Raw genomic sequence first — 72,089 nt, 5'->3', positions numbered from 1 at the left:
CTAAAAATTCATTCCAATTCCAAAAGGCCCGAAAATTTCTTAATTTCGGAAAAAAAATCGGAAATCACACAAGCTTCAAAATTTCAAAACTTAGCCGAAATTTTCTAAAATGTTCATAATTTTTCAAAAATAAGGACATCCACGTCGATAAAAGTAAAACTAATAACTACTAAATTTCAGTTCAAACAAATAAATAAAAATAAACACAACATAACATCCAATAAAACTTCTAACAAAAAATCATTATGTCAAATCCTAAAACAAAACTTATAGGTGTATTTTCGGAAAATAAGTATTACATAATATATATTATTTATAACTGTATTTTTCGGAAAAAAATCGGGCTTTTTCGGAATTAATTTTGGAATTAAATCGGATCGGAAATCGGAAATTCCAAATTTATTTTATATAATTCCAATTCCAATCCAAAAAAATCGGAAAAATTCAGAAATCGGAATTTCGGAAGTCGGAATGAAAAAAGTTGTTCCAAAATCGGAACTTTTCGGATCGGAATCGACGGAAACTGTAAATTATGTTCCAACTTGCACCCCTACCCACTACGTATATATCGTTATATTTTCTACTTTATTTTAATAAATTTATTTTTTAATAAATTCATCTTTTTGTTCCCTGGAAGATTTACCGCATCATAAACAATTACAAATTACAATAATTAACTACAATTTTTTTTCTTTATTTACTAAAATTATAATCAGCTACACATTACAGTAATCAACTACAAAATTTTATTAGATAATCAACTATATTTTATTAGGTAATCAACTTTAATTTTAACGTATGTGTAATTCAAAACAACTATTTATTATAACAAAAACAACTGTACAAAATCATAATCAACTACAAAATCACCGAAAGCAACTACAAAAATCACCGAAATCAACTACAAAATCACCAAAACCAACTACAAATTATTGAAATCAGCTACAACAAAACAAATGTATTTGAACAACAGTGACCGCCAGTGGTATTTATCGAGTTGACTATTTACCACCGTACAAAACCACCTCCGCCGTGAAAAATAGGAGAGAGCAAAAAGGGGATTGATCAACGATGAGCGTTTTCGGAAGATTGTTCCGTCGAACTGTTCTACTGAGCAGTAACTCCGGCGAATTACTATCAAAACTACGGCGATGAGCTTTGAAGTGGATTGGTGGAGAGGTGTCGCAAGAGAGAGAAGGGGGAGAGTGGATTAGTGAATGACTATGTGTATCAAAAAGTAGAGCTAATGAGGGATAATTACACTTTTCGTCCCTATACATTACCACTTACATGATTTCCGTCCCTAAACAAGATGAAGTTACAATTTTCGTCCCTAAACATGTCACTTTTATGCCGTTTCTGTCCCTCCGTCCATTTGTCCAGTTAGTTTGGACGGAAAATCGCACGTGCGCCGCACGTGACACACAAAAGCACCTCTACACCTCAAAACGTTCAGATTTTTAGAAACCCTAAGCCCCAATTCTCCGGAAAACCCTAAGCCCCAATTTTCGAAACCTCTCAATTCCTTATGAATTCATCATTGAAAGCACAATTAGAAAGTGGGCAAACAAGAGCTCGAGTGCATTATCCACCATTCCGCCCTTGCATAAACAATCAATTACCGCACTATAGGCCTTAACACTGGGTTTATAGATAGTCTTTTCCAACAACAAAAGCAAATCACGGGCAGTATGAACACGTCCAGCTTTGCAGAGCCCGTCAATCACAGTAAGAATCGTAACATCGTCTAGCTCACAGAGTTTCAAAGTCAAAATCTTCTTGAACAATTTCTCTGCCTCGGCCACATTACCATCCAAAAAGAGACCTTTTAAGAGAGTGTTGAATGTCGTAACATTTGGTTCGTAACCGTGCTTAAGGAAGCTGCCAAAGACAGCAAAACTGAAGTCTACCCCTCTCAAATGGCAACAACAATTAATCAAGATGTTCATCGTGTATACATTTACAGGGGCACCCCATTGACGCATTTCGTCGAACAGTTTAAGGGCGACGGAGTATTGTTTCATCTTGACAATAACTTGCAATTGTTTGGTGAGTTCAAAAACGGAGGGCTGTGGCCGCACTCTCATCATTTTACGAATCAAGAAAACAGTATCATCTAATTCATTTATACAAATTGAATCTGTTCTGGGCACAGTTGAAAATTTGTGGCAGGAGAAAGAGAAAGAAGAAGTAAAAATACCGCGTTCATGAGAAGATTTAGCAGTAATTGCTCTACAAACAAGAGCTATTTTAGAAGCCCTCATCCTCAGAGATTTCGTTGCAGAGAATTTCGGTTGCAAAATGAAGTTGTACAGAAGGTTAACGCACAACTCTTGCTTCGAAAATTTGGGCTTAGGATTTGGATATTTATGTAATATTCTGAAAATCTGAACATTATGAGGGGGAGTGGGGTGTTTTTGTGTGTCACGTGCGGCGCACGTGCGATTTTCCGTCCAAACTAACTGGACAAATGGACGGAGGGACAAAAACGGCATAAAAGTGACATGTTTAGGGACGAAAATTGTAACTTCATCTTGTTTAGGGACGAAAATCGTGTAAGTGGCAAAGTATAGGGACGAAAAGTGTAATTATCCCAGCTAATGAAGTAAAAAGGGTAACTTGGGTATATTAGGTAACAAAGGATTCATGATTAATTTAAGTATCAAAAGGGGATATTGGTAAAATGCAAATATCAAATGACTTGTGGTAACTTGGTATTATGTGCAAATGTGATTTGAGGGTTCTCCCTAATTAACCAAAGAAATCTAAAAGGGAACATTACACATTTCGTCCCTCAAGTTTACCTTGATTTCACATTTGGTTTCCAAGTTCACAAAAAAACAAGTTTAGTCCCTCATGTTTCAATTATTTAATACTTTTGATCATTTATGTTAATTTGTTAATTTTCTGTTAGTACTAACGGAATCAAGCATGCATTCATTACTTTCTTAACAGACAGACTAACTGTAAATTGAAGAAAATGACAAAAAGGGTCAATTTGTTGAAACATGAGGACCGAATGTGTTTTTTAAACATGGATGTCCAAATGTGAAACCAATGCAAACTTGAGGGATGAAAACTGTAATTTTCTCAAATCTAAATATAAGGTTCTCAGCCCAAATCATTTAAGTTGTAGGAGAATTAAAGGGCGGAAAGATGGGATGCGCATTTAATTTGAAAGGATATTCACTAGGCCAACATGATATACACGTTTATTTACACGCTTCAATCGGAAACACATCGCAAAAAATCGTACCAAGTCATAAAAGAAAGACCAACAGGCAACTATACCTAGTCATTATAGACATAGCAAAACTTTGTTTTATTACAGACAAAAGCTCAAATAAATAATTTATATTTTTGGTACAACTTTCTTAATCATTTCTAGAAGAACAACATCTTTGCTATATATTTGCAGGTGATTAATTAACATGGACGAAGTAGCTGCGTCCGCCGAGAATCCCCTTTTGTACATTTCCTCTAAGAATGGCATTGCCTTGCAAACCTCTTTCCTCTTTAGCAAACCCTGGATTATGCTGTTGTATGTCACGCTATCCGGTGCACAACCACTTCTCTCCATTTTCACAAGCAAATTTTTTGCCTCGTCTACAAATCCTTCATGACAAAGTGAACCAACAACAATGGTATACGCTTGACAATCAGGTTGCAAACCTTTAGACGGAAATTCGTTTAAAAGATGTTTTGCATCTTCAAGTTTCCCATCCCTGCACAAACCGTTAATCAGGATACGATACGTGATTATATCAGGACTTGCTCCTTTATCTTCCATCGCCCGTAGAAATGAAAATGCTTCAGAAATCTGATGAGTCTTGCACAAGCATTCCAACAAAATATTGTAAGTACTTAAATTAGGATGCACTTTCCGAGTTTCCATATCATTGAAAAGTTTCCATCCATCATTAATTCGACCTTCACTAAGAAGTCCATGTATCATGATGTTATAGGTAGTTATTGTGTGCTCTAAGCCTTTAGAAGAAACTTCGAGAAAAAGACGCCAAGCTTCATCAACTTTACCCTTCTTGCAGTATCCGTTGATTAAAGTGCCGTAGCTCATAATACATGGCTTAAGGCCGTTGCCCGTTAGAGAATCAAATACTTGTTTCGCTTTATCCATTTTCCCTTGCAAACAATATCCATCTATCAGTGCAGTGTAGGTGACAATATCGGGATGAATATTTTGTTGCTTCATAATTTCCAAAACATCCTCAGCCTCTTTAACATTTCCTTCCTTGCAAAATGAGTCCACTAATATATTGAAAGTAACAACAGTTAAACAAATCTTGTGGTTGACCATTTCATCTAACAAGTGTTTCACCTCTTTCCATCTACCAAAATCGCACAAGCCCTGAATCATCGAGTTATATGTGACAACGTCAGGTGAAATGCCCTTATCAAACATTCTAGACTTGAGCTCGAGTGCATTATCCACCATTCCGACTTTACATAAGCCATCAATCACAGCGCTATAAGCCATAACATTGGGTTTATAAATAGTATTCTCCAACAAGCAAAGCAATTCATTGGCAGCAATAACATGTCCAGTTTTGCAGAGCCCATCAATCGCAGTAAGAATCGTAACATCGTTTGGCTCACAAAGTCTCAAAATCAAAAGCTGCTTAAACAATTTTTCCGCATCGGCCACCTTACCATCTAGAAAGAGACCTTTTAGTAGAGTGGTGAATGTCACAACATTTGCGTTGTAGCCCTGTTTAAAGAAGATGCCGAACACAGCAAAACCAACGTCTACGCGTTTCAAAAGGCAACAGCAATTAATCAAGATGTTCATCGTGTACTCGTTCATAGGGGCAGCCGATTGACGCATTTCGTCGAACAGTTTAAGGGCAACCGAATATTGCTTCATCTTGAAAATAACTTGCAATAGTTTAGTGAATTCAACAACGGAAGGCTGTGGCTGCATTCTTGCCATTTGACGAAACAAGAAAAAAGCATCGTCTAATTCATTTATACAACTCAAATCTATTCTGGGTTTAGATGAAAAGGATCGATCTTTGTGACCCACACTATGAAAATTTGAACAGAAGAAAGAAAAGGGATAAGTGTAATGGTGGGAAGATTTAGCAAATAATGCTCTACGAATTAGCATTTCAGTTCCTCTCATTTTTTTCAGCAATTTTATGTTTCAGTGAAGAATGAACTGGTACCTATAGAAGAAGAAGGCTCGGAGACTACTGATTTTTCTTTTCTGTTTTTGTTTTTGTTTTTGTTTTTGTTTTTTTTTTTTTTTTTTTTTTTTCTTAATGATATTTTAAGGGCAAATTGCATTTCATCCCATTAACTTTCTAATTTCCGCACTTTCCCCGTCAAAGTTAAAAAAAAACAAAGGGCAAATTGCATATCACCACCTGCAAATTTCTAATTTTCGCACTTTACCCCCTCAAAAATTTTAAAGTTAAATGTCCCACTTCAAAATGTTATTCTTGTTGCACATTGCCCCGATAGCAAAATTTTGATGGATTATTCATCGGAATTGAGTATTTTTGTTGCACATTTCCCCTTAACAACACTATTTTTTTGCATGTTGTCCATTAAAAATGTTATTTTTGTTGCACAATGCCCTCAAAAAATTGGGTTCTGGGGCAAAGCGCGACCAAAACAATATTCGAAGAGGGAGTATCCTTTTTTTTTTTTTTTTTTTTTAATAATTTTTAAGGGGGAAAGTGCCAAAATGATAAATTTATAGGGGGTGTAGTGCATTTTGTCCAAAAACAAAATCTTTCAGAGCCATATTGTCTCCTTGGGGGCCTACAAAAGCAAATTATATTACTCCTTTAGTTTACCGAAAATGGCCTATGATGTTTTTTTTAGCACAATCTCTAAATTGTGCGATTTTAGGGGAGTAGTTTTGCTAATAAAATTGTCCAGACTGTCCGGTATGATTTTTCCCGTCATACATCTTGTTCATTGCTCTTGGAAGATCCCCACCAGAGAAATAAATACCATCTCTCCTTGCTTCGAAATAACATATACCGTCAGTACAAGGGTCGTCCTTCAAATGGGATGTAAATGCATCAAAAGATACTTCCACATTACACCACGAAAGATGACAAAAGTAGAAAGTATTTCCAGTATTATTCTCACGAAATTTCCAATTAAAATCATAATTTGGATCAAAGTAGTAAGTTCTTAAATCATTATCTTAGATGTGCAATGCGATTTCATTGTGGGTAATGGCATCTTATTGACCACGTGAACCTCGTATTGCTCAGAAATAAGGCACAACAATATTTGTTGTTTAAAAAAAGGGTAAATAGCATTTGACCCCCTGTGGTTACAAGCTTTTGCAGAGGACCCCTTACTCTCGTAATATCAGCACATAACCCTCTTATGGTTGATAGGGGTAGCTTCCGTTAGTTTTTCCGTTAAAAAAAATTGTGCGTGTTGTTAAGTGTATATTTTTACACTTTATCGTACCTTTCTATTTGAGCTTTTGGTGTGTTTTAACGATAATTGGTGCTTAAAAAGTTGATTTATTGTATTTTATGTACAAATTGAAGAATTGGAAAAGTATGGGGTCAAAACTGCAATTTTGGAGAAAATATGGGCCAAAAGTGAAAAAATCAAAATTCTGAAGATTTAAAGCTCGGACGGCCGTCCGAGTTTTAGTTCAAATTGAGGGATGGCCGTCCGAAACCCCGAGGCAACGCAGTAAAGGGATTTTAATTGCACAAGGAAACTGCCTTCTTCCCCAAGTTTTTCACCCTATATAAGACCAAGCCAAGCACACAATTGGGGATTTTTTTTACGCAATTTCGAGAGCAACAAAGAAATAACAAAGACGAAGAACTCGAAGACTCTAAGCATAGATTTATCATTTATGACTTATTTTATTTGTGTTTTTCCTTTAATCATGAGTTGCTAATTTTCTTATTTCTAGGATTTTATTTGGAACACTATGTGGGATTTATGAACCCGATTTTATGCAAGTTTTAATTCCGGATTATTTCTCCTACTTGTTTTATAAAGTGCATGAATTTGATCACCTTATGTGCTTTTATGTTATTGTTAATCGCATGAATCGGAAGATCGGGTTAATAATTAGAACTATGGTAGAAGAGCCTTTGTGGTATTAACATAGGAATATAGTTAATCTCTTAGGTAGCCATTATTGAGATTTGTGCTTAATGCTATGTTCTAGAATTAATTGCATAGGAATATAGTAATTGAATCTAGAGTATTAGAATCGTAATACACGCGGAAGCGGGTTATGATTATTTTAGCATCTCAGGTTAATAATCCGGGTTAATTGCTTGCATAATTGAAGGAATTGGGGGAATAATAATCACATAGGGGGGAGAATAAAATCCTAGACTTGTTTACTCTGATAAATCTTCGTGTTTAATTTGCTTTCTTGCTTTGTGTGTTTTAATTTGCTTTAATTTAGTTTAGTTTAATTTAGTTAATTTTCTCTCTAAAGTCGACTGTGTAGGGTGGGCTTGATAATAATTGGTAGAATTTAGCGTATAGGATTAAGTAATTAAATATTCCCTGTGGGTTCGATATCCGGACTTAATTATCCACTATATTACTTGTACGATACGTGCACTTGCGTGTAGGTATTTCCAACCAACACGTGTCAAACGTCAAAATACTATATTTTGCAGATAAGTCCCTTGTGCTTACACTTTCACTTTAATTTTTGCAGATAACCCACTTGAAGTTTGACACAAGATAACAGACGCTACATCTATCAACCACAAGGGGGTTATGTGCTGATATTATGAGTACAAGGGGGTCATCTGGAAAAACTTGTAACCACAGGGGGTTAAGTTCAATTTACCCTTAAAAAAATATTAGCTAATATAATGAGATATGGGATGAGATTTTTCATGGTAATACATGTCATGAAATAATTTTTTCATAAAGTGAAATTGGACAAAAATAAATTCAAGAGTAAGACGACATATGAACGTGAAAAGGTAGTTCCGTACATAGTAAATTTAAATCTACAAACCATAACGCAAGTACACTTGTTCATATATGATTTCAAGAAACTAAAAGTAAAATATTTCTACAAGGGATAAAACAGGAAAAACAACTCGGTTTATGATAAAGAGGAATCACATTCGTATGAATTAGTCTGTCTTGTCACTACATTTTGTTTTCCGATCAGCTTTTTCTCCTAAGACCGAATTTTAGTTGTTGTTAGAAACATTCTAAAATATCAGTATGTTTCTGGCACCTCAAATTCAGTCGGAATCAAAGATGACTAATATTCATAAATGAATGTAGCTCCTCTTTTATATAAACTAGATCGATTTTCCTAATTTCCCCTTCTGAGAAATGATTGTAGCTTATGTAATTATAAGTTCTTCTTAGCCTTGGACTTTTCATAGCTTTCATCGTCAAAACCCTACACAATTTAAAACAAAAAATATTAGTAACAAAAGCCGACCATTGAAAAACTAAACAATTGTTATTAGTCAAGCACAATAGTTTCATAACATTACCGATCTAAATGACAGTATCTTGAGCATCGGTGCACAGTCAAGCAGGCGAGCAAGTAGTCCCCACCCGTTAAAATCCATGTATTTAATCGTCAAAGAAACCATTTTGTCAAAGAAGGTAATTTTGTTGTATTCGCACAAACAATGAGACTGTCAAATTAATACTATATTCCATCTTAAAAAAATTAAAAATGAAAAACTCGAAACATCTTAAACTTTGCTAATAAAGAAACTATTTTTTTTCGATAAAAAAATATAATGAAACTATTGATGCAATAAAAAAAAAGTTAACTCTATCAAAAAATTGGTTTTACCCTTATGTCGCTGACGAGAATATTGTTCGATATGCTTCTCCTCCATATGTTTGTCAAAAACCAAATAAAAAGATATTAAAGAAATGTCGTAAACTCCGACCATAATATATTTTACAGTTGCACAAAAAATAATGAACTTATATCCATATATATATCGACAAATGATATACCTAATTGGGCCGACCCTATGGGCCCCCAATTTATCTAATAATTGGGCCCACTACAGAAAAACCCAATTAGGCCTGCTACACGAAAGCCAAAACACCTTCAAAATAAGGCTTGGGCTCAACAAAGTAAGCCCAACCCAATCGACGACATATAAATAGAGGTTTTTACTCATTTGTTAAGGTACGTTCTATTATTCACAAGTATTTAGAGTGCATATTCTACCATCTCCACTATCCGTACATCTGACTTGAGCGTCGGAGGAGTTTCCGTCGGATCAACCACCGGCTTAGTTCACGTGTGTTCATTTCGCAGGGACCTCAGGATCATCAAATTGTCAAGCTACTGATCCAAATGTGAAAATTAATTGAAAGTTTAGATAATATAGAGGGACATAACAGAAATACGGAAATGCTACTTCGACGAGAGGGTGATTATACGAGATATATATACCGACTAAATTAACAGAGCGGTCACCACTTGATAAATCAATTAATTACATCATTAGAATTTCACGGACGGGTATGAGAAAATCTGCATCGTTTAGCACATTTTTTATTGTTACTATATACTAGAAAGCGTGCCCTGTGTGTTGCACGGGGTCACATTCTAAAAGGGAAAGAAAGTAATTGTTTAACTACATCACAATAAAAATTGTAATAAACTATATATTAAATAATATTAAAATATTTAGCTGTGAAATTTAAAATATAGTGTTATTACCTTATTTAACTTGTATTATAAATTTACTAACATGAGGGACCTGTTACTGTAGCATATATTTTTGTCCTACCATAAAAATATCACATTTGATAAGCCTTTGTTAAAGAAAACAAATAACACTGATCATAATAGTAGAGCTTATATTAAATATACCTATTTCAGATTGCAAGATGATCTGTACAGTTTATTGTAAGATGATCTATACCTGTTTCAAATTGACTGATGGAAGATATCCATTGATCATAATAACATAATAATCAGTTTTTTGGAATACTTTTTTTTCATTCCGATTTCCGATATTCCGATTTCCGATTTTTCCGATTATTTTTGGAACGGAAGTGGAATTACATATAAAATTATTGGAAATTCCGATTTCCAATCCGATTGTATTTCCGATATATATATATATATATATATATATATATATATATATATATATATATATATATATATATATATATATATATATATATATATATATATATATATATATATATACAATGTTCTTAAAACCGGACCGGACCGGCCGGTCCAACCGGTTCAACCGCGAACCGGTGACTGGTCCGGTCCGAGTCGACCTCAAAACTCGTAAATGCAAAAAAACCGGGTCAACTGCTAATGAACCGGTTCAACCACGGTTGAACCGGCAAAAATCGGTAAAAACCGGCCCCAAAAACCGGATTTATGCAAAGGGAGAAACAAAAAAAGAAAAAAAAAAAAAAACTACCTATAAACATAAACTGTAAATTCTTTACACTTCTCTTGGACTTTTGATTTGTTAGAGGTGGTTCCAGTAGAATATTAACACCACATGAATATAGATAATGTTTGTGAGGAGTTGGGGAAGGCAAAAAAGAGAAGAAAAAAATTGGAAGTGGATAGCATAGAGGTGGAAAACGAGGAAGGAGAGAGAGGGAGGCGGTGGGCTGGGTAAATAATGGGTTTTTATACTTATATATTAGGGTTTGGGGGAGTAATTTAAATAGTATTAATTGTTGTTTAATGTTGTTTTATTACTTTGTATGAATATGTTTTTTTTTTTTTTAATTTTACTTTCTATTAATACTGAATACATATAAAATTACTATATAAATGTATATATTCGTAAATAAAATAGAATTAGTAATTTATTGTTAGATATTTTATGTTTTTTCTTATAATATTTCAAAAATTTATAATCGTTAATTTTTAATGACATATGTAATGTCTAAATTATGCTATTAATGTTTCAAAATTTATTTCTATTTTCTTTACGCTTTAATTTTATTGTGAATAATTAATAAATTACTAAATTAGAGTTTTTGGTTGACATTTAATGAATAATATAATTATTGAATAAATATTTGTATAATAATCATCTTAAGATTTATATATTAAAAAATCAAAAAAAATATATAAAAACCCGGTCGGACCCCGGTTGAACCGGTCCAACCGTGACCCAGTAGGTTGTCCGGTTCTATGTCCGGTCCGGTTTTCAAAACATTGTATATATATATATATATATATATATATATATATATATATATATATATATAATATTTTTGAATTGTTTTTCTATTCATGTTTTGCAAGAACTTTTTCTTTTTCTTTTTTGAAAATTTGCAAGAACTATGGTTGCTTTGATAAACCGATTATGTTGTTTTTACAAGTGTTTACATTTCATCTTATTGGCCTTTGCTTTGGATTCTTGCCTTTTGCCGGAAAATTACGAAAATATTAAAAAAATTACTAAAAATTACCATTATTTCCGATTTTGGAACAAAAAATTAAGAATTAATGTAATTTCCGAAAATTCCGAAATTCCGCCGATTCCGAGGTATTCCGAAATTGGAAAGGATTTTGAAATTCCGATTTTTTTGGAACGGAAATTGGAACCTATTTTTAACTTCCGAAAAAAATGGAAAATTTCCAAAAAAGGCATTTCCTATCAATTCCGTCCGATTTCCACCCCTAGTTAAGACCATTAAAGCAAAGTCTATTATCAATTCCTTCTATGAGTTAAAACCATCCATCAATAGCCCAAAACCACACCTTTTACGCATAGACACAAATAGTTCAGATTGAAGTTAATCGATCATATATAATAGAAAACAACATTTTTAGCCAAAGCGCCTAAAATTTGTTTTAAACAGAGAAGAAAAATGAAATTAATTTAGCTAGGACCAAAAGCCCATTTTCAATCTACTACTTTTGCCCTCGATTTTGTCTCAAATTTCTTAGTAGCTCGATCAAAATTTGTAGAAAAGGCCTGCTCAAGAGTCATTCAACATCTACGGCGGACATTGACAGTTAGTGGCGAAGAAAAATAGAGAATTAAAAAATTGTACATTAAGCCCTTGTATGATAACTGTAGCATTTCCAAAAAATTGTACAGTAAGCCTAGCTCGTATTAAAAAAGGGGTAATGGCAAATAGGCCCATGACAAGGGCACTTAATTAAAAGAGGGACATCCAATTTTTTTGTCTTTCAAATAAATCCAACCCATTTAAACTTATTTGCAAATAAGGAAAATCCTTTCATATATACCAAAATTACCCACAATTCATTGAAACTCAATTCAACTCCAATTTCATGATTTACACCCCAATTTAGCCCAATTTCATCAATTAACCAATTTTAACCCTAATTTCAATTTTGACCCCAATTTTAACCCTAATTCATATCAATTCCACTCATTATGCTCTAACTTCCTTAATATTACACATTGACCCCGGATTTAAACAAATATATTACATTAACCCCCAAAACTTTTTTTTTTTGCAGAAAATAATTTTTTTTCTGAAATATTTTTTTTCCGGCCAGATTCTGGCGTTGACAGCCGGAGACCGCCGGTCTCCGACGTTGACTTTTTTTTCTTTTTTTTTTTTCTTTTTTATAATTTTGTTTTTTCTTAAATTTTTTATTTTATTAATATTACTGTCTTGGCTGCTAAATTACTGTCTCCGGCAGTTACTTAACTGTCAGAGACAGTAATGTAACTGTTAATTGACTTTTTTTTTTCTTCAAAAACATTTAATTAATATTACTGTATTCGTTGCTAAATTACTGTCTCCAGCAGTTATTTAACTATCGGAGACAGTAATTTAACTGTTAATTGACTTTTTTTTTTTTTTTTTTTTCTTAAAAAAAAATATTTTAATTAATATTACTGCCTTGGATGCTAAATTACTGTCTCCAACAATAATTTAACTGTCTTAGACAATAATATTAATAATATTACTGTTCGGAAAAATAATATTCATAATATTACTGTCCCAAACAGTAATATTACTGTCTGAGACAGTAATTTAGTAGCCAAAACAGTAATATTAATTAAAATATTTTTTTTTCTAAGAAAACAAAATTCGAAAAAAAAAGTCAACGCCGGAAATCTGGGCGGAAAAAAATATTTCAGAAAAAAAATTATTTTCTGAAAAAAAAAAGTTTTGGGGGTTTATGTGATATATTTGCTTAAATTCGGGGTCAATGTGTAATATTAAGGAAGTTAGAGCATAATGGGTGGAATTGATAAGAATTATATTATTGAGGGTATTTTAGACTAAAGACATGGGGATGGGTTTAATTGAGAGACTTTTTTTTTGTGGACCAAAATGCATTTAAGTCCCATGTGATGGGCCTTTTTGCCATTCGCCCATTAAAAAATTGTACAGTAAGCCCTTGTATGATAACTGTAGCATTTCCAAAAAATTGTACAGTAAGCCTAGCTCGTATTGTTGGGTTTCGGGCACGCATACGCAGCGGAAAACAAAAATTTATGCGGATTAAACGAGTTTAAAACGCACATAGAACATGCCCGACAAATTAAATCAATTAATTGCGTACCTTTGCGCTTCCAGCGAAATTAAAAACAATTTACATGCTAATAATTTCTATCGAATTTAAATCAATTAACATGCTCGCGTTTAAACCAAATAACATGCTTGCAACGATTTAATCGATTACACATAATCACATAAAATCATACGAAACAAACATGAATACATAGGTTTAAACAAAGCTCAAATCGAAACTAGGGTTTCGCGTGTTTACCTCTTGAAGCGTGAGGTAGGAGCGTATAGCACGTCGAGATTGCTACGGAAACCAATCCGTACAATCGGGGCAGCGATGGAATGCAGCGGCAGCAGCGGCGGATTGACCACGGCGGCGCGTGAGCTTCACGCGCGGACTTCCGGGGCGGCGCGTGGGGCAGCGTGCGGCTTCGGCTCGTGCGTTGCTCCTCGATTCTTCGATCTACAGTCTTCCTCCTCTCGGATTTCACCTCGTATACTTCGATCTACTAAAACGTGGCACTAGACACGAAGTAGTTAGAATTAACGGAAGAAAAGAAAGAAGAAAAGAGTACCGAAAGGGATCGGCCAAGGGATGGCCGATTCCGGCGACGGGGCGGCGTCAACGGCGGAGGTGGCCGCGCGAGAGAGAGAGTGTGTGAGCGGCTAGGGTTAGGGTTTTTGTTATATTTGTGCAAGGCCTATAAATCATGTATTTATAGTCCCTTGCATAAAACCCTAACGGGCTTAAGTTGGACAGGGCCCAACAGCTTAAGCTCGTTAGTTCCTTTACTTGCTCGTCTCTCTCAATTCAATGATCGGAAAATTGTAACGATTACATTTTCGGAATCATTATAATGTCCTCGTCATTACGAGTGCCAACTCTCGTTTTCCAACTTTCCAAAAGTGGAAACCCTAGTTCAGTGCACTTTCTAAATTTGGAAACTTCCCGATTTAGAAAGTTCACTAATACGTTCGCCTACTCTTTTCCTTTTCTTATTCTCATTCATAATTCCAAATTTCGAATGTTGGACCCAATCGTATTGACTTCCAATCATGCAAAGATAAACTATTTTATCTCTGACCGTTTATTCAAAGATCTCATGTGCACGAGCAGTGTGACCCTCGATGGTTCAGGTGTAAGCTAGCCGTGGGCCCACAACCCTTTGTGGTCAAAACTCGTCCCCTTCGAGTTACGATTAAGATGAAGCTCGTTTCACCTTAATCACCCAACGAATCAAGATTGGCGTCTAGCAACTACGCGTCATGATTCCCTAGATACAAATGAAGTGCCTGCAAGAACCTTCAGATATAGTTAACGTACAGTACGGTCCCTTCGATACATATGTCCCGATCGAACTAGAGGCATTGGTTCATCGAGACCTCTTTATATGTTCGATGACGGTGCGATCGTTCCAAGTGTTGTAATCCTTACGTGCATGACCTAGAGAATCGAATTCTCTAATCATCACTTAGTCAGCTCTGGCCAGAGACTTAGAATGATTACAAACTTTCAGAACACACAGGACATCCAAGACTATTCTAGCGATCGAATCCCCGACTACAATGCACAGACCTCCCACTAGATTTCGGACTGCACGAACACTGGCCCTTGGGATGGTCCTCGGTGGAACTCAGGGACAGGTCACGATACAGCTGGTCCTCTAGTGAAGTCACGGTGATGTCTAGGTCATAAGGACTAATGGTGTACAACTATACCATAGATATCTCTACTCGATTATTGGGAACCACTTAGAGATTTCTAGGGTGAGGGAGTTCAGTGAACTCGTCAACTTACGAGCACCCACTTATGCATGCCGATATCACAATACCGTTTACTGATGAGATGCAGTACACATACACTAAGTGCTAGTCTTAATGGGAAAGGCCGATATCCTCATTAGTGGCGTAACCCTTCGACTAGGAACACGTTTAACAGTTATAATACTTAAGTAAATATCTCACGATCCTAACGATCAATTACTAGTACTTGTAATAACTGTAAGGACTATATCTATGCTTGTGACAAAGGGACAAAGATATAGAATGCCAAGGTGTTTTATCATTAATACGAATAAAGGTTCGTTTATTACAATAATAAATACGAAAGACCACAGCCACATGTTGGCTTGTTGGTCACCTACTCTAACAATCTCCCACTTGACCTAAAGCCAACTACCCATAAATCGCAATCCCATCGACTCTCGATGTTTCTCATGGACCGATCTTGGTAAAGGCTTCGTGAAGGGGTCTGCAACGTTCTCTTCCGAGGTGACTCGTTCAACCTTAACTTCACCTCTATCAATGATCTCTCGGATCACGTGATACTTCCTCAGAATATGCTTCGACTTCTGATGAGATCGTGGCTCCTTAGCTTGCGCCACGGCTCCGGTGTTATCACAGTACAACGGTACTGGATCACTAGCATCAGGAATGACACCCAACTCTTGGATGAATTTCCTTATCCAAGTCCCTTCTTTTGCAGCTTCGGATGCTGCAATGTATTCCGCTTCGGTAGTGGAATCGGCCGTCGTGCTTTGCTTGGAACTCTTCCAACACACGGCACCACCATTAAGCGTGAATATAAATCCAGAATTCGACTTTGAGTCGTCCACGTCCGATTGAAAACTAGAGTCAGTGAAACCCTCTAATTTCAACTCGGCACCCCCATAGACCAAAAATATATCCTTAGTTCTTCGCAAGTACTTGAGGATATCTTTCACGGCTTTCCAGTGAGCCGGGCCGGGGTTAGACTGATATCTGTTTGTGACACTCACAGCATACGCAATATCGGGTCTCGTACATAGCATGCCATACATTATGCTTCCTATGGCAGAAGCATAAGGCGTCCTTTTCATCTCCTCGATTTCACTAGGTGTTTGGGGACACATAGATTTCGAGAGACGAACCCCATGGGACATTGGCAAGAATCCCTTCTTGGATTCTTCCATGCTAAACCGTTTCATAACGGTGTCTATGTACAGGCTTTGGGATAAGCCAAGCATCTTTCTTGCTCTATCTCTATAGATGCGTATTCCTAATACATAAGATGCTTCTCCCAAATCCTTCATTGAGAAACGTGTGGACAACCATGCTTTCGTTTGTTGCAGCATTCCTACGTCATTCCCAATGAGTAGAATGTCATCAACGTAAAGCACTAAAAATATCACTGCCCTCCCACTAACCTTCTTGTATACACAAGGTTCCTCCGGATTCTTCTCAAAATCAAACTCTTTGATAGTTGAGTCGAACCTAATGTTCCAACTACGGGATGCTTGCTTCAATCCATAAATGGATCGCTGGAGCTTGCAAACCTTTTGCTCACTTCCAGAAGATATGAAGCCTTCCGGCTGCGCCATGTAAATTTCTTCCTCAATATCTCCATTAAGGAAGGCGGTCTTCACATCCATTTGCCATATCTCGTAGTCGTACCACGCAGCTATGGCCAGCAAAATCCTAATGGACTTCAGCATCGCGACTGGCGAAAAGGTTTCCTCATAGTCAACACCTTGCCTTTGAGTGTATCCTTTTGCTACCAATCTAGCTTTATAGGTCGATACCTTTCCATCAACTCCAATTTTCTTCTTATAGATCCATTTGCAGCCTATAGGAACAATTCCTTTGGGTGGATCTACCAAGGTCCATACCTTGTTGGAGTACATGGAGTCCATTTCGGATTTCATGGCAGTTAGCCAATGTCCCATGTCCGCATCCGATACGGCCTCATTGTATGTTCTTGGATCTTGTCCAAGATCAACATGATCTTCATCATTTTCGAGGAGGAATAACCTATCCGGCATTTTCCGAACTCTTTCGGATCTACGTACCGTAGGTTCAGGAGGTATATTAGTGGTTTGTTGTATTGGTTCGATTACTTGTTCTTGCGTTTGAACTTCACTTTGTGGTTCTTGAACTACTTCAAGTTCTATCATGCTGCCCTTTCTATCGGATAGAAACTCCCTTTCCAAAAAGGTGGCATTTCTCGAAACAAACGTCTTTGCTTCTTTGACATAGTAGAACTCGTATCCCATCGAGTCTTCGGGATACCCCACAAAATAGCACAAGTCGGATTTACTATCCAACTTATCTCCCACTAATCGCTTCACATAAGCGGGACAACCCCATATCCTAATATGTTTGTAGTTGGGTTTTCGGGAATGCCAAAGTTCATAAGGTGTGGATTTAACTGCTTTGGTGTTAACTCTATTCAGCAAATACGCGGCAGTACGAAGTGCATGACCCCATAAGTATGCCGGTAAGTTTGTGAACCCCATCATTGATCGAACCATATCTAATTAAGTTCGATTCCGACGTTCGGAGACTCCATTCAGTTGAGGAGTTCCCGGTGGAGTCCATTGGGATTGAATCCCATTCTCTTTTAGATAGTCAATGAACTCGATGCTCAAGTATTCTCCACCACGATCGGATCGTAGCTTCTTAATACTTCGTCCGAGTTGCTTTTCTACTTCATGTCTAAAATCTTTGAACTTTTCAAATGTTTCAGACTTGTACTTCATCAAGTACACATACCCATACCTAGAATAATCGTCGGTAAAGGTGGCGAAGTAGTTGTATCCACCCTTCGCACTAACACTTAGTGGACCACATACGTCTGTATGGATCAAATCCAAAAGACCCTCGGCTCGTTCCATTTTCCCTTTGTAAGGTGACTTGGTCATTTTCCCTTTAAGGCAAGATTCACAAGTTTGTAGTGATTTCACGTCCTCCAAAGAGAACAATCCTTCACTAACAAAATCGTTCATCCTTCTTAAAGAGACATGACCTAATCTAGCGTGTCAAAGTTGTGCGGGGTTTTGATCTATCTCTTTACGTTTTGCTGATATAACATTAATAGGTATTTCACTTGGATTTAGTTCGTACAAGTTGTTTAATAGTCGTCCTTTGCAAATTAAATTCTCATTCTTTTGTATAATGCAAATCGAATTTCCAAAAACAAAAGTAAAACCTTCAATATCTAATACAGGAATAGAAATAAGGTTTCTAATGAGCGACGGAACAAATAAACAATCGTTCAAAACAATAGGAAAACTAGAATCCAAAACATTTAAGTAAATTGTGCCAATGGCTTCAGCAGCAACTCTTGCTCCATTCCCCATCCTTAGGTAGGTCTCACCCGCTCTAAGTCTTCGACTTCTTGTCATTAGCTGCAAATCATTGCACAAATGTGAGCCACAGCCCGTATCCAATACCCAAGAAGAAGAGTTGACAGACAAATTTACGTCAATGAAATACGTACCCTTTTCTGAACCTTTCTGCTTTAGGTAAGCCTTGCAGTTGCGGCGCCAATGTCCTTTCTTTCCACAGTGATGGCAAGCATCATCAACTTGTTTGCTAACCTTTGCTTTGGGGCCCCCACTACCTTCACCCACTTCGAACTTGCTGTTAGGGAAAAGAACTCTTTCCTTTCTCTTCTTTTGGAAAGAACTCTTCTTTCCAGAAGTAGCAGCAACGAGAACAGACTTCTCTTTCTTAATGGTGGACTCGAAGCTGACCAACATGTTCATTAACTCATCCAAGGGAGGATCTAGTTTGTTTATGTTGAAGTTCACTATGAACGATTCATAGGAACTAGGAAGAGACAACAGGATCAAATCCAACGAGAGCTCGGCCGGGAGGGTGACATCAAGATTCACTAGCTTTTCAAGGAGAGTGATCATTTTGAGACAGTGCTCGTGGACCGAAGTCCCTTCGCGCAGTCTCGCTGTGATCAACTCCTTTGTAGCAGCGTACCTCGATGCCCTAATATTCTCACTATACATGCTATCGAGATGAGCCTTTATATCGAAAGCATGCAAGTGAGACTCATATTTCCTCGCAAGCGCGGGCTCCATGGCGGCTATCATATAGCACCTAGCATGAGTGTCATCTTTCTTCCAAACTTCATAAGTTTCCTTTTCAGCATCAGTCGCTGTGGCAGGTAAAGTGGCGGGAAGCCTCTCGTTCAAAACATAGAGACGCCCCTCAATAGTTAGCACAAGCTTAAGACTACGCAACCAATCTAGGTAATTAGGGCCATTGAGTTTATTGTCGAGGATTGACATTATGGGATTCTTAGACATGATTATCTGAGACATATAGAGAAGAGGATTATTAGAGATTCGCGTTAAATGATTGTTACAATTAAATGTTTGGACTTGTGTTATTTAATTGTTCTCCCACTAATTTTATCGAGTTCCACTTCCCTCTAGTAGACAAACGAGAAAACTGATTTTTCTTAATGGGCTTTAGGTCCAATAGACAAATATAACCCGTAGTTAATCTAGCCCGATTATATTTGCCCAAAGGTAGATCACAATCAATCATATCCACAATATGACCCTAAATTAATTTTCCTCACACTTGATAATGACCTAAGTTAATCTCGCGAATATCAAAATCGTCGTGTGTCAAGTCTAACCTACCAATCAAAGATGCTCATAGAACTTGATTATGCCAAACTAATGCAGTCCCTAGTTAATCTAGCCGACCACGTTAATCCAACATAACCCTTTTCTACGGCTACCTTCATCATTATGTCAATTGAATTACAGCTTACTCTACCATAGCACTCCCCGCTAACACGGCTTACTGCACTATAGTAAAGGGCTACACATAATCCAACCGTTGGCAGAAGGAAAGAAATAACTCAACAGATTGGGTTTTTCTTTATAGCTTGAAATGATTCTTAATTAAAAGAATGAGGGATTTTATTAAAATGTTTTATCTCATCAGAAGGTTTGGATTGGTCTATGTGATTCCTACATCTATGTTCTCTAAAGGTATATGGAAGCGCATATTGTCCTAAGAGGAACATACGACCTAACTACATAATTAATTACATTAATTAATTATCGGGTTTTTCAAAATAATTATAGAACCTCAACTAGCATAAATCATTCAAATAATGTTGAGGTACTTTTAATTAAGTTGAACTTATAATCAATATTATATATGTGTTCTATTAATTGAAATCAATTTAACAATTTAAATTAATTAATTAATCTAACACCTATTTACTAAAATAGATGATTGTCGATCCAATTATCTAATTGGGATTAATTGAAAATAATTTTCCAAAAATTAAAATCAATTCGTTTTAAGTTTAATTTTAGAAATCTGAAATAAATTTTTTTTTTTATTTTTATTTTTTTTTTTTTTTTTTCAGTGAACCGGTTCGGCCCAACCGGTCTGACCGGTTCGGACCGAAGCGGTCCGGTTCTGTCCGGTCCAGCTGACCCAAATCAGTGGGCCGAGTCAGTCGGACCGAGAACCGGTCTGACCGACCCGAATCCACTTGGATTCGGTCAACTAAATCGCACACAACCATCGAACCGGCCGGTCCGACCGGTTCGATCCGAACAATTAAAAATCCGACATTTTTAAAACAATTTCAGATCCGATTTTCCAATTTTAAACAATTTTAAAGCTGGAAAAATTCTAAACAATATTTCAAAAATATTTTAAACTTACGAAAACTCCCAATTACATAATACGACAATCACTACTTTAATAAATCGAACATGCATAAAATCATAGCATATTAAACGACGCAATTAATTGCGCAACGAGCTCTGATACCACTGTTGGGTTTCGGGCACGCATACGCAGCGGAAAACAAAAATTTATGCGGATTAAACGAGTTTAAAACGCACATAGAACATGCCCGACAAATTAAATCAATTAATTGCGTACCTTTGCGCTTCCAGCGAAATTAAAAACAATTTACATGCTAATAATTTCTATCGAATTTAAATCAATTAACATGCTCGCGTTTAAACCAAATAACATGCTTGCAACGATTTAATCGATTACACATAATCACATAAAATCATACGAAACAAACATGAATACATAGGTTTAAACAAAGCTCAAATCGAAACTAGGGTTTCGCGTGTTTACCTCTTGAAGCGTGAGGTAGGAGCGTATAGCACGTCGAGATTGCTACGGAAACCAATCCGTACAATCGGGGCAGCGATGGAATGCAGCGGCAGCAGCGGCGGATTGACCACGGCGGCGCGTGAGCTTCACGCGCGGACTTCCGGGGCGGCGCGTGGGGCAGCGTGCGGCTTCGGCTCGTGCGTTGCTCCTCGATTCTTCGATCTACAGTCTTCCTCCTCTCGGATTTCACCTCGTATACTTCGATCTACTAAAACGTGGCACTAGACACGAAGTAGTTAGAATTAACGGAAGAAAAGAAAGAAGAAAAGAGTACCGAAAGGGATCGGCCAAGGGATGGCCGATTCCGGCGACGGGGCGGCGTCAACGGCGGAGGTGGCCGCGCGAGAGAGAGAGTGTGTGAGCGGCTAGGGTTAGGGTTTTTGTTATATTTGTGCAAGGCCTATAAATCATGTATTTATAGTCCCTTGCATAAAACCCTAACGGGCTTAAGTTGGACAGGGCCCAACAGCTTAAGCTCGTTAGTTCCTTTACTTGCTCGTCTCTCTCAATTCAATGATCGGAAAATTGTAACGATTACATTTTCGGAATCATTATAATGTCCTCGTCATTACGAGTGCCAACTCTCGTTTTCCAACTTTCCAAAAGTGGAAACCCTAGTTCAGTGCACTTTCTAAATTTGGAAACTTCCCGATTTAGAAAGTTCACTAATACGTTCGCCTACTCTTTTCCTTTTCTTATTCTCATTCATAATTCCAAATTACGAATGTTGGACCCAATCGTATTGACTTCCAATCATGCAAAGATAAACTATTTTATCTCTGACCGTTTATTCAAAGATCTCATGTGCACGAGCAGTGTGACCCTCGATGGTTCAGGTGTAAGCTAGCCGTGGGCCCACAACCCTTTGTGGTCAAAACTCGTCCCCTTCGAGTTACGATTAAGATGAAGCTCGTTTCACCTTAATCACCCAACGAATCAAGATTGGCGTCTAGCAACTACGCGTCATGATTCCCTAGATACAAATGAAGTGCCTGCAAGAACCTTCAGATATAGTTAACGTACAGTACGGTCCCTTCGATACATATGTCCCGATCGAACTAGAGGCATTGGTTCATCGAGACCTCTTTATATGTTCGATGACGGTGCGATCGTTCCAAGTGTTGTAATCCTTACGTGCATGACCTAGAGAATCGAATTCTCTAATCATCACTTAGTCAGCTCTGGCCAGAGACTTAGAATGATTACAAACTTTCAGAACACACAGGACATCCAAGACTATTCTAGCGATCGAATCCCCGACTACAATGCACAGACCTCCCACTAGATTTCGGACTGCACGAACACTGGCCCTTGGGATGGTCCTCGGTGGAACTCAGGGACAGGTCACGATACAGCTGGTCCTCTAGTGAAGTCACGGTGATGTCTAGGTCATAAGGACTAATGGTGTACAACTATACCATAGATATCTCTACTCGATTATTGGGAACCACTTAGAGATTTCTAGGGTGAGGGAGTTCAGTGAACTCGTCAACTTACGAGCACCCACTTATGCATGCCGATATCACAATACCGTTTACTGATGAGATGCAGTACACATACACTAAGTGCTAGTCTTAATGGGAAAGGCCGATATCCTCATTAGTGGCGTAACCCTTCGACTAGGAACACGTTTAACAGTTATAATACTTAAGTAAATATCTCACGATCCTAACGATCAATTACTAGTACTTGTAATAACTGTAAGGACTATATCTATGCTTGTGACAAAGGGACAAAGATATAGAATGCCAAGGTGTTTTATCATTAATACGAATAAAGGTTCGTTTATTACAATAATAAATACGAAAGACCACAGCCACATGTTGGCTTGTTGGTCACCTACTCTAACACGTATGATAATGAAGAAGAACTGAAACATTATCGAACTACTGCATCGAACTACTGCATCTTTACCAAAATCAAACTTTTTGGACATAAAGTAGTATAAATTCATGTGGGATGACAACTATTTTGAAGAAAATAAGAAACAATAGTTGTAACAACAAATTCAACATTATGCGATGAAAAAAAACGAACTTCTTCATGTAACCATAATACAAATAGAGTATTCATTTAAACCAAAATATGTCAAAATGCCAACTAAATCTTGTATCGACGTAAATATTTTTCTTTCGTAGTATTGCTCTTAAAGCCATTACGAAGGAATATGAATGTGACTAAGGCAGCATCCCAGCGATCTATGATAAATGAATACTGTCAGTTTGACACGATATATAAGTTCCTGGTAACACATGCTGTTAAAATCAGTAAATAAGTAAAAAAAAAAAAATGAAAAATCAAAAGTAAGTAAGCTTCTCCAGTACTTTCGTGATTTGAAGGCAACTTCTCATCTTACCACATTCTTAAACAGCAATAAATCGACCAGGAAAAAAAGTAAGTAAGCTTCTCCAGTACTTTCGTGAACATAATAAATGCATGCAATAATTTCCACCATATACACGATACGTGGGATAATTACAGTTTTGGTTCATATACTATACATATTTTTTAACGATTTTGGTCCTCAAAACTTTTCTGGCACGAAATTGGTCCTCAAAAAAACCAGTTTTTTTTACAATTTCGTCCACCGTTTGAAATTGTTCTTAGTTTGGACGGAAAAGTCACGTGTGAGGCACATGATCATGCACTTCACCTCCTTTTGTTTACATATATTGTTAGTTTAACCCCAATATCACTTTACTCTTACAATTTTGTCCAAATAATATTGAATTCGATAAATGTACTAAAAATTTGAAATGACAAAAATACCATAGGAGGGTTTCTAGGAATTAGTACATTATATTGTATTCGTAAATATTATTTATTTCTTTATTTTAATTTTTTTAATGGAAAACACTATAACTAATTTGACTATACCAAATTTTATTAAAGAGTTTTTTTAATTATATAAATATAATTTATTTCATTATTTTGTAATTATTAAAAATAAAGAATATGTAAAAAATAATTAAACATGTATTGTATATTCAGAAATAATGTTTTTAATTAGTCGTTTATACAATAAAATCAATTTTTCCTAATCTTATAATATTATGGTATTTTTATTATTAATTCTTCAATAAATTTTTAATAGTATTTCAATATTAAATAAGAATGCAAAAAAAATTAAAAAAATCATTTCAATTGAAAAAAAGTTACACATATGTATAGTTGATGGCTCGACGGCGGAGGTGAAAATGGCAGACGGGGCGGGGCTGGGGCATTCGGAACAAATTTTTGGGGATTTGATTTTTTCTGGACGAATTTATAATAATAAAGTTCAACTAAGGCCAAATTAAAAATAGAGGTCAGACAGGGGTAGAAGTGCATGACCACGTGCCTGGCACGTGACTTTTTCGTCCAAACTAACAACAATTTCAAAAGGTGGACCAAAATAGTAAATAAAGCGGTTATTTGAGGACCAATTTCGTGCCAAAAAAAGTTTAAGGATCAAAATCGAAAAAGGTGTATAAGATAGGGACCAAAACTGTAATTATCCCCCATGATACATTTATAATCGTCTCAGGTTGATGAGCGAGGACGGAACAACTCCAAATCTACATCATTTTAGCAAGAAATTAGTTATAGTGTGGATGGGAGACAAGTGAAATTGGTGCCAATATAAATCCTATAATAGTACGTACATAGGGCTAGCAATCGGGGCATATGAGCTGAGTTTGGATAGGCTCAAGCTCACATACCATGGGGCCTCGTTACTATAAACTGAAGCTCACATACCATCAGGCCTCATTAGTATAGGCTCAAGCTCGGCTCGTGTATTTTTTCGGGTTTCGAGTTTATATCGGGCCCCATTACTATATAACTGTAATGAGTAAAAAAAATTATAAAAACAAGTGACAAACAAGATTTACCTCAATTGAAGCCAATCCAAAAAAATCATATACGATCTTTGCAAGTTATTGGAAAAACATAAAAACAAGATTGAAAGAAGTAAAAAAAGGTTAGTAACTCTTTTATTGGAAACATTTTATATTCTCAAATCTCGGTGAAAAGTTTCAGCAATTGGATTTCGGTGGGTATTTTGCATTTAATTCCTATTTTACTTATTGCGACTGCCATTCCTTTTCTTTTGCAAAATAAAATAATCTTATACGGACGTAACTTGTATGTTGAGTCGTAACATTAAAATAAGGGTAAATAGCATTAAACCACCTAAACTTTTTCAGTTTTTGCGGATCACCACCTGAACAATTTTTTTTTGCATGAGTTCACCCGTACTTAATAAATTGTGCCACTTTGCCATTTTTTGCCGGTTTTCAGGTCAAAATGACCTGTTCTCAACACATGTGCGTTGCACATGACAAATCTAAGGCTATTGACGTCTTTTCTATTTTTAAAATGGAATAAATGTTTTTTTTAGGATAAATGGAATAAATGTTAAATAAAATAAATAAATAAAAAAAAGGCCTTCATCTTCTTTCCAATCCCAGGAACTACCCATCTCATGCACACCACCCCACTCTACTCACCCAATTCACAATTTTCAGCCGTCCGCCGCTCACCACCAGGAACCAGCTCCGCCCTCTTGCACAACCACCAAGCTCACCACCATCACCACATCTTCTTCACATCCGCCGCCCACAACCCAGCTACGCCCTCTTGCACAACCACCATACTCACCACCACCACCACATCTTCAGATCCGCCGCCCACAACCTCAAACGAGATTCTTCGACAATGAACACAATACATTCTAAAGTTTGTATTTTAAACACATTTAATCCCAACCCATTTTAATTGAATGAAATTGGTTCAAAAATTACGTCAAAAATGCCCATTTAATTTTCCCTTTCCCCAATTCAGGTTATATGAACACTATTTTCTCTCGATTTCTTCCTCCGAATCAACTAGATCATCTTCCAACGAATGGAGGATTAGATGATCTTCTCACAATTGAGGCCGCGGCGGAAGTGCGCGGCGCTTGGCGGTGAGATCGGGTATGAAATCCTCTGCTTTTGCAACAAACACACTACCACTCCGAAATGATAAAACCACCACCAGTTGCACGAAAATTCGCCCCCCCATTTCACCAAGATCATCCCACTTCAATTCAAATGCAAAATAAAATTAATTTTTTTTTATTAAAATCAACAGATCTGAAGTGGGATTCAATCAAAGAATCAAATATTCGATGAAAAAAAGTGAAATACAAACGTACCAAGTTAATTCATACCGATTAAATTAGTTAAAAACAGGAATGAATGTGTTGTGTGTGTGTGTGTGTGTGTGTGTGTGTGTATGTGAGAGAATCTTTCTTCAAAACTTGTGTTCTGCAACTGCAAGTGGGTTGTATCCCCTGCATATGTATGTATAATGTATGTATATATAAAATTGATTAATTAAATAAAATAAAACTGACATGTTTTTTTTTCTTTTAATTATTCTATTTTATATTTATTCCATTTATCCTAAAAAAACATTTATTTCATTTTAAAAATGGAAAAGACATCAATACCCTTGGATTTGTCATGTGCAACGCACATGAGTTGAGAACAGGTCATTTTGACCTGAAAACCGGCAAAAAATGGCAAAGTGACACAATTTATTAAGTACGGGTGAACTCATGCAAAAAAAAATTGTTCAGGTGGTGATCCGCAAAAACTGAAAAAGTTTAGGTGGTTTAATGCTATTTACCCTTAAAATAATTAATATATTATATATTTTATTATTAACATAATCGGTCGGCCCTTACCCGGGTTTAAAAATAAAATAAAATAATATATATGTATACGTATAATCTTGTTAGTCCCTCAAGTTCACCTCGATTTCACATTAGGTTCCCCATGTCCACAAAAAATAGATTTAGTCCCTCATGTTTCAACAATTTAATACTTTTGGTCATTTCTATTAATTTCCGTCAATACTAACTGAATGAAGCATGTGTCATCACTCTTTTAACTGACAGACTAACGGTACATTTACGGAAATGACCAAAAGTGGCAAATTATTGAAACATGAGGACCGGATGTGTTTCTAATGAACATGGGTGTCAAAATGTGAATCAGCAAACTTGAGGGATGAAAACAGTAATTTTTCCAAATCTAAACTTGAGGGATGTGCATTTAAAGTCCTATGCTTCCTCTTTGGTGTTCTTATTTGTTGCAAAAGAACTTTGAATAAGGAACTCGATGCAAAATCTTTGTGAAGTCAAGTTCATAAGGCGAATAGAAATCAAAATTACAATATAAATTAGGGTAAAATTTATTTTGCACCAATGTACTATGCGAAAGGTATCATTTATTACCGTGGTTTATAGAAAACATCAAACACCCCCCGCAGTTATTTTTTTTTCCTAATTTCGTTAGTCAAACCTTTTGACCAGCTGTTGCTAAGAGTTGTTGGCTTTTTTTTTTTTTTTTTTGACGAAAATAACCTAAAAAATCTCTATATATAGGTTGCTTAGTTATGGCCATTTTTAACCAGATTTTTCGCTATTTTCAACCCTTTTTTTTTCACTTTATTCAGTCATTTTTTACTCTTTTCATTTTTTTTCTCTTTTGCTTATGCATAAAAAAATTGATAAGTCGAATCAATAAGAATAAAGCTTTGCAGATCATGAATGCAAAACCCAAAAAAAACTGTAAACACCTAAAATCTAAAAGAGACTCTAAAATTGAAATAAAACCTTATGAAAGAACTGCAAATTAAAAATAAAGCTTTCATATTATAATGGCAAAACCCCCCAAAAAATAAAATTGAAAACCCCTAAAATCAAACACTAAAATCGACAAAAAATCCGAATTTAAATAAACGCTAAAAATCGTCAACAATTCACAAAAATAAACTTTAAAAAATTTTGGGATTATATCATACATAAAGCAGGGTAAAAGAGTCATTTCATGTTGAAATTTCTCGGTACAACTTTCTTAATCATTTCTAGAAGAACAACATCTTTGTTATATACTTGCAGGTGATTAATTAACATGGACAAAGTAGTTGTATCGGCCGAGAATCCCCTTTTGTACATTTCCTCTAAGAATGACATGGCCTTGTAAACCTCTTTCCTCTTTAGCAAACCTTGGATTATGTTGTTGTATGTCACGCTATTCGGTGCACAACCGCTTCTTTCCATTTTCACAAGCAAATCTTTTGCCTCGTCTACAAATCCTTCTTCACAAAGTGAACCAATAACAATGGTATACGCTTGACAATTTGGTTGCAAACCTTTCGAAGGAAGTTCGTATAAAAGCTTTTTTGCATCTTCAAGTTTCCCATCTTTGCACAAACCACTAATCAGGATACCGTATGTGACTATATTAGGACTTACTCCTTTGTCTTCCATCGTCTTTAGAAACGAAAATGCTTCGGCAATCTGACGAGTCTTACACAAGCCTTCCAACAAAACATTGTAAGTATGTAAATTGGGACGTACGTGCCAAGCTTCCATATCCTTAAACAAATTCCATCCATCAGCATTTCGGCCTTCAGTTAATAATCCATGTATCATGGTGCTGTACGTAACTGTCGTGTGCTCCAAGCCTTTAGAAGAAGCTTCGAGAAAAAGACGCCAAGCTTCATCCACTTTACCCTTCTTGCAGTATCCGTTGATTAAAGTGCCGTAGCTCATAATACATGGCTTAAGACCATTGCCCGTTAGAGAATCAAATACTTGTTTCGCTTTATCCATTTTACCTTGCAAACAGTACCCATCTATCAACGCATTGTATGTGAAAATATCAGGACTAATATTTTGTTGCTTCATAATTTTCAAAACATCCTCAGCCTCGTTAACATTTCCTTCCTTGCAAAATGAGTCCACTAATATACTAAAAGTAACAACAGTTAAACAAATCATGTGGTTGACCATTTCATTCAATAAGTCTTTGACCTCTTTCCATCTACCAAAATCGCACAAGCCCTGAATCATCGAGTTATATGTGACAACAGTGGGTGATATGCCCTTATCAATCATTCTAGACTTCAGCTCGAGTGCGTTATCTACCGTTCCGGTCTTGCATAAGCCATTAATTACCGCATTATAAGCTTTAACATTGGGCTTATAGATACTCTTTTCCAATAACAAAAGCAAATCATGGGCAACAAGAACATGTCCAGCTTTGCAGAGCCCATCTATCACAGTAAGAATCGTAACATCGTTTGGCTCGGCGCAAAGTTTCAAAGTCAAAAGCTGCTTAAACAATTTCTCCGCCTCGGCCACCTTACCATCTAAAAAGAGCCCTTTTAGTAGAGTGTTGAATGTCACAACATTTGCATTGTAGCCCTGTTTAAAGAAGATGCCGAACACAGCAAAACCAACGTCTACGCGTTTCAAAAGGCAACAGCAATTAATTAAGATGGCCATTGTGTACTCATTTACAGGGGCAGCCCATTGACGCATTTCATCGAACAGTTGAAGGGCAACCGAGTATTGTTTCATATTGACAATAACTTGCAATTGTTTGGTGAATTCAAAAACGAGGGGCTGCGGCCGCATTCTCACCATTTTGCGAAAGAAGAAAATGGCGTCATCTACTTCACTTGCACAGCTCAAATCTCTTTTGAAATTAGGTGAAAAAAGTCTATCTTTGCTATGAAAATTTAAAGAAAAGAAAGAGAACGGATCAGCAAAAATACCGTAATAAGTAGAACATTTAGCAGAAATTGCTCTACGAATAGGAGGCGCTATTGCAGAAATTCTCATCTTCTTAAAGCGATTTTTGTGAAGAAAATTCTACTGCAGTGCAAAATGAAGTTGCACAAAGGTGCAGTCTGTTGTTTAATGGTTATAAATTATAATTGACTAATTACATCTAGACCCCTTCAAAATAGTATAATTACAAAGAAATTTTATTGACTCTAAATTTTGCAACTATCATTATGCATTTAACTTCTCTCTAAGTTTGTTTTAATAAAAGGGTTTATTGCAATTAGTACCCATGTCTGTATTATTTATGATTCAAATTTTGTTAGCACACAAGTACAAACCCTGACCGGGAGTTAGAGGGGTACTAACTGCAAAAAAAAACTAAATCATGGGGTGTTTTGCGAATAAAATAACATGGGATAGTTTTTTTAGCAATTGGATGTAACTGGGAAAATTACATTTTTCGTCGTCATACTTTACCCACTTTTTCAAAACTGTCCCTAAACATTTTGGAGTTACAATAGTAGTCCTTAATCATGCCAATTTTTGACATAATTGGTCCGCCGTTTATTTTGCAGTTTAGTTGGATGGAAAATGGCATGTGCCTCTCACATGCCTTCAATATACAACACTACATGAAAATTGACTTTTAACAAAACGCATTGCGTCTTGTTAAAACAAATTTTTCATAATTAAAACTTGATTGAAATTCATAATTACATAAATTCCAAGAAAACAAAATCGATATATATTGTTTTAAAATATTTTGAGAAATATTCTTTAAACAATTGAAACATTGTTTTAAAAAAAATGAAATATTGCTTTCAAAATCAAGATTTTCGGAATTTAAAGGAAAACATTGTTTCAAAATAAAATAAAATTTCGATCCGAATAGGTGGGATAAGAAACCCCCATTTCAATCTTCACCCTAATTTAATAATTTAAAACTCGATAAATTGTTTCAAAATATTTTTAGAAGTATTGTCTAAAATAATAATATAATGTTTTAAAACCGGGATTTCTTGAATCCAAATGAAAATTATAGTTTTAGATAAAAAAAAATCTGATCGTATAAGGCGAAGTAAGAAAACTCAGTTCCAATTTTCACACTTATTTAATAATCTAAAACTGGATATTTTTTTCAAAATAAATTAAGAAATATTGTTTAAAAAATCATAATATTGTCTAAAAAATAATATCGTGTTTTAAAATCGGAATTTTTGGAAATTGAATGAAAATATTATTTTAAAATAAAATAAAAATTCGATCAAATTAGGCAGCATAAGAAAACTCCTTTCCAATTTTCACCCATATTGAATGATTTAAAACTCGACATATTGTCACACAATTGGAATTTTTGGAATTGACTAGAGGTGAAAATTGGAATGGAGATTTCTAATTCCCCAATTCCTATCGGGTTTTTTAATTTGGCTTGAAACGATATATTTTAATTGAATTCCAAAAATGCAGATTTTGGAACAATATTTTAAAAATTTAAACTATATTTTGATTTTTTAAACAATATTTCCGAAACGAGTTGATTTTTTTGGAATTTACGTGATTTCGATTTCTATATTAAATTTTAATTAAAAATAATAATTATAAAAACTATGTTTTAACAAGACGCAATGCGTTTTGTTGAAAGTCCATTTTCATGTAGTGTTGTAAATTGAAGGCACGTGAGAGGCACATGCCATTTTTCATCCAACTTAACTGCAAAAATTAACGGCGGACCAATTCTGTCAAAAAATGGCATGATTAAGGACAAGGACTACTATTGTAACTCCAAAATGTGTAGGGACAGTTTTGAAAAAGTGGGAAAAGTATGAGGACGAAAAATGTAATTTTCCTGGATGTAACACAAGAGTACTAATTGCATTAAACTTCTAATAAGGGTAAAAGATAGCTTGATGGAAAACAAATTTGGTTAAGCTACTAGCAACACAGTAAAGGGGGAGAACTATTATGAGCACAAACACTTCGCACATTTTCTTGATATCAAGAGTTTTTATGATCCAACAAGGCAAGCCCATTACTTAACCCAAGAAAACATCGCATTTTGGGAACACATATATAAATTAGGATGTATATGCCAAATTTCCATATCATAACAAAGTTTGAATTTGTTATCAACTTCTGAAAATATTGACATTTTGTCAAAAGGGTTAATTCTGCCCCCTAAATTCTTTCTTTCTAATAGGCAAAAAGACTATGATGCCCCTTACATACAATTTTTGCCCTAAATGCATTCAACATTTCCACCAAGTGCATTTAGCATTTTTGTTTTATTTTTTAATAAATTTTTTATTTAAAAATAATAAAATATACATTTTATTTTCTTAAAAAAAAATCTGATTTTTTTTTCCCGAAAAGTTTACATACTATTTCGAATATGATTATAGTCAACTATAGTCATATCCTTGCTTCATATATCGTTTTTTATATTTTCAACTTAAAATTGTATATTCTCGATTATATAATGTAGCTCAGTCATATTAAACAAATTATAAAAAAAAAGACTATTATTTATGAAATAATCAATCAAAAAAAAAAAAAAAATCATAATTTGAATCTTGTTATTACAAGTCAACTTGTATTCCCACAATATGTATCCAATCTGAAATGCTAAATCTCACACTATTTTTACTAAATCATGCACATAACTAAAAATATTTATCTCTCTAAAATCTTCTCTTCGCCTTCCTCATCCTTCTTTTTCCATAACTTTTTCACAAAATCACACACTAAAAACATTCTTAGAATTCCATGTTCGAATTTGAAAAAAAAATTCACATGTTCAAACTAAAATAAAGTTGGAATTTGAGAAAAAAAAAATCGAATTCATACGAATTTGAATAATTAAAAATATTTAATGAAATTGAATAAATATTAAATAAAATGGAACTCATTTTTTATGATTATTCACGTAAAAAATAATGAATTTTGAGTGACTTGGATAAAGTCATTTTAGAGAGAAGTTAGAAAAAAATTGAGTAGAGAGAGATTTTTTTTTTTAATTTATGTGTGGGATATAGTGAATTTTAGTGTAGAATTTAGCATGGCCCATTCAAGATTCACATGTGTAAAATTTTCAACTAAAACAACCGTCGGCATATCTTATATATAACTATACATGACTTTATATATAACTATAGATGACTACATAGTTGATTCTCTCTAATTGGCATGTTGTTATCCATCTTCTTCAACATAAATTTTTTATTGCTGCAACTAAATTTTACACCAGAAAACACCAAAAAACAGACTAAGATCGAGAGGAGATAGACGAATAGGGAGAAAGATACTTTAACCTCATAATTTGGCGGCAGCGGAGGACTCAAAATGATTGATCAAACCAAAACCACACAAAAATCTAAAAAAATGAAAAAGTACCCAAAAAATTAATATACCCTTACTTTGGTCTCCGATCTCGCGGCGGCGGCAAAAACTCAACAACGTCTTCCCTGACTTTGGCCTCTAATCTCACGGCGACGGAGACAGAGGACTCCACAAATTCCGAGGAGCGGCACTAGACGGAGGGGGAGCGGCGCTTAAAGGGTGGAGGGTTTGTGAGTTAACCTGTTTCAACACATTGAAGATGTCGATCTTGTACGTCTCCACGTTCTTCTTTGTCCTCTTCTTCTTCTCTCCGCCGACGACCACCTTCTTTTCTGCCTTGGGAGCCATTTTTTGTCGCTGAAATTTGGCGAGAAAGAGTTAGAGAGAGAGAGATGAAGAGATGTAACGGCGTGAGGAAGAGGAAGAGAGAAGGTTACGGGTTAGGGCATTTCAAGCTAAAGGGCAAAACAGGTACAGTTACCCAGTTGGGAGGTCTCACAAATTAACGTCAAAATTTGGTTTTTTTTACTAGGACGAAAAAAATTATTGGACCTCCTCGTATATATTTTCAAAACTAACGGTATCACTCATTCACCCCTTAAGAATATCTATTAGGGAATCCATAGAAACAAAAGAAATAAATGACTATACAAAGTTCAATTATCCATATGTTTGATAAATGAATCCTTAAGCACACATATCCAAATTTTTCTCTTCTTTCTAGTCAAAATACCGACGGCTTGTTATCTTTCCTACGCCACTCATCCACCCATAATATAAGGATTGCGAAAACCGAAAAACTCACAAATCAGAAGTACATATACAGATGTTGTATACCTGCAAAAATATTAAATAAGCAAAACCTTATTAAATTTCAGAAGCCCAAATAATTAATTTAGATTTTTGGCACAACTTTCTTCATCATCTCCAGAAGAATATCGTCTTTGCTTGATCCTTGCACGTGATTAATTAACAAGGATGAAGTAGATGCGTCGGCATAGAATCCCCTTTTGTGCATGTCCTCTAAGAACGGGATTGCCTTGTAAACCTCTTTCTTCTTTAGCAAACCCTGAATTATGCTGTTATACATCACACTATCCGGTGCACACCCACTCCTCTCCATTTGCACAAGCAAATCTTTTGTCTCGTCTACACACCCTTCTCGGCAAAGTGAACCAAGAATAACGGTATATATTTTAATATTAGGTTGCAAACCTTTGGAAGCAAGTTCGTTTAAAAGTTTTTTTGCATCTTCAATTTCCCCATCTTTGCATAAACCATTAATCAGGATACCGTATGTGAATATATTAGGATTTAAACCTTTATTTTCCATCACCCGTAGAAACGAAAATGCTTCGGCAATTTGATGAGTCTTGCACAAGCCTTCCAACAAAATATTGCAAGTAAATAAATCAGGATGTACTTGTCGAGTTTCCATATCATTGAAAAGTTTCCATCCATCAGCAATTCTTTCTTCACCAAGTAATCCATGTATCATGCTGTTATAAGTAACTGTCGTGTGTTCTAAGCCTTTAGAAGAAGCTTCCAGAAAAAGACGCCAAGCTTCATCCACTTTACCCTTCTTGCAATACCCGTTGATTAAAGAGTTATAGGTGACAATGCATGGCTTAAGGCCGTTACCCGTTATGGAATAAAAAACTTGTTTCGCTTTATCCATTTTCCCTTGCAAACAATATCCATCTATCAGTGCAGTGTAAGTGAAAATATCAGGACTAATGTTTTGTTGCTTCATAATTTCCAAAATATCTTCAGCTTCCTTAACACTTCCTTCCTTGCAAAATGAGTCCACTAATATATTGAAAGTAACAACAGTTAAACAAATCTTGTGGTTGACCATTTCATCTAACAAGTGTTTCACCTCTTTCCATCTACCAAAATCGCACAAGCCCTGAATCATCGAGCTATATGTGATAACGTCAGGTGAAATGCCCTTATCAATCATTCTAGACTTCAGCTCGAGTGCATTATCCACCATTCCGGTCTTGCATAAGCCATTAATTACCGCGTTATAAGCCTTAACATCGGGTTTATAGATAGTAGTTTTTTCCAACAACAAAAGCAAATCACGGGCAGTATGAACACGTCCAGCTTTGCAGAGCCCATCAATCGCAGTAAGAATCGTAACATCGTCTGGCTCACAAAGATTCAAAGTCAAGATCTTCTTGAACAATTTCTCTGCCTCGGCCACATTACCATCTAAAAAGAATCCTTTTAGGAGAGTGTTGAATGTCGTAACATTTGGCTCGTGACCGTGTTTAAAGAAATAGCCGAAGATAGCAAAACCAACGTCTACGCGTTTCAAAAGGCAACAACAATTAATCAAGATGTTCATTGTATACTGATCTACAGGGGCAGCCCATTGACGCATTTCGTCGAACAGTTGAAGGGCAACAGAGTATTGTTTCATCTTGACAACAACTTGCAACAGTTTGTTGAATTCAATAACGGATGGCTGTGGCTGCATTTTAACCATTTGACGAAACAAGAAAAAAGCATCGTCTAATTCATTTATACAACTCAAATCTATTCTGGGCTTAGGTGAAAAGGATCGATCTTTGTGACCCACACTGTGAAAATTTGAAAAGAAGAAAGAAAAGGGATGAGTAAAAATAGCGTAATGGTGGGAAGATTTAGCAAATAATGCTCTACGAATCAGCATTTCAGTTCCTCTCATTTTTTCCAGCAATTTCAGTGAAGAACGAACTGGTACCTACACAAGAAGAAGGCTCGGAGACTACCGAATTTTTTTTATTTGTTTTTTTTTATTTGTTTTTTTTTAATGTTATTTTAAGGGCAAATTGCATTTTATCCCTATCTTTTCTAATTTGAAAACCGATTTATTTTTGTATTATCGGTGTTGTCATGCCGACTTGTACTACAAAAATCGGTTTTTAAGTACCGATTTTATTATCTGTGTTTTTTAAGACCGTTTTCTCATACTTTCGTGCAACAACCTAGGGGATTGATAGAGGACTATTCAAATGAATTATCTAACGAATAAATATTTGAGACACGGAAAGCTCTACTCGGTTGGGTTAAAGGAGTTGGTAGACGCCACCGAATGGTGATCAACATTTTCGTTTCAAATTTTTAAAAAATATCAATTAACCAAATATATAATGTATTATTTAAAAAAAATCCGAAAAATATCGGTATCCGAAAACCGATTTTGTACTCAATAATCGATATTAGAACGCCGATTTTGAGTTGTAAAGTCGACGTTGTGTCGCCGATTTGGTTAACAAAAATCGGCATTATGACGCCGATTTTCGTGTACAAAATCAGTCTGGGTAAACCGATTTGGGAAACCAACGGAAAAAAAAAAACCAATTTCAATCTCAATTTTTTTTCCAAAATCGGCCAAATCATTGCAACCCAACAAGAAATAAGCATCGATTAATGTTCATTCATACATATTTATCAAGAATCGATATTCGATTAATGTTTTCGAATTTACAAAAAAAAAAATTAGTAAAAAGGACATCGATACTCGATTAATGTTTTCGAATTTACAAACAAAAGTTTAGTAAAAAGAACTCGCCGTTCGGCGTCGCGGCGGTCTGGCGGCGGCAGTCGTGATATTTTTTTTTTGTTTTGTTTTTAGTTTTTTTTTTTTTTTTGATTTTTGGTCTTGAACAAATTAAAAATAGGATTTATTTGTATTTGAGTATTATTTGTGGATAAGGGTATATTTGTCATCTTTGGTCTTGATGAAATAAAATTAGATTAATTTACGTGCTTGAACTAATAAACTCCTTTATGTGGTTTTGAAGTAATAAAAAAATGGGCTTGCATGTAACCGCCGCCTTTTCTAATTTCCGCACTTTCCCCTCAAAATTAAAAAACAAAAGGACAAATTTCTAGTTTTCGACACTTTACCCCTAATGTTTTTAAAAGTGAATGCCCCCTTCAAAATGTTATTCTTGTTGTACATTGCCTCGATGGCAGAACTCCGATGGATTATTCATCGTAATTGAGTATTTTTGTTGCACATTGCCCCGATAGCGAAACTCCGATGGATTATTCATCGGAATTGAGTATTTTTGTTGCACATTGCCCCATAAAAACAATGCTTTTTTTTCACGTTGTCCATTAAAAATATTATTTTTATTGCACAATGCCCTAAAAGAATTGGCTTCTGCGGCAAAGCGCAACCAATATAATATTTCAAGGGGGGTGTATCCTTTTTTTAATTTTTAGGGGGGAAAGTGCGGAAATGAGAAATTATAGGGGGTGAAGTGCATTTTGTCCAAAAACAAAATCTTTGAGAGCCATCTTGTCTCCGTGGGGCCCTACAAAAGCAAAACATATTACACCATTGCTCTTGGAAGAGAGCCACCAGAGAAATAAATACCGTCGCTCCTCGCTTTGAAATAATATATACCATTGGTACAAGTACATGTCGTCCTTCAAATGGGGCGTAAATGCATCAAAAGATTCCACATTCGCCACGAAAGATGACAGAAGTATAAAGTATTCTTCAGTAATAGTCTCGCAAAATTTTCAATTAAAGTAATAAGGGTAAATTCCACTTTACCCCCTTGTACTCTGCCCAAGAACCACTTTACCCCCTCGTACTCTTAAGGGTTGTATTGGGAAATTGTACAAGTACAAGGGGGTAAATCGATAAAATTGAGAGTACGAGGGGGTAAAGTGACTCTCAGGCAGAGTACGAGGGGGTAAAGTGGAATTTACCCAAGTAATAATTTGTATCAAAGTAGTAAGTTCCTAAATTGTTATCTTAGATGCGCAATGCGATCTCATTCTGGGCAATGGCATCTTATTGACGACGTGAACCTCGTATTGCTTAGAAAGAAGGCAAAACCATATGTGTTGTTGAATTAGGGTAGCTTCACCACATAACCTCGCATTTGACCCCCATGTGGTTACAAGCTTTTGCAGATGATCCCATTGCTCTCGTTATATCAGCACATAACCCTCTTGTGTTTGATAGGGGTAACTTCCGTTAGTTTTTCCGTTAAAATTAAGTGCGCGTGTCAAACGTCAAAATATTATATTTTGCAGATGACTCCCTTGTGCTTACACTTTCACTTTAATTTTCTGCAGATGACCCCCTTGAAGTTTGACACGCGCGGTTAAGTTTGACGGAAAAGCAAACGGACGCTACATCTATCAACCACAAGGGGGTTATGTGCTGATATTTAAAGCATAAGGTGGTCATCTGCAAAAGCTTGTAACCATAGAGAGGTTAAATACTATTTACCCATCTTTTTATGATAATTATGTTTCGATTTATTGTTTTTGTCTGTAGCCGTTAGCTCCAATATTCGATCTTTGCGGGATCCAAAAGCCCACGGGTGAAAAGACGAACACTGCAATTTTGGTCATGTAGTTTTTGTACTTTAGAAAATGATGTGAAGATGGATAAATGTGTTGCATGTGAAGCCTGGAAATATTCTTAAGGTGCACATTAGCTTTTCAGCACTGTAAAAGTAAATTCGATACTTTCTCTGCAATTTCTTTTAAAACTATATATTAGTTTAGAAAAAAAATAAAATAACTGATTATGTCATTTGAGCGCTGTTTTACAATGGTCGTTTAATTATGACCGTTGATCTGCAACAATCGTGAAATGGTCATATTGGTTCGAGTTTTGGTGAACCCTTATCTCAATTTTTTTGGTAACATCGATCTAATAAACTTGAATTTCATTAAACTAAATCAAGAAACCAACACTCATGATTCACAAAATTACATAATAGCCCTAGTTAGAGCCTAAGCCACCAATTTCAACAGTTAGTAGTCATTTCCCGACAAATTTCAGTTAAAACTAACGGAATCAATAAAGATCGTTACATCGATTAGGAAAATCAATTCTTATAAGAATAAGACATCCAAGATTATTACAGACATATATAATTACAAACATATTTCGTAAATAGTAAAATAAAATCTACAACCCCTAATTTAAGTACACTCCATATATGGATGGATTCAACAAGACGAAAAGTCGAATATTTCTAAAAGGGACAGAACTAAATCATAATTAGTCCGTCTTGTTGCTATATTTTGCTTTCCTATCATCCGCTCTTTTCTCCTAAGACCGAATTTGAGGTGTTAGGAACATTCTAAAATATAAGAATGTTTCTCGCACCTCAAATTCAGTCTTTGATGGTAGGAAAACAAAATATAGTAACCAAGCAAAACTAAAGCATAACCACGTCTAATTTCCTATTTTTCCCTCACGTGAATTTTTTTGTGGCCAATAGATGCTCCAGCTTAATATCATATCTTCAAATACAAGCAGTGCCTCAACCATCTCTGTCTACAAAAAGAAGAAGAAGAAATATATCGTTTTTAGTTAAGGAAATAAATAATTCAAACTAAATGCATAGTACTTTTTTTAAAAAATTGTATTAATTATTAGGGCAAATTACGGCAACCCCCTAGGTATGGCCAAATTACGAAAAAAACCCTATTGATTGGGTAATTACGGCCACACCCTCCTTTTAAATATTTTTACGTAAAATTTATGTAATTCGGTTATTTACCGAACCAAATCGTATATTAAGTTCGGTAAACGGTATGAAATGTTGGCGTACCGAAATTGCAGTTCGGTTTTACCTATTTAATATCCCCAAATTTACCCATCATAAGGGGTAGGTGTAAGAAGAAAACAAACGTCGGGAAATTTTGATAATTACGGATAGATGGGGATGTTTTTCATAATTCAGGCTCAGTTCAGGGGGCTTTCAGTAATTTTCCCAATAAAGAAACATAAACACCACAAACTAAGATGATAAGGCTCAACGTAACTTCAATAAAAAATATAAACTAAAGTTTTATAGTTACTATCAATTAGTTACAAAATAGGGCAAACTGCACATCACCCCCTAAAAATTCTAATTTTTGCACTTTACCCCCTCAAAATTTTAAAAAATGAATGCCCCCTTCAAAATGTTTTGTTGTTGCACATTACCTCGATAGCAAAATTTCGATGGATTATTCATCAGCATTTGATATTTTTGTTGCACATTGCCCCTTTATATGTTATTTTTATTGCACGTTACCCCTTTAAAACACTATCTTTTTGCACATTGCTCTTTTAAAATGTTATTTTTTTGGACAATGCCCAACAAAAATTGGTCTTCTGGACAAACTGCAATCAAAATAATATTTTGAAGGGGGATTATCCAGTTTTTGAATTTTTAGGGGGGAAAGTGTGAAAATGAGAAATTTGTAGGGGTGAAGTGCATTTTGTCCTACAAAATATACTTTGAAGGATTACAATGACCGTGCACAAAGGCAAAACTCACAAGTTAGACCAGACCGACCTGCTAGCAAAGCCTTATCAAAAACCTTATGACAAGGTAGCATGTTGGTAAACACCTTGCACTTAGATCTGTTTGGTCATGGGTTCGAGACACCAGGGGGGGAATTGGGGAACCAATAACTATTCTTCTTAAAAAAAAAAACAAAGAAAAAAAAATAATAATAATAAAACCTTATCAAACTTCAGAAGTCCAAATAAATAATTTATAATTTCGGCACAACTTTCTTAATCATATCCAGAAGAAAATCATATTTCTCTGATCCTTGCAGGTGATTAATTAACATGAATGAAGTAGTTGCATTGGCCGAGAATCCCCTTTTGTTCATTTCCTCTAAAAACGGCATTGCCTTGTCAAGTTCTTTCTTCCTCAACAAGCAATGGATAATGACGTTGTATGTCACGCTATTCGGTGCACAGCCGCTTCTCTCCATTTTTATAAGTAAATCTTTTGCCTCGTCGACAAATCCTTCTTGACAAAGTGAATCGATAACAACGGTATAAACTTGACAATTTGGTTGCAAACTTTTGGACGGAAGTTCGTTTAAAAGCTTTTTTGCCTCTTCAAGTTTCCCATCTTTGCACAAACCATTAATCAAGATACCGTATGTGACTATATTAGGACTTAATCCTTTGTCTTCCATCACCCGTAGAAACGAAAATGCTTCGGCAATCTGATGAGTTTTGCACAAACTATCCAACAAAATATTGCAAGTATGTAAATTTGGACGTACGTGCCGAGCTTCCATATCGTTGAATAGTTTCCATCCATCTGCAAATCTGCCTTCACTAAATAATCCATGTATCATGGTGGTATAAGTAACTGTCGTGTGTTCTAAGCCTTTCGAAGAAACTTCGAGAAAAAGACGCCAAGCTTCATCCACTTTACCCTTCTTGCAGTATCCGTTGATTAAAGTGCCGTAGCTCATAATACATGGCTTAAGGCCGTTGCCCGTTATAGAATCAAATACTTCTTTCGCTTTATCCATTTTCCCTTGCAAACAGTACCCATCTATCAGTGCAGTGTAGGTGACAATATCGGGACAAATGTTTTGTTGCTTCATAACTTCCAAAATATCTTCAGCCTCTTTAATGCTTCCTTCCTTGCAAAATGCGTCCACCAATATACTAAAAGTAACAACATCTACCGAAATCTTGTGATTCACCATTTCATTTAATAAATCCTTCACCTCTTTCCATCTACCACAATCGCACAAGCCCTGAATCATCGAGTTATATGTGACAACGTCAGGTGAAATGCCCTTATCAATCATTCTAGACTTGAGCTCGAGTGCATTATCCACCATTCGGCACTTGCATAAACAATCAATTACCGCACTATACGCCTTAACATTGGGTTTATAGATAGTCCTTTCCAATAATAAAAGCAAATCACGGGCAGTATGAACACGTCCAGCTTTGCAGAGCCCGTCAATCGCAGTAAGAGTCGTAACATCGTTTGGCTCACAAAGATTCAAAGTCAAAACCTTCTTGAACAATTTCTCTGCCTCGGCCACATTACCATCTAAAAAGAGACCTTTTAAGAGGGTGGTGAATGTCGTAACATTTGCCTCGTAACCGTGTTTAAAGAAATAGCCGAAGATAGCAAAACCAACGTCTACACGTTTCAAAAGGCAACAACAATTAATCAAGATGTTCATTGTATACTGATCTACAGGGGCAGCCCGTTGACGCATTTCGTCGAACAGTTTAAGGGCGACCGGATATTGCTTCATCTTGGCAATAACTTGCATAAGTTTGTTGAATTCAAAGACAGAAGGATGTGGCCGCATCCTCATCATTTTACGAATCAAGAAAACAGTATCATCTAATTTATTTATACGATTCAAATCTGTTACGGGCACAGTTGAAAATAGCCTACTTCTGTGGAAATTTGAAGAGAAAGAATTAGTAAAAGTAGCGTATGTGTATTCATGAGAACAATTAGAAGTAATTGCTCTACAAACTAGAGCAATTTCAGAACCCCTGTTGAAGAGAAATTCAGCTGCGAAATGAAGTGTTGTGTAAATTGCACATCCCCTATAAATTGTTTATTTTCGCACTTTACCCCTCATTTTATTTTTGCTGCACATTTTCATGGATAAATTTTAAAAATACATCAAATCCTTAACTACAAGATCTTTTAGATCAAAGCTACATAATGCTTAAAAAATAATTATTAAAAAATAGAAAATATATTAAAAAAAAAAAAAAAGAATAAAACATATCTTGTGACATTAGAAGTTTCTATTTGTTTTGTATTTTTTTTATATTGATATAAATTTTTATTCAATAAAATTGATTTGATGTAACTTGGAAAACTATTTTCATCTTATATCTTATCTTATATATAAAAGAAAGAAACGCTGGGTAATCTTAGAAAAACCCTAATGACATATTTGTAATTAATTAAATCTTCTAATTATTAAAATCTCTTTTTCGTTTTTTGTAACTTTCGCTCCTAATTTTCAGCCCTAAAATCTCTAATGCACAACTAATTAAATCTTCTAAATATTAAAAGAAAGAAACGCTGGCAACCTTAGAAAACCCCTAATAGCATATTTGTAATTAATTAAATCTTCTAATTATTAAAATCTCTTTTTCGTTTATTTGTAACTTTCGCTCCTAATTTTCAGCCCTAAAATCTCTAATGCACAACTAATTGAATCTTCTAAATATTAAATCTCTTTTTTTGTTTTTTTGTAATTTTTTTTTATTTTATTTCCAGCATATTTTTTCTTGTATTATTTTATCTCCAGCATTTTTTTTTATTTTTTTTGTTTTCGAATTTTATCACATTTTTAATATTATTTTATCTCCAGCATATTTTTTGTAATTTTTTATTTATTTTCCATCTCAATCTATTTTGTTCTGATTTTTCGGACTCCCAAAAGTTTTCAACTTCTCTCTCCCACTTGAACACGTTTATATTTTCTCTTCATATTTATATCCGACCTCTCAACTTGTCAACCCATTCATATTAAGCTATTTTGCAAAGTGAAACCAGAAGATACTGTAAGGATTCTCCCTTTCACCTTTTTTTCACTCCCTCTGTACATTTTATTTGCATCTGTATTTTTCTCATGTCTTTGTATTGCACCCTTTCATCTTTTTTATCAATTCGTGGACTTTGGTCCTCCGGAAGGTCGATATCGAAAGATTTAATACCCAATTCAGCACAGGCTTTCCTTTTCATAATGCTTCAATCGGTGGATTCACAAATAATAAATGAAACAGGGTGAGAAGCTTCGTAAAATTAAGAATTACAGTTTGACCCCCGTTGTGGCTATGATGCAATTTCCAGAAGTTTCGTAAACTGGCAGGAGTTTCTTCAATAATTAATATAAAAAACATATGAATAATGTATTGCTTTCTATTTACAGTGGCAAATAATAGGAAATCAGTTTCATGGAAATCCACTGCTATTATCAAGCAAGGTATAATAGTTTTTAACTTTATTGTTGTTAATCTTCAGTTTCCTTGCAACTAGATATAAAACTTGCTATCTTGGTTTTATCTGAGGTGAACATAATGTATGTGCTTTAGTACTATTTCAAATCATAAGTTTGTTAAGAACTATAATGTCTCTTAATTGTGGTTATTAAGTATCTAAGTGTATTACTATGTATATCATGTATGCAGTTGCATGAACACTCAATGCAATACATTGTGATGATAGTCAATTGGTGTAAGGGATGCAGTACTGACTTCAAAACTTTTTTGTGTTTCATAATAGTTTCTATCGTTGGACTTGCAATCATGGCATTTTTGTTCCTGCAATCATTGGTTTTATGTGCTTCCGTGAAACTCTTATCTTCTTAGTGTAGTCACATTTTCCACGTTTATTTTACTATGTGTCAATCGTTTCAATTCTAAGCAAGCATGAAGTTGATCTTGACACAAATATATGGAAGGTTAGAAGAAGGGCTTCGTAAACTTTTTCTTTTAATTGGTATTAAAGTAAGAAATTTCAATATCTTTTGATATAATTGATATTTTGCAAGAAAGGGGTATTTTTGTTTTTTTAATTTCTTTTTGGTATTAAAGTATGATTTTTTTTTTATACATATGCATTGTGGTTTTAAACTTGGTGGTATTGTTGGGTGCTAAATACCTAACACGCAAGTGCACGTATCACAAACAAGTAGTAAAAGTGGACTCGTGAGAGTCGGATGTCGATCCCACAGGGAATACTCAAATTATCTAATCCTAAGTACCAAATTCTAACAATTATGATTTTTATCCAGCCTACGCAAAGTTGTCAAATTTAATCAACTAAATAATTAAACTAATTATGAAAGCAATTAAACACGAGAAAATATCAATAAAAACGGACCTAGGATTTTATCTTCCCCCTATGCAAGAATTGCTCACCCAAAACCCCTCAATTATGGAATATATGATTCATGATTATTAACCCGAGACACTAATTTACTCATAACCCGCTGTCGCGTGTATTATGAGTCTATTATTCATAAATGGTTCACTATATGTCTATGCAAACAAATTATGAATAAAGCATTAACTAACAAGTCTCGTAAATGGCTACCTAAGGTGATATCTGTATGTCTACGACACCACATGCAATTGACACACTCATCCGGTGAAAACTACTCGAAGGTTCTTATACTTACCGTCTAATTATCAAAATAGCTCTGTCTAGTCAATCCCAATAATTACAGATAAAGCACATAAATTGATCAAGTTCATGCACTAACAATCATAACAAGTATAATAAATAATCATAAAATCATAATTGCATAATCTCAAGAAAACGGGTTCACCATCCCCACATAGGGTTCCAACAAAATCCTAGATTAAAAACTTAGCTACTCATAACGAAAAACATAATAAAAGTAATAAAAGTCATAGATTAAGAAAAGATAGGTGAAAGAAGAATTGTGATGAAGATTCGTCAGGTCTTCGTCTTCGTTTCTTCGTTCTCTCGCTCCTCTCGCTCCAAGATTGTGTCAAAAGACCTCTAATTCGTGCTTGGTTTGGGCTTAAATAGATTTCCCAGCTTGGTAGATGATTTTAGGTTTCCTTGTTTGATTAAAAGTCCAAAATTGTCTCCAGCGTGTGTCGGCACGGCCGCGCGAAAATCAGTGCAATTCTCGCACGGCCGCGCGAGAATCGCCGAAACCTTCTGCCCAATTTCTGCATTTGGCACGGCCGTCCCATTGTTAGCTGTAAATTTGGGACGGCCGTCCCGTGCCAATTTCTTCAGATTTTTGATTATTTCACTTTTGGCCCATATTTTCTCCAACATTGCAGTTTTGACCCCAAACTTTTCCAATTCTTCAATTTATACCTAAAATACAATAAATCAACTTTTTAAGCACCAATTATCGTTAAATCACACAAAAAGCTCAAATAAAAAGGTACGATAAAGTATAAAAATATATACTTAACACACCCCCAAACTTGATCTTTTGTTTGTCCTCAAGCAAAAACTAGCAACTTTCACATCAACACTCTCAACAAATGCCTCTCATCACATAGATTAATGGTCAACTTTCATTTTTTCAGAACTTGCAATTATCATGACAATTCTCAAAAATTTACAAGCTCGTAATTCAAAGATACGTATTCAGTCACCATTGCTAAAAACCACAAACCATGCTATCGCTTCAAGTATCCCATATTTGTACATTAAAAATGGAGAAAATTTATACTTACATAATAATATTCAACTCCAAAGACTCACCAAATTTATTTACTCGACTAGTATCAAATAATTGAGCTATTGGGATCATTGGGACTTTTTGGTTTTCAAATGTTGGGCTTTTTGGTTCGAGGTAGGAGATATGGGTATAGGTGGCTATGCTTCTTGAATTGAGGTGATTACGCCAAATTTTGAAAGATAGGCGTTTGAGCAATGAATTCACCTCTAAGGACTTTAATAAACTCGATTCTTAAGAGTTCAAAAGTCTCCACTTTTGCTCTTAAGACAATGGATCGAGCTTTCAACTAGTCCTTACTTCCCCTTCTAGTCTCTTCTTCTTCTTTTTCTTTCTCTTCTTTTTTTTTTTTTTTTTTTTTTGAAGAAGAAGAAGGACCTTATAAATTTTTTTTCGACCGAACTCCAAGGGTTAATTTTTTAAAAATCTCCATGTATTCTACCTTATACACATTGGCTAAAAGAAAGAACACCGTTTCTCCAAGGCTCAATCAAGGTTCGAATGATAAAAATTTAAAGGTAGGCTTGAAAGGCTCAAACGGTTCAAGGATGGCCCAAATCACTTCCCAAATTGCTCAACAATTTAATATTTCACTTTGTAAATTCATAAGGCAAGTTCTAAAACCGAATAGCATATGATATAACATAAATTAACTCAAATTTTAAAACACAAAACTTTCAACCAAAGCAACGCATAATTCGAGATTCCTAACAATGACTCCTTCTTACGACACTTTGAATCAAAACCTCACCAAAATTCGATCAAAATCAAGATAAAGCAAGCAATTTCATCATTAAACATCAACCATCTTTCATCATCATGATTCATCGAAGCATTTATCTCAACACAATTTTTTTTTTTCGAAAGCAATAAATAAACTAAAACAACTAAAATAAAATAAAAAAAATCCAAAGGCATGCAAACTAAAAAATTAAAGCACATAAAAACAAGCAATTTTTCACCCCTAAACTTAAAATTTACATTGTCCTCAATGTAATTAGCACGAAGTTCAAGGATAGAATACACCTGAATAAGTCGTTTTGGCCATGTCCGGGCTGCTCTTCCACCCTCGCCTTTATTATGCTTCTGTTGAAGTTCGCACGGCCGTATGAGATTTTGAACTGTTTTCCGCACGGCCGTGCGAAACTTGAATTCTGGGCAGTAGCCTATTGTTTCTCGGACGGCCGTGCGATAATTCAGTGTAAATTCCGCACGGCCGCGCCCCTTATCAATTTTAGGCAGTAGCCTCTCCGATTTTCCACACGGCCGTGCTGGATTCAAGCCTTTTTTGGTGCGGCCGTGTGAAGTGCAAAATTGCACTATGACCCCTGAAAAAAAATTGCTTATTTAATTAGCTTGCATGCTTATAAAATAAATAAATAAAATAAAACAAGAAACCTTAATAATAATAAAAAAAAAAAAAAAACGAAAATCTCGGGTTGCCTCCCGAGAAGCGCTAAGTTTATAGTCTTCAGCCAGACTTTGTTCCTGCTCTTCAATTCCTTAGCTTTTGAACCCATCTCCTCACTTCCTTTTGGAGAAAGTCTTGAATAAATGGGTTGATCCGATTCTTCTTTCGACTGGTTCGCTTAGGAATGCCCTTGAATTTATTCTTCTTGATGTCATGAGGCTCGCCAACATCGTCTTTTATCACGGTGTTTTGAGTAGGTGTTGTAACCAACTCAACCTTTTTCTTTTGTTCTCCTACATGCACATTAGTATCCACAAAAAAATTTAAATCATGTAATTTAACAGGAAAAAGTTTAGAGTCACTTACCTCATCAAGAAGATAACATCCATTAGCCGTAATAGGCTTTTCATCCACCCGGTACACCTTGAAGATCACTGTTTCGTCCCCCACACTCATTCTTAGCTCTCTCTTTCCTACATCAATAATTGACCTACCGGTTGCTAAGAAGGGGCGTCCTAAGATAAGGGGAATATTTTCATCTTCCTCTATGTCTAGTACTAGAAAATCGGCCGGGAGTATAAACTTATCTACCTTAACCAATACATCCTCCACTATACCTAAAGGGTGAGTAAAAGATCTATCGGCTAGCTGCAAGGTCACGGAAGTGGGCTTAATTTCTCCTAAATTCAATTTCTCATAAATTGATAAAGGCATTAAATTTACGCTCGCTCCTTGATCACACAATGCCCGCCCAAAATACCTAGTGCCTATTGTGCATGGAATAGTACAACTCCCCGGATCTCTAAGCTTTGGTGGAATTTTATTTGCAAGGATAGCACTACTTTGCTCATTTAAGTCTATTATTGATGCACACTCCGGAAGCCTCATCTTCTTCGATACAAGTACTTTTATAAACTTAACCCAATTCGGCATATGCTTAAGTGCCTTGGGAGTAGATTCACTTGCTGCGATCTTTGTGTTGTTTGGCCCGACCTTGGTCTTTTCTTTGGGCTCCTCTACAATAGACGGTGGTGCAACGGACTTTTTAGGACCTTTCTCTAACTGCCTCCCATTTCGCAAAGTTACTGCATTGCACTGCTCGATGTTGCTCTTTCGAGGATCTTCTGTATTCGACGGCAGTGCTCCCGACGGCCTCGCGTTTAGTTGGGTTGCAAGTTGACCCATTTGTGTCTCAAGGTTCCGAATGGATGCTTGAGTCGACGTCATGAATTTTGCTAAGATGTCTGCGAGGTCAACTCCTTGGGGTGGAGCTTGAGGCGGATTTGGAATCCGGGAGCTGGCCTTTGTCCTTGTTGATTTCCTCCCCATCCAAAGTTGGGGTGATCTTTCCATCCCGGATTATAAGTGTTGGAGTACGAGTTCCTCTGTTGTCGATTGGTGTCATTCACGTAATTTAGAGACTCCATTTCTTTTAAGCACTGGTCGGTATGGATTTGCCGAGTCTGCAAAGCTGCTACTTGTTTTGATAGCTTCTCTAATTGGGCAGTGATTGCTGTGACCCCGTCTAACTCCAAAATTCCTCCCGTCTTAACGGCTCCACTATTTGACCGGTCCGATGCCCGCATGTATTTGTTCCTTGCGATCCGCTCCAAAAGTTCGTAAGCTTCGTCATAGGTCAAGCTCATGAACATACCGCCAGCTGCTAAATCGAGCACCGTTCTCGAATTATCTTGCAATCCATCATAGAATATTTGCAGTTGGCGCCACTCTTGAAGTCCGTGATTCGGGCATATCCGAATTAATTATTTGAACCGCTCCCACGTCTCGAATAACGTTTCACCGGCATCTTGTATGAAATTTTGTATTTCTCTCCGGATTCTCTCAGTTTTTGTTGGTGAGTTGTATGTGTTCATGAAGAGTTGTGCTAGTTGGGGCCAAGATGAGATGGAGTGCGGTGCACGAGTTTGTAACCATTCTCGGGCTGCACCTTGTAAATAGTGCTTGAACAGGCGGAGTTGCAGTGCTTCGGGTGATACTCCGTTCATCTTGTGCGAGTCACACGTTTCGAGGAAGTTGACCAAGTGGAGATGCGGATCTTCCTGAGCTAATCCGCTGAATAACCCATTGTTTTGGAGCATAGTAAGGAGTCCCGCTCGAATTTCGAAATTGTTGGCTTCAATGGGGGGCTGCTGGATGCTCGATTGAAACCCATTGAGTGTTGGAACAGTGTACTCATGCAATGCTCGTTGACGAGGTGGTGGATTAATTAGCAGAAGTTGCTCTTGCTCGTTGACGATATTTCCTGCCGCATTCGGTAGGCGCCCTTGGTCATCTCCCCTACGATTATTCTCTTCTTCCATTCGCATAAAAAGTACCTAACCAAAAATAATAAAAATAAAATAAGCAAAGAAAATAATTAAATAAAATAAATAAAACGGCTGAAGTAAGAAAAATTGCTCAAATTTAATATTAGGATAAATAAATAATTTAGCCGTATTCCCCGGCAACGGCGCCAAAAACTTGTTGGGTGCTAAATACCTAACACGCAAGTGCACGTATCACAAACAAGTAGTAAAAGTGGACTCGTGAGAGTTGGATGTCGATCCCATAGGGAATACTCAAATTATCTAATCCTAAGTACCAAATTCTAACAATTATGATTTGTATCCAGCCTACGCAAAGTTGTCAAATTTAATCAACTAAATAATTAAACTAATTATGAAAGCAATTAAACACGAGAAAATATCAATAAAAACGGACCTAGGATTTTATCTTCCCCCTATGCAAGAATTGCTCACCCAAAACCCCTCAATTATGAAATATATGATTCATGATTATTAACCCGAGACACTCATTTACTCATAACCCGCTGTCGCGTGTATTATGAGTCTATTATTCATAAACGATTCACTATATGTCTATATGCAAACAAATTATGAATAAAGCATTTACTAACAAGTCTTGTAAATGGCTACCTAAGGTGATATCTGTATGTCTACGACACCACATGCAATTGACACACTCATCCGGTGAAAACTACTCGAAGGTTCTTATACTTACCGTCTAATTATCAAAATAGCTCTGTCTAGTCAATCCCAATAATCACATATAAAGCACATAAATTGATCAAGTTCATGCACTAACAATCATAACAAGTATAATAAATAATCATAAAATCATAATTGCATAATCTCAAGAAAACGGGTTCACCATCCCCACATAGGGTTCCAACAAAATCCTAGATTAAAAACTTAGCTACTCATAACGAAAAACATAATAAAAGTAATAAAAGTCATAGATTAAGATAAGATAGGTGAAAGAAGAATTGTGATGAAGATTCGTCAGGTCTTCGTCTTCGTTTCTTCGTTCTCTCGCTCCTCTCGCTCCAAGATTGTGTCAAAAGTCCTCTAATTCGTGCTTGGTTTGGGCTTAAATAGATGTCCCAACTTGGTAGATGATTTTAGGTTTCCGTGTGTGATTAAAAGTCCAAAATTGTCTCCAGCATGTGTCGGCACGGCCGCGCGAAAATCAGTGCAATTCTCGCACGGCCGCGCGAGAATCGCCGAAACCTTCTGCCCAATTTCTGCATTTGGCACGGCCGTCCCATTTTTAGGTGTAAATTTGGGACGGCCGTCCCGTGCCAATTTCTTCAGATTTTTGATTATTTCACTTTTGGCCCATATTTTCTCCAAAATTGCAGTTTTGACCCCAAACTTTTCCAATTCTCCAATTTATACCTAAAATACAATAAATCAACTTTTTAAGCACCAATTATCGTTAAATCACACCTAAAGCTCAAATAAAAAGGTACGATAAAGTATAAAAATATATACTTAACAGGTATTAAAGTAAGAAAATTTACGTGTTGTTCGTAACTGATCATGCCGTCATTTGTGCTTATTCGCACCAGTTTTGATACGTGATTGTTAAAGAAACAGTGCTTCTCCATAATTGCACTTAAACACAATGTGTGTAGTCGAAGCATTGTTTCGTTTTTTCCCATTTGTTGCATTTTTTCATGTTTGAATGATCCTTAGATTTCTGGCAATCGGTTTCACATGATTTATCACTACGTATCTGTGGACACACATATTATGTTTCTACTGTACCGCATTACTACATTACCGTATAAAATATAAATACCAGTTGATTGGATCAGTTGAAGAAGGCAAAACCTGAATATTTACACGGAGACACCCGACTTTCCAGGTTCGTGTATCGGTAATTCCTTTATGTTCTGTTCGTCTGTTTTTGCACCATTGATTTTAGTATATCAAATATCATGGTGACTGTCATTTGTTTACTATGTGGATTCTTCTCTTAATCTCTGCGGTAAAATTACATTTTATCTTGTATTTATGTCACTAATAATGCCACTTGCACGCGATAAATTTTAGTAGTAGGCACTACTAATGTCGATTTACTATATGAAAATAATACAAAAAAACTATTTAAAAACAAAGGAACCAAATTGATTTTTTATAGACTGCAGATTAACATTTCGTCTTAGAGCCCTTACGTAGCCTTGTGACAGAACTAACAGGACTGGTGAATTTTGACCTTTTTGCCCGCAGGTTTACATTTATTAGCAAGTACCAACGACGACATGTTTGGGGAATTTACTGCCAGGATTAAAAACAAAATTGAAATTACCTGAGTGTGGTGCCATATGAGAGGTCGCCTCGCTGTCCATGAACCACTGTGACTCGGTAGGCTGCTGAAGTGTCACCGTATTCAAACGGTTAGCGAGATCCACCACGCTGGCACTGTTGCAGGAACTGTTGCAACTGTTGATGGAACTGCTGGAGCTGTGGCACGGTTGCTGCTGCGGATGAGCCTGAGTAGGAGCCGAGTGACCGGTGTAGGGTTCAGGTGGTCCAGTAAAGTAGGCTTGAGCCGCTGGGTGGCCCGATGTATTTTGAGCGGATCCCAGAATTGACTGTTGTCGGTAAGGTGCGCGCCAAAGTTGAGATGCGCCATGAGCACTATGATAGCCGTAGTGCTGCATGAGGTGACGGTTAGTGCTGCGACCTCCGCGACGGTTGGATCGGCCACCCCCGCGCTGATAGCGCGAAGAACTACCTCCGCGGGAACTGTTGCAGGAACTGTTGCAACTGTTGGATGGACAGTTCGCGTTGGAGGCGTAGAAAACAGCAGCGGTCTGCTCCGGTTCAGAAATTCTTGTTTCTTCCATCTGAAGGAGCGAACGAGTCTGTAGAAAGGTGGGAAGGGGATTTTGAAAGGAGATGAGATTGGCGACGGTCCCGTAATTTTTCGGAAGGCCGTGTAGGGTTTGTAGAACGAGTTGTTTGTCGGAGATTGAATTTCCGACATCGGCCAAGCTGTCCGCCGTGGTCTTGATTATTTGGCAATAATCGTGAATGGAGAGAGCGCCTTTCTTGAGGGACTTGAATTTTTCTTCAAGTTGAATGGCTCGATAGTCTTTGTTATCGGTGAAGAGAGAAGAGATGGCGTTCCATAGATCACTGGCGGTGGAGGTTTTTGAGAGAACCATGCTGGATAGATCGTCGGAGATGGTGCCGTAGATCCAAGATTGGAGGAGATAGTCGGCTCGCTGCCATTCGTCGGCAGAAATCGAATCCGGTCGGGGTTTGCCATGGAGAAGATCGGAGAGGCAGAAACGACCGACCGTAATCGTGAAAAAGTGGCTCCACTTTTGATAATTAGGATTTTTTAGATCTAGAGTAACGGGGATAAGGGATTTGATATTAGAGATGGCATGAGCAAGGTGAAAAGGATTGAGAGGGGCGGTGGAGGAAGAAGAAGATGAAGATTCGCCGGCCATGGAGAAGAAGGGGCTAGGGCACGGCTATGCAGAAAAAAGATAAGAAGAGGTGGTGACGGCTAGGTTAACCTAGTGTCTGATACCATATAGGAGAAATATATTTGGAGAAAAGAGAGAATGATATCTCTTACGTATATTAATCATATATATAGTTACATGTAGGAAACTCTAACCTACTACACAAGGTAACTTAATATACAAGGAAACCTAATATACAAGGTAACCTAATAAATAAGAATAATAATAATAGGTATATAAAGATAACGTAATATATATATATAATAAAGATACGCTAATAGTTACTACAAGAAATCAAAGTGTTGCTTCACTGGTGACAACACTTCCTATTCACAAACTAAAAGAATTGTCAGAAGAGCAGTGTTGGTCCATAATCGAAGCAAAAGCCTTCCCAATAGCTAATGTTCCATCAGAATTTGAGCCCATAGGGGTATCTATTGCAAAAAAAAAAAATGCCAAGGTTTGCCATTGGCGGCTAGAATGGTTGGGGGATTGTTGCTTGGTAAGTCGATTGATGAGTGGCTCCATATTGAAGAGAACTAAGCTCTCAGATTTAAGAGATGAAAACTCAGTCTGTTAGAGGAATATAATATATATTCATTATTGATTTAGTTTAGCCTTAATTAGGTGATTTGATTAGATTCAATCAAGTCTTAATTAGTGATTTAATTAATGATTTAATTAGATTCAATCAAGTCTTAATTAGTGATTTGATTAGGGATTTGATTAGATGTAATTAGTTTCTTCCTTTTATTGTTTCTCTCTTATGTGTATATAAATGTACAAGCTCTCATTGATGAAATACATGACACAATTCATCTTCTTCATTATGTGTTTCATCATTTCTACATGGTATCAGAGAATCTTTGATTTTTTTTCTCCTCATTCTTCAAAATGTCTACCGATGATCTTCTTCCTACAAAGTCTTCTTCATCATCACCCACACCCATCATCACCGATTTATACACAATCCATCATTCCGATAGTCCTTCTACTATCCTTGTCACACCTTTGTTGACAGGAGATAATTACGGATCATGGAGTCGTGCAGTCACAATGGCACTTCGTGCCAAAAATAAGCTTGGTTTCGTTGATGGGTCACTCCCAATTCCGACAGAGAAATCTGACATTTCTAATTGGGAACGTTGTAACGATTTGGTAGGAAGTTGGATCCTTAATTCTGTTTCACCTGAGATCCGTCCAAGTATCTTGTATGCTGAAACTGCAGCACAAATTTGGACCGATCTCAAGGATCGTTTTTCTCAATCAAATGCTCCAAAAATTTATCAATTGAAACAGTCAATTTCTGCCCTCAAACAAGAAAGCATGTCTGTTTCATTGTATTTTACGCAACTCAAATCTCTATGGGATGAACTCGGTTCCATTATCCATATCACTCCTTGCATTTGTGGTAATGCTAAAAGTATTATTGACCAACAAAATCAAGATCGATCCATGGAATTTCTTCAAGGACTACATGATCGTTTTTCCGCTATTTGCAGCCAAATTCTCTTGATGGAACCATTTCCTTCCATTCAACGTATCTATAATTTGGTTCGTCAAGAATAAAAGCAGCAAGAGATCAATATTCTCACAACTCCTACTGTTGATGCCGCTGCACTTCAAGCATCTAAACCTCCATTTCGTCCGTCGGGAAAACGTCAACGTCCGTTTTGTTACCATTGCAACAAACATGGTCATACTCTTGCTACATGCTATCAACTTCATGGCTTTCCCGACAAACATGTGAAGAAATCCGTGCCACCACCATCCAACTCCACTCTTATGTCTAGTTCACTCACGCACGAACAATACAACAAGCTTCTCACACTTCTTGCCAAAGAAGAAACTAGTGGACCCTCAGTGCACTTAGCAGGTAAAAATCACACATTTTCGTCATTTTGTTAGATTATTGACTCCGGTGCTTCTAATCATATATGTACATCTCTCTCATTTTTTTCTTCATATTCCCCTATTCGTAAAAACATATATGTTCAATTGCCTGATGGCTCTCACGCGCCTGTGACTCACATAGGCACTGTCAAATGTTTTGGTACTTTCATTCTCATGAATGTTTTTTACATTCCATCGTTTAAGTTCAATTTGTTATCCATTTCAAAATTTACGAAATCCACAAATTGTGATATAATTTTTTCTTCGTCTGGATGTATATTTCAGGACCAATCAACGAAGAAGACGATTGGTCGGGGTAATCCTTACAATGGTCCTTTCTACCTTGATTGCAATTTGGTTTCTAATTATGCTCTTTCTATTAAGCAATGTAATAAATTTGATCTATGGCATTCTCGCCTTGGTCATCAATCTAGGCCTCGTTTTGATTTTATTGTTAAGAATTCTCAAAATATTATTCCAAATAAGGATTTTGATTGTGATGTTTGTCCACGTGCTAAACAGGCACGTCTTTCATTTCCTCAACGTACATCTTGTTCTTCTCATTGTTTTGAATTGATTCATGTTGATATTTGGGGTCCTTTCTCTATACCCTCACAAAATGGATCACGATTCTTCTTAACTATTGTTGATGATTATTCAAGATGCACTTGGATTTATCTAATGAAACACAAATCCGAAACTTTCAACATGATAACCCATTTTTTTAATCTAATTCGTCGTCAATTTAACACAAAAGTCTCTCGTTTCAATTCCGGAAATGGGGATATTTTTCTTCCTCAACTTCAAACCATACGTTCAGATAATGGTTCTGAATTTCTTTCCAAATAAATTCAAATATGGTTTCATGATAATGGAATCATTCATCAACGTAGTTGTGTTGCGACCCCACAACAAAATGGCATTGTAGAACGTAAACATCGGCATCTCCTTGATGTCGCTCGAGCTTTACGATTTCAAGCAAACTTGCCTCTTTCTTTTTGGGGTGAATGTATTCTAACCGCTGCATTTCTCATTAACAAACTTCCAACTCCAGTCCTTCAATATAAATCTCCTCATTAAGTCTTAGTTGGACATCTTCCATCTTATTCCTCTCTTCGAGTTTTTGGGTGTTTTGTTTTGCTAAAAATATAAATATTCAACATAAATTTGATGAACCAGCAAAGCCTGGCATCTTTGTTGGTTATCCTTATGGACAAAAGGGATATCGTATATACGACCTCAAAACTCGTCAAATTTACGTTTCACGCGATGTCATATTTCATGAGTCAATTTTTCCATATCATGATCTTGCAAATTCATCTTTACAAGATCCAATTTCAATTACTCCGATCAATGATAATGGGACTTTTGACTACCCTACACCACTCATCGACCCCCCTTCGGGTGATTCTATTCCTCATAATGAAACTACGAGTTTGGATGACTCGCCATCATCTCCTTCCTTACCCTCTCAACTTGACGATTCAATCAATTCTCCCTCTATTTCCGAATCTCCTTCCTCACCTTCTCAACTTGATGGTTCAACTAATTCTCCATCTATTTCCGATGGCACACCATCTTCTGATTCACCTTCTACAACAATTGTTCGTAATTACCCTCAACGCATTCGTCACCAACCAAAGCGTCTCAATGATTATATTTGTAATCATATTTCACTATCCACTTTTTCACTAGCAAATTACATTTCTTTCCGTAATTTAAGTCATCCCCATCGCGCCTTTCTCACAAATGTCATTAAGAATCAAGAGCCGCGATCATATTCTCAAGCCATAAAATCAATTGAATGGCGTGATGCAATGGCCAAGGAAATTCGAGATCTAGAATTAAATAACACTTGGTCCTTATGTCAAATTCCACCCGGCAAATCACCCATTGGTTGTAAATGGGTCTTCAAAATTAAATATCGGTCAGATGGTTCAATTGATCGATATAAAGCTCGTCTAGTTGCCAAAGGTTACACCCAAATTGAAGGAATTGATTATCATGATACCTTCGCACCTGTGGCAAAACTAGTTACTGTACGTCTCCTACTCTCAATTGCTGCCATTAAAAGTTGGTCAATCCACCAACTTGATGTTAACAATGCATTTCTTCAAGGAGATCTTAATGAAGAGGTCTATATGAAACTTCCCCCTGGCTTCTCTCACAAAGGGGAGACTCGTGTATGTAAATTAAATAAATCAATCTATGGTCTTAAACAAGCATCTCGTCAATGGTTCTCCAAATTCTCAACCACTCTTATTAGTCGAGGCTTTCATCAATCAATTTCAGACTACAGTCTTTTTACATATATTCGTAATAAGACATCCATTTTTATACTCGTCTACGTTGATGATATTATCATTACAGGAAATAATGATGATGTTATTTCCGATATCAAAAAAATTCTTGCCAATTCTTTTTCCATAAAAGATCTTGGAAATCTTTGATACTTTTTGGGTAATGAAGTATCTCGTTCTAAACAAGGCAATTTTTTATGTCAACGCAAGTATACTCTAGACATCTTATCTGATTCCGGGATTTCAGGTTCTCGTCCGTCTGATTTTCCAATGGAACCACATCTTCATTTACGTCCACATGATGGGACTCCCCTTCCCAATCCATCAATCTATCGACGTCTCATAGGGCGTCTGCTATATCTCACTGTAACACGACCTGACATTCAATATGCGGTAAATACTCTTAGTCAATTCATGCAAAATCCGCATTCAACTCATCTTGATGCTGCCAGTCGCATCCTTCGTTATCTTAAAGGTACTGTTGGTAAAGGTTTATTCATTTCTGCATCTAGTTCTCTCACTCTAGTAGGATATGCCGACTCTGATTGGGCTGGTTGTCCTACCACTCGTCGGTCTACCACTGGTTATTTCACCATGTTGGGTTCTAGTCCTATTTCTTGGAAAACCACTACTAGAAAATCATGATTTGGCAACGGACGAATTTGTTGCTAAAAAGTAAAAATCCGTCACTAATCAAGAGTTAGCAACAGATAATGCTCGTCTCCAATGCCGTCGCTAAAAGGCGCGTCGCTAAATTTAGCGACGACGTGCACAAATCCGTTGCTACATTTTAGCAATAGAATAAGCCGTTGCCGGATCCGTTGCTACAGTGGCAATAGAATGGCCCGTCGCCAGATCCGTCGGTAATGTAGAAACTGAATGACCCATCGCCAAATCCGTCGCTACTTTAGATAGGGATTAAATCGTATCTAAATCCGTCGCAAAAAATATTTGAACAATTAAAAAAAATATATTTTTTTTATTTTGATACCTATTTAATATATATTGTATACCAAAAAATAACAATTAGATATAAAAATTCAGCATACAATGTTACAAATTTGTATTACAAACTGTAGCAATACTGTTTTGAAAGCAATTTGAAACACTGTCAAAATTTAAAATACATCAATCCTATTCTATAAGTGCGACACACACCGTCTCTTCAGTCTATCCAATCGACATATGCTTGTGGTTTACTTGTACCACGTAGATGACATCCTGAATACTAGCTGCATAGTACACAAAAGTAGTCCAAGACAAGATAAATGTGATTAGCTAAATATTGACGCTAAGCTAAAAAGACAACTTGAAATCCTAATAAAACAAATTGTGTAAGAAAGTGAATATTTCATACCCGATACAACTTTTCCCTGCAAATGTAGCAACATAAACAATTGTGAAGGAGATAACAAAACAAAATTTCGAATTGAATAGTAAATCAAATCAAAATATTGACTTTAAAATAAAAAGACAACTTTGATCCTAATAAATAGTAAGGTAAAACATTTACCTTTAAATGTAGCACTTGTGCTTCACAACATCATCAAGAAAAACAACTGTTAAAAAGCCAAGAAAACAACTTGAGAAAATGAGCAGTGAATGAAATCTAATTTGAATCTTTATACTGATATCTAGCTAAAATATGTATGTAAAATAAATAGAAGCAAATATATACTCAGTTTACTATGTTATCATCAGACCATTCTCTTTAAAAGATAAAAGAAAAGAAGTTATCAATTCAATTTTTTCTCTAACCTGGGAAAGCCTCATCAAACATGCTTACCATTACATATGTATAGAATTTGGAATTCTAGTACTACGCCTCTTATGATCTTCCCCTCTTCTCTATTGACAACTCAATTCGGTTTCCTAAAAAATCATTAATGTGGATAAGTATTTTTAATAGTAAAAATAGCAGACTGCCTCGATATCATTTGCAAGCATAAAAGATAACATAAACAGAGGCTAAGAGATGATGAGAAATCAATGGAGCAAAGAACATACTCTGTGAACTTTGTTTCCATCAAGCATCCTAATGCTTTCTTCGTTAATGGAGAAAAAATTGAGTTCTTTTACGCATCCATAAGATTATGTTTGTGAATTTATTTGAATTTCCTGCATCATGCTACAAGTCATCAAAAAGTTAACGAATGAAAGCCATGAGCCATCACAAAAAAATTATTTTATACGTATCTAATCAGATTTCAAGATGATTAATCAAAGTCAAGTTCATAAATAAATTCTGCACCTCTGAACAACACTTGAGATAATCGACACGCAAACAAAATAGCTGCAACACCTAACCATCTATAATAAGTAAGAGAACAAATACGCAAACTTTTATTTCTTCTCAAATAATGGGAAGGAAACATATCGAAAGACAATAACAAAGCCAATAAAAATCCAAATTTTCTAGCAAAAAAAAAACATAAACAAACAAATCTATTATCATGTTCAAAAGATAATCGAATGAAAATTCAAATAACATTCGCCAATTCATTAATTTACCAAAAGCAAAACAATTTAAAGAATATATTATATGCACCCACGAACGAAAGAAATAATTCAAAACATATCAGATAAGCAGGGTAAAAAATCATATTTTAACCAAATCCCTGCAAAAATTGTTCTTTTGAAATATTAGAAGTTCAAGATCAATGAAGATTCGAAAGGGCAACCGAGCAAGTGCTAGCTAGCGTTTTCATAAGATAACTCAAAAATCGTACATCGGGAAAAAAATTAAGAATTGAAACTTACATTGACATTAGGGATTTGGAGCAAAACTCGTTCATTTCCACTGAAGAGAAAACCTTGTAAAAAGAAAGAGAAATATTGAGGAAAACTTAAGAATGAAATTTACCTTGAAATTACAGATTTGCTGCAGAAATCATTTTTCGACATATCGATATTCCTCGCAATACATTAATAAACTAATTGGGTTCCTTACCTCTTCCGAACACTCAGTACAAAAACTTCAACAGTTGGAAATCAGGACTCGGACATCGATAAATCGAGAGAATCCTCCATAAAAATTAGGGCTTCGGCTGTGAATTTTGCTCCGCTGTTGTTTGGGGTTTGGACATTTTCCTTTAAATTATACATCTTTCGGTATATTTATTAATATTTTATTATAAATCTAGTGTTGTTATTGTTATACATAAATATTTAAATATTTCTATAACTTTAATTAAATAATTGATAAAAGACTAAACACGTGTTACAATGTTTTCTGCCTAGTCATTTAGGTGACAAATGATATACGTTTTTATACATATTATTTATTTCATCACTTTTAATAGTTAATTACAATATAATTATTAAAATAAATATATATAAATAAATAATATTAATTAAAATAATCAAAAAAAAAACAGAATAATAATTACATGATAACAGTACAAAATCCTCAATATTATATTTTAAATTTAAAAACAACAATCTTAACTATCTATTTTAGCCACAGGTCCTTTAATCTGTCGCTACATATGATGCTAATATTTATTTTTAGTAACAGGTTATTATCCATCACCGAATTATGTTGCTAAATATTTATTTTAGCAACGGATTTATCATTCGTCTCTAATATCTGTTGCTAGAACTGAAACTCCATAAGCGATGGGACGATTTTGTTTTACGTCGCTAATCCCATCGCTAATTACTTATTTAGCAACGGATTGTTTTGTTCGTTGCTAGCTACCGTTGCTAAATCATGATTTTCTAGTAGTGAACTAAGAAACAACCAACCGTTTCTCGTTCTTCTACCGAAGCCGAATATCGTTCTCTCGCTGCACTTACGTGTGAGTTACAGTGGTTAAAATATATTCTAACGGATCTCGGTTTCAACCACTCTCAACCAATTCCAATTCATTGTGATAGCCAAGTTGCTATACACATTGCAGAAAATCCTGTCTTTCAAGAACGAACCAAGCACATTGAGATTGATTGTCATTCTGTTCGAGAAAAAATTCAGGCAGGTCTCATTGCTCCCTCATACCTACGTTCAAGTGATCAACTAGCAGATAGTTTTACGAAACCACTTGGCGGTGAAGCTTATCGACGATTAGTTCTCAAGTTGGGTGTTTTTGATATATCAATACCACTTCCAACTTGACGGGGGGTGTTAGAGGAATATAATATATATTCATTATTGATTTAGTTTAGCCTTAATTAGGTGATTTGATTAGATTCAATCAAGTCTTAATTAGTGATTTGATTAATGATTTAATTAGATTCAATCAAGTCTTAATTATTGATTTGATTAGGGATTTGATTAGATGTAATTAGTTTCTTCCTTTTATTGTTTCTCTCTTATGTGTATATAAATGTACAAGCTCTCATTGATGAAATACATGACACAATTCATCTTCTTCATTATGTGTTTCATCATTTCTACACAGTCTCCAAGATTTTAAAACTGAGTTTTGATCATTTGTCGTCACCAGCACTGAAAAAGTGTTTTGCATACTGTTCGATATATCCTAAAGGATATGACTTACCAAGGGAACGCTTGGTTGAGTTGTGGATGACAGAGGGATTTCTTGGAGGAAATGATGATATGGAGATTGTGGGCAACAAATTCTTTCATAACCTTTTAGAGAACTCCTTGTTGCTACAAGTTGTGGAGAGAAACGGTGACGATAATATAATATATTATAACATGCACGATCTTGTGCATGATCTTGCCTCCTCTATTTTAAATTCAAGCGATCAAGTTCGGTACATAGGTTGGGAATCGATTGATGATCAATCACATACTATCTTAAAAGAACAAGCAAGTTGTCTTCGTTCATTATGTTTCAGTGATAGTATTATATGCAATCTCATGTTCTCAAAGTTCAAATCGTTACACGTTTTAATTTTGAATTCAGTTGGTCGTTTAATTTTGATGAGTTGCCAAGTTCCATTGGAGAGTTAATACATGTGAGATGTTTGGACATTTTTCACACATTTATTAAATGTTTACCAGACTCAGTTGGTGATCTCTATCACTTGCAGACATTAAGAGCATGTCACGTGGAAAAGTTGCCAAACACATTGAAACACTTGATGAACTTGAGACATCTCCACCTTCCTTCTCAAATCGAATTGCCTCCGGAGATGGGAAGATTAATATCTCTTCGAACACCGATATACTTTGGAGTGAGCGATAAAAAGAGTTGTGGAATTGGTGAACTCGGAAGCTTGAAGAATCTAAAAGGGGAACTAGAGATTTATAATCTTGAAAAGGTGCGTGACAAAGAAGAGGCTAAAAGAGCAGATTTATTAGAAAAGTTAAACATAGTCAAGTTAAAGCTTGTGTGGAGACACGGTCAATATGGCAATGAGAGTGTTTTGGAAGGCCTCCAACCCCACCCAAATTTAAAGAGCTTAAACATTTGTGGATTTCCAGGAAGAAATCTGCCACCATGGTGTTCAATGATGTCGGAGCTTAATAATCTAATGGAGATAGGTCTTCGAAATTGCAGAGAATGCGAACAAATTCCAATGCTAGGGCACTTGCGACATTTGAAGAATCTTTATCTACATGGTATGTAGAATGTGAAATCCATAGGTTCGTCATTCTACGGAATAGACAAGTGTAGCAGATCAGGTAATGCAATTACTATATTTCCGGCACTTGAAAGGCTCGAGTTGGTTTGTATGTGGAAGCTGACAGAGTGGTTAGAAGCAGAGTTGATGCCAAATGCAACGGACAATCGACGACTATCTCAACTTGTGGTGGCATTTCCTCGCCTCGAGTACTTGAAGATTATAATGTGCATGCAATTGGAGAGTGCTCCAAGTCATTTTCCATGCCTAAAAGAATTGGAGATTTCTCAAGTCAACAGTAAATTTACCTTTGGCGAGCATATGTGGGATCAAATTAATCTCTCTTACAAAACTCCGAATTAATTCAATTGACGGATTGGTGTGTCTCCCAGATTGGTTATTACATAAAAATCAAAATCTATCAGAGTTGAAGATAATTTATTGTCCCAACTTAACACATCTAGTGCCCTGCTTCCAGAGTGGCTATGCCTCTCTACTAAAAAAGTTGGAGATATGTTATTGTCCGAATTTTAGAGAGTTACCATATCCACACGAATCACATGATGAACAACAATTATTATTATTAGGATTGAGTTGCCTTCGTGAATTGAGTATTCGTACATGCCCCGGGTTGACCGATTTGCCGAGTGAAATGATGGAGTCATGTGCGGAGTCACTCGAGCAACTTAAGGATGAATGTGGGAATGGTGACGGGGTGTTTGCAGAAAATGCATCGTCTCTCGGAGTTAAGGATTCCTGATATTCCAACCACCAATTCCTCGAAGATTGGGTTGTCGTCTAGTGACTGCAGCTTGCGGGGTACTTTAAGCACGAGTACAAGTTACGGTGAGTCCTCACATTCCTCGGTTTTCGATGCCATCTTGAAAGGTTCAGCAAAATCTCTTTGTACATTATACTTGTACGGGACAAAGCAGAGTCGGGATCTACCAGAGCAGCTTCAACATCTCACTGCTCCTTTAGAGATATACTTACATGATTTCGAAGAGATTGAAGAATTGCCTGATTGGGTAATTGGGAACAACAACAACAACAACAACAACTTGTCTTAATAACTGCAACAAGTTGCGGCGTCTACCGTCTAAGGAAGCCATGCTACGTCTCACCAACTTAATTCTTTTACTAATTTACCAATCTCCGATGTTAAATCTAACAAGGCGACCAGACGGAGATTCTGAGTGGCCCAAGATTTCCCATATTCCCCGCGTAATTTTGGATGGATTCGACTTTCCAACTAACGTCATCTAAATTTGTCGCATAAATTGAATAGGTCGCTCAAGGCATAAATACTTGCACGTTGGAATTTTATAGCAAATATTAATAAGTGTAATTTTATATGTATCGTATTATTCTCAGCTCCGGAACTCGACTTTTAGAGCTTATGAATTCGTACATGATACGAGACAAATATTTGTTGCATTCATTTTCACTCCAACTTATTATCTTAAAATCTTAGGATTTCACCAGGAGGTCAAAAACTGCCGGGCCCTCAGAAGTGCATGCTCGATTCCTAATGAATCACACATCGTAAAATTAAATCAAGGACAAAAAAATGTAGGTAGTTGAGCCCCCTAAAATCAAAGATTAAAAGGAAGAAAAGAAAATTAAAATTAAGGATTAGCAACTCGAGCTGAAGCAAGTGAATCGAGTTCGTCGAAAAATATAACACATGGACGTGCTGCTCTGCAGCTGGTTTAAAATTTATGGTCTCAGTGTTTATTTGCTATTTTTTTTACTTGTTACAAAAGGATAATTTATTTCTCTGTTTAAACCTCTCCCACTCTCATTCCTCACTCAGTTTAAGAGTTTTAATCAAAATTAGTCTTATGTATTTCACCCTTTATTTGCCCTTTAATCGATAAATTTGAATGATCGTATGTTTTTATTCGATACGGAAGAAATGGAGGTACAAAAGAAATCGAAAAAATTGTTTTTCATACCCAAAATATTACTGATTGGGACAATAATATTAGTAATATTTATGTGGTAATATTCATATTATTGTTTTTGCATTCAATATTACTGTCTCAGACAGTAATTTTGTTGTTAACACAGTAATTTATGGAGAAAAACTAATTCAAAAATCAGAATTTCCAAAAAAAAAAAAAAGTCAACGCCGGAGACTGGCGGTCAACGCCGACGACCGGCCGAGAAAAAATATCTTTTCAAAAAATTGTGAAAATGGGGTAGTGTGATGTATTTGTTCGAATCCGGGTCAATGTGAAATATTGATAAAGTTAGAGTACAATAGATGAAATTAATGAAAATTGTATTATGAGGGGTATTTTGAACAAAATAATGGGGATGAGTTTATTTGCAAAACTATTTTTTGCTTGGACATATCTGCATTTAAGTTCTTGTCATACCCAATACAAAATCGAGAAAAAAGGAATCCGTTAGCACACATATACAAATTTTTATCTTCTTTCTTGTCAAAATGCCGGCGGTTTGTTATCTTTCCTACGCCACTCATCCACCCATAATATAAGGATTGCGACAACCGTAAAAATCACAAGTCAAAAGTACATATACAGATGTTGTATCTGCAAAAATTTCAGAAGCCCAAATAATTAATTTAGATTTTCGGTACAACTTTCTTCATCATCTCCAGAAGAATATCGTCTTTGTTTGATCCTTGCACGTGATTAATTAACATGGAAGAAGTAGATGCATCGGCATAGAATCCCCTTTTGTGCATGTCCTCTAAGAACGGGATTGCCTTGTAAACCTCTTTCTTCTTTAGCAAACCCTGGATTATGCTGTTGTACATCACACTATCCGGTGCACAACCACATCTCTCCATTTTCACAATCAAATCTTTTGCCTCCTCTACACACCCTTCTCGGCAAAGTGAACCGAGAATAACGGTGTATATTTTAATATTAGGTTTCAATCCTTTGGAAGGAAGTTCGTTTAAAATATTTTTCGCCTCTACAAGTTTCCCATCTTTGCACAAACCATTAATCAAGATCCCGTATGTGACTATATTAGGGTTTAACCCTTTGTCTTCCATCGCCCGTAGAAATAAAAACGCGTCAGCAATCTGCTGTGTCTTGCACAAGCCTTCCAACAAAATATTGCAAGTATATAAATCTGGAGGTACGTGCCGAGCTTCCATGTCCTTATAAAGCTTCCATCCGTCAGCATTTCTGCCTTTACTAAATAATCCGTGTATCATGATGCTATAGGTAAATGTCGTGTGTTCTAAACCTTTAGAAGAAGCTTCGAGAAAAAGTCGCAGAGCTTCATCAACTTTTCCCTTCTTGCAATATCCGTTTATTAAAGTGCCATAGCTGATAATACATGCCTTAAGGCCGTTGCCCGTTATAGAATCAAATACTTCTTTCGCTTTATCCATTTTCCCTTGCAAACAATACCCATCTATTAACGCATTGTACGTGACAATAACGGGACTAATATTTTGTTGCTTCATAATTTTCAAAACATCCTCAGCCTCTTTAACATTTCCTTCCTTACAAAATGCGTCCACCAATATATTAAAAGTAACGACAGTCAAGTATATCTTGTGATCGACCATTTCATTTAGTAAGTCCTTCACCTCTTTCCATCTACCAAAATTGCACAAGCCCTGAATCATCGAGCTATATGTGACGACAGTCGGTGAAATGCCCTTATCAATCATTCTAGACTTGAGCTCGAGTGCATTATCCACCATTCGGCACTTGCATAAACAATCAATTACCGCACTATACGCCTTAACATCGGGTTTATAGATAGTCTTTTCCAACAACAAAAGCAAATCACGGGCAGTATGAACACGTCCAGCTTTGCAGAGCCCGTCAATCGCAGTAAGAATCGTAACATCGTCTGGCTCACAGAGTTTCAAAGTCAAAATCTTCTTGAACAATTTCTCTGCCTCGGCCACATTACCATCTAAAAAGAGACCTTTTAGGAGGGTGTTGAATGTCGTAACATCTGCCTCGTAACCGTGTTTAAGGAAGATGCCGAAGATAGCAAAACCAACGTCTATGCGTTTCAAAAGGCAGCAGCAATTAATTAAGATGTTCATTGTGTACTCATCTATAGGGGCAGCCCATTGACGCATTTCGTCGAACAGTTTAAGGGCACCCGAGTATTGCTTCATCTTGAAAATAACTTGCAGTAGTTTGGTGAATTCAAAAACGGAAGGCTGTGGCTGCATTCTCACCATTTGACGAAACAAGAAAAAAGCATCGTCTAATTCATTTATACAACTCAAATCTATTCTGGGCTTAGGTGAAAAGGATCGATCTTTGTGACCCACACTATGAAAATTTGAACAGAAGAAAGAAAAGGGATCAGCAAATATACCGTACTGATGAGAAGATGTAGTAGCAATTGCTCTACGAATCAGCGCTCTTCCAGAAAACTTCATCTTCTTCAGAGATTTTGTGAAAGCCAATTCTACTGGTTTGGTGTGCTTAAACTCATTCCGTTTTCTAAAATTAAAATAAATAAATAAAACTTTTATTTTAATTCAGCATAATAAAAACAAATAACAGCTCAGCCCCTTGAAAATTCCAAGTTTTGCACTAGCCCCCTCTACAAATACAAAAATTACATTATACCCCTTGAAAATATTACTACGGTTTGATATCGCCCCAACTGTCAAATTTTTTTGGTATTGTTTTCGCCGGGATTCTCCGTTTTAAAAGGATATTTCTATTTTTTAAGGGCATAACTGTCATTTTGCATCTACTAATCAATACCCAAGAAACATGTGAAACTTCTACTTAAACGCGTTCTTTCGGAAACGTTTCGTAAACCTTTCCATGACATCTGTCGAAAAGGTTTCGTGGCTGTTTCAGTAAATAATTAAATGTTTCGGGGATGTTCCTCATAATAATTAAAAAATGGAAATGTGTTTCCTTCAAAAACTTGATCCATTTAGGGTACAAGGGTCAAATAGGTATTTCCTATTTGCCTATTTTCATTTATTTTTCCTACTTTTTTTTTGTTATTAATTGTATTAAAAAGAGGGTAAAAGTGACATTTTAAACACTCGTTAGGCATTGTAAACGAAACCATCTAACATGGGAGGTTTGGGCAATATTTTGACTAAGAGGAGGTGAGTCTGCAATTTCAGTATCTTGGAGGGTGTCCAAGTGAAATTAACATTAATTTAATGTTAGAGTTAGACTACAGAGTTATGTCAAATAGGCGAAAGAAAATTGGAGCTATAGCAAGGCAAATAGCAAAAAGGGGAGTTTTCCCTAATAATCCATGTTATCATAGGTATGTTGAATTAATTACTCTCTTCGTTTCTAAATATGTGTCGTTTTTTACCTTAACACAAGTCTTAAAAATCTCAATAAATATGTCTCGATTTTAGGAAAATAAATATAGATAGACAAAAATATCATTGTTTATTAATCAATACAGAAATAGTATTGGAGAGTTAATAAGGGTATAATTGAAAAATATGTAATTGATGCAATATTGGAATTGTGAAGTGACAGATAATATGGAACAATTATTTTTTTAAAAGAGACAGATACTGTTGAACAGAGTGAATATTTTTTTCAACTAATAAAAAGTTAAGAACTATACTCAAAAAAATGTTTTTTTTTTAAGACCAAGAAGAACAGAAAAAAAAAATGTAAGAACTACTTAAAAATAGATTTTTTCTACGTTTATGGAATTTATAAAATCCAACAAAATAAAAACTATGTTACAAGTTACTACAAGAAAGAATATTTTCTCTTTAATATAAATTTAAACAATATTTAACTAGTGTTAGAAAATGAAGAAGAAGACAACATAACAAAGAGAATATAAGAGAGTAAATAGAGAGAATGTAATATGTATTTCTCTTCTTCTTGTTGTGTAAAATACATTTACATTGTGTTGTATATATAGTACAAGAAAGACCTCTCAAAGGTCAAGAGTTACAACACTTTTAATGATGAATAATGGTGGAGATGATGGTGGGAGTTATGGTGGTGGTAGTGGGAGTAATGGTGGTGTAATGGTGGTCATCCACACTTTTAAGTTTCATAACACTCCCCCTTGGATGTCCACCATCTATGGAATATGCCTCGTTAAAAACCTTGTTAGGAAAACCCAGTGGGACAAAACCTAATCGAAGGAGAAAAGAGTACACATCCATTTAAAGCTTATGAGCGTCACACTGCCTCGTTAAAACCTTGCCAAGAAAAACCCATTGGGACAAAAACTTGGACGAAGGAAAAAGAGTACAATGTTAGAATTATTGATCACGCTCCCCCTGAATTCGACATGAGATTGAGTTTGATCATTTTCTCAATGATTCAATGATAGATCTCCGACATATAGTTAATGATGATTGCAAAAATCATCTTTCTTCTTTAACTCGCGACTTTAGAAAACTTCAATATTTCGACGGCCTCTTTTGATATATTCAAAGACCGGACAATCAGTGAATGAGGCTTATCACATAAAATGATGGAAACAAATTCCATAAAACAAATGTTCGATCTATAAAATTTATCCTTCAATTGATCTCAATCTCTTTCATCAAATATGCCTATGTGAGCTCTTCAAGAGCCTCACAAGACTAAGTCATTCATATATACGATAAACGAATCATTTGATTATTCATTTCGCTAATATGGTATTCAGTAAAGTGACTATACCAACAAAATTATTAATTTGTGTATGGATCATCACAATGGTCTAACTCATGAGACCATTTATTATATGCTACAAGCATTATATTTTCAAGAATTTACTTCATTGTTATTATTTGATGATCCATATAGATATGCGGTATTTGTATACACATGTTGTATGTCAAGTCATTTGAACACCGAAAATTGATTGCATCGTTCTCATTATAAAATATTTTCAAAAGGTATTCAAATGTACCGCGATAATACTACCCACTTTTGTACTAAAGGCTCCACAACTTCATATGTGTTGACGTCAAGTCAATGTGCAATTTATTATCTCATTTCTAATTTCAAATATTCATTGCCATATACATTTTCTAACTATATGGCCAATTGGATGTCGACATGCATTTACATTTATGAGATACCAGTTCTTCACTGTTTAAAAATAATTGCACACACATATTTATCAATAATATCCTTCGTACTCCCCATTTTCTAGATAATCAAGCCATCGCTTGTTATTTCACTTTTCCGGTACCGGATTCTCCTCGGAGAATTATATTCATACAAATGGGGATTGTAGCCTTCGTGGGTACGATCTCTTCTAGAGATCTATATTTTTCATGTACCATGTATTTTTCTCTTGCAGAGAATTTTATATCTTGCACCAATAAAGTTTTCATAATACTTTATGTGCTTGAGCTCATTATTTATTTCAATAAAATGTCCTACGTGGACAAAACGCGCGCTTTTGAGTTTCACAATGTGGAGGGAGTATTGAGGACAACTTGTCCACTTTATTTTCAAACTCAATATTATCAAATTCAATTTGGTACATGAGTATTCATTTAAAAAGAATTTTCAATTCTTTAAGATAGTATATCGGTACAACAACAAAATTGAGAACTAATGTCTCAAATGCCTCTCTATTCACTTAGAGAGCAAGCTAACCATGATTTATTTGCCAATCGAATCTTTATTGGCACTTTGGTTCGATTGTAAATGATTTCGGTATCTACCGTATAATCATCAATGAATTTCTCATCCAAATATAAATTTGATTTATGCCACCGTAATTGGCAAAGATTTTCAAATCATATTAATGGATATTGGTGTTGAGGCGTCCCCCAACATCGTCTGTAAGACGATTCCCTTCATCAAATGGGATAAATAATAGGATGAGATTACAATGCTACTAGCGCTAGCAGACTTTTAGTTAAACGATATTCACCCACTTCTTGAGGTGCTAATCATTCGAACCAACATAAATATCTCCCCCTCTTATATGCATAAATTATAATTGGTTAGCTAGTGTACCATATTCACCCTTCAAGGGACTTCTCGATGCAATCACAATGTACAACATGTCCTTCTCGGACATTCTCTTTTCACCCTTCTAGGGTATTCATTTGCAACATATTTTTCAATCAATGCATCTCGCATTTTACTTATAAGATTGTTGCAATGTATTCTTTTGTAGTGTGTGTTAATTCTTTGATGCACAAACCAAGATGAGACATATTATATTATATAATTTCACGCCGTTCCATGTAAATAAATCGGCTTCTAATCTCCCCCTAACGGCGGGAAAATTGTCTCATATAAACACAATTGACAAAGTATGTCATATAATTATCTCCCATTAGGGATTATTTAATCGCATAAATAATCGATTGTAATGTACATGTAATAAAACATGCGATAGATATGCCATGTCCAAAATGTGACACAATTTTTTGTTATTTTTTATATTGGTGCTTGATAAAACTTATCAAAATATTTTATTATAAAATGATCATGACCAACATTTTTCCTATTTCTCATCTCTCTTCCCCTTCTAATGATGAGAGAAAATTGTGATAAAATAAGCACCAAAATATCTATTTTTCTCAAGGACATCTCTTCAAATATTGAATATTTGTTATATCCACTTCATGGAATAACAAACTTGAACGAGCTTTATAATATTTCAATTTTAGCTCACAACTCGTATTAAAATACGATATGCCCTCATATTCTCTCGATTCGCTACGATGAAAGCAACTTTAGTTCTTATGTTTCTATTTCATGAGCATAAAATATATCCAAAGTATGGATTTTGATGGAGTATTTCAAGTCACATATATTGGAGAATATTATCTTATATCTCCATAAGTAACTATATTTATATATGTTACTTTTACTTGTTTGTGCAAGACACATGCCACCAATTTTTATATGTATTTTC

General features: G+C 35.7%; 6 protein-coding genes and 1 long non-coding RNA gene across 10 annotated transcripts; 1 reads left to right on the top strand and 6 right to left on the bottom strand.

Annotated features, from left to right (window-relative positions):
* Positions 1 to 3,269: 3,269 nt before the first annotated feature.
* LOC105953984 (uncharacterized) lies at positions 3,270 to 5,267 on the bottom strand. Its single transcript, XM_012977657.2, has one exon. It carries the CDS (start codon positions 5,138 to 5,140, stop codon positions 3,353 to 3,355), a length of 1,788 nt encoding a protein of 595 aa, XP_012833111.2. The 5' UTR covers positions 5,141 to 5,267; the 3' UTR covers positions 3,270 to 3,352.
* A 22,791-nt stretch (positions 5,268 to 28,058) lies between these two features.
* LOC105953981 (uncharacterized) lies at positions 28,059 to 30,145 on the bottom strand. The gene has a single exon (XM_088821008.1). The coding sequence runs from the start codon at positions 30,053 to 30,055 to the stop codon at positions 28,247 to 28,249; it is 1,809 nt and encodes a 602-aa protein (XP_088677134.1). The 5' UTR covers positions 30,056 to 30,145; the 3' UTR covers positions 28,059 to 28,246.
* A 2,964-nt stretch (positions 30,146 to 33,109) lies between these two features.
* On the bottom strand, positions 33,110 to 36,141 carry LOC148769775 (uncharacterized). The gene has a single exon (XM_088821007.1). The coding sequence runs from the start codon at positions 36,030 to 36,032 to the stop codon at positions 34,233 to 34,235; it is 1,800 nt and encodes a 599-aa protein (XP_088677133.1). The 5' UTR covers positions 36,033 to 36,141; the 3' UTR covers positions 33,110 to 34,232.
* Positions 36,142 to 40,757: 4,616 nt separating this feature from the next.
* LOC105953837 (uncharacterized) lies at positions 40,758 to 42,547 on the bottom strand. The gene has a single exon (XM_012977517.2). It carries the CDS (start codon positions 42,449 to 42,451, stop codon positions 40,856 to 40,858), a length of 1,596 nt encoding a protein of 531 aa, XP_012832971.2. The 5' UTR covers positions 42,452 to 42,547; the 3' UTR covers positions 40,758 to 40,855.
* A 16,231-nt stretch (positions 42,548 to 58,778) lies between these two features.
* LOC105949487 (uncharacterized) lies at positions 58,779 to 60,803 on the bottom strand. Of its 4 annotated transcripts, XR_016032305.1 has the most exons (7): positions 60,670 to 60,803; positions 60,480 to 60,532; positions 59,727 to 59,847; positions 59,506 to 59,591; positions 59,233 to 59,278; positions 59,077 to 59,092; positions 58,779 to 58,951 (listed from the first exon to the last, which is right to left on the bottom strand). It is a non-coding gene; the product is annotated as an uncharacterized LOC105949487 (long non-coding RNA). The 4 variants fall into 4 exon arrangements; XR_016032304.1 differs by having other exon boundaries at positions 58,859 to 59,278; positions 59,478 to 59,591; XR_016032303.1 differs by having other exon boundaries at positions 58,861 to 59,278.
* Positions 60,804 to 62,244: 1,441 nt separating this feature from the next.
* LOC105953838 (putative disease resistance protein RGA3) lies at positions 62,245 to 63,614 on the top strand. Its single transcript, XM_088820345.1, has 3 exons — positions 62,245 to 62,353; positions 62,689 to 63,171; positions 63,274 to 63,614. The coding sequence occupies exons 1-3, from the start codon at positions 62,245 to 62,247 to the stop codon at positions 63,612 to 63,614; spliced, it is 933 nt and encodes a 310-aa protein (XP_088676471.1).
* Positions 63,615 to 65,679: 2,065 nt separating this feature from the next.
* LOC105953843 (uncharacterized) lies at positions 65,680 to 67,725 on the bottom strand. The gene has a single exon (XM_012977522.2). The coding sequence runs from the start codon at positions 67,642 to 67,644 to the stop codon at positions 65,845 to 65,847; it is 1,800 nt and encodes a 599-aa protein (XP_012832976.2). The 5' UTR covers positions 67,645 to 67,725; the 3' UTR covers positions 65,680 to 65,844.
* Positions 67,726 to 72,089: the final 4,364 nt, after the last annotated feature.

This window comes from Erythranthe guttata, chromosome 7, assembly GCF_056151865.1.
Source record: "Erythranthe guttata isolate IM_541 chromosome 7, IM_541, whole genome shotgun sequence".
Taxonomy (NCBI): Eukaryota; Viridiplantae; Streptophyta; class Magnoliopsida; order Lamiales; family Phrymaceae; genus Erythranthe; species Erythranthe guttata.
This window is presented reverse-complemented; position numbering and strand designations above follow the sequence as displayed.

Coding starts and splice junctions, on each gene's coding strand:
- LOC105953984 (XM_012977657.2), bottom strand. CDS start 5,140: ATGAGAGGAACTGAAATGCTAATTCGTAGAGCATTATTTGCTAAATCT.
- LOC105953981 (XM_088821008.1), bottom strand. CDS start 30,055: ATGAGAATTTCTGCAATAGCGCCTCCTATTCGTAGAGCAATTTCTGCT.
- LOC148769775 (XM_088821007.1), bottom strand. CDS start 36,032: ATGAGAGGAACTGAAATGCTGATTCGTAGAGCATTATTTGCTAAATCT.
- LOC105953837 (XM_012977517.2), bottom strand. CDS start 42,451: ATGATGAGGATGCGGCCACATCCTTCTGTCTTTGAATTCAACAAACTT.
- LOC105953838 (XM_088820345.1), top strand. CDS start 62,245: ATGACAGAGGGATTTCTTGGAGGAAATGATGATATGGAGATTGTGGGC. Junction 62,354..62,688: donor ACAAGTTGTGGAGAGAAACG/GTGACGATAATA, acceptor AATGTTTACCAG/ACTCAGTTGGTGATCTCTAT. Junction 63,172..63,273: donor TAATAATCTAATGGAGATAG/GTCTTCGAAATT, acceptor TGAAATCCATAG/GTTCGTCATTCTACGGAATA.
- LOC105953843 (XM_012977522.2), bottom strand. CDS start 67,644: ATGAAGTTTTCTGGAAGAGCGCTGATTCGTAGAGCAATTGCTACTACA.